The 72,089-nt window shown below is 38.3% G+C and overlaps 1 protein-coding gene across 4 annotated transcripts; it reads right to left on the bottom strand.

Annotated features, from left to right (window-relative positions):
- Positions 1-19,269: 19,269 nt before the first annotated feature.
- LOC140769154 (uncharacterized) lies at positions 19,270-70,978 on the bottom strand. Of its 4 annotated transcripts, none has more exons than XM_073109750.1 (12): positions 70,851-70,978; positions 70,434-70,739; positions 70,130-70,347; positions 68,204-68,352; positions 67,996-68,107; positions 67,682-67,892; positions 44,937-45,029; positions 44,759-44,850; positions 42,313-42,430; positions 42,078-42,178; positions 19,977-20,028; positions 19,270-19,885 (listed from the first exon to the last, which is right to left on the bottom strand). In XM_073109750.1, exons 1-12 carry the CDS (start codon positions 70,857-70,859, stop codon positions 19,376-19,378), a joined length of 1,971 nt encoding a protein of 656 aa, XP_072965851.1. In that variant the 5' UTR covers positions 70,860-70,978; the 3' UTR covers positions 19,270-19,375. The 4 variants fall into 4 exon arrangements, with proteins under 4 accessions (XP_072965851.1, XP_072965852.1, XP_072965849.1 ...); XM_073109751.1 differs by having other exon boundaries at positions 68,252-68,352; XM_073109748.1 differs by having other exon boundaries at positions 67,996-68,352.
- Between the last annotated feature and the right edge of the window lie 1,111 nt (positions 70,979-72,089).

Here is a 72,089-nt window from a genome sequence, read left to right as displayed (position 1 = left end):
CTTTGGTCTTACCAATTCTCCAGCTACTTTTCAAGGCCTCATGAGTGATATTTCGGCCTCTACTGTGAAGGTATATCTTGGTATTCTTTGACGATATTTTGGTGTATAGTAGGACTAAAATGGAGCATTGGCGGTATTTGAAGGATGTGCTAAATTTGTTGAAGCAAAACTAGCTGAAAATTAAGAAGTCCAAGTGCCTATGGGGAGTACCACAAGTGGAGTATTTAGGCCACATCATCTCAGTAGAAGGTGTAGTGGTGGATCGTCAAAAGGTAGCATGCATGATTTGGCCGATCCTTACTATCACCACAGGATTGTGAGGATTTTTGGCGCTAATTAGCTATTATTGCCGCTTCATCACCGGGTATGGCAAGATCGCTGCTTCTCTTACTTCTTTGCTGAGGAAGGACTATTTTAGATGGACAGATGAAGTCACTACAGTCTTTGAAAAACTAAAACTGTAATGACAACGGCACCCATTCTAGCTCTACCGAATTTCACCAAAGAGTTCATTGTGGAATGTGATGCGTCGGGAGTTGGCATAGGAGCTGTACTAATGCAAGGAGGATGTCTCATAGCCTTTCTTAGTAAGGCTTTATCACAAATATCCTAGCAATTATCGACCTATGAGAGAGAAAAAGATGTTGGCAATTCTGCATAGGTAATTCATTATCCGAACCGATCAAAAGAGCCTTCCATACTTTATGAGACAGCGTATTCACAGTTCGGCACAGCAGAGATGGGGTCACAAAATTGCTGAGGTATGATTATGAAATTTAATATAAGAAATGGATAAAAAATAAAGCGCCGGATGCACTATCACGCCAACCCGATACCGTCGAGCTTGCAGCCTATTCTTCTCCTACTTTTCCTTTTCTTGATGAGCTGAGGTATGCATGTACATCTGACCCACATATTTTGAGATTGTTATAGGACGTATTGGATGATCTGGAGTGTCATCTAGAATTGAAGAATCGAGGCGGTTTGCTGCTGGACCGCAGATGCATTCGGGTGCCCGCAAATGATAAATTGCGGTAGAAATTATTGGAGCACTTCCACCAAACTCTAGAGGCTGGTCATGAGGGTGTCTTAAGGACTTATAGGAGGATATCTCAAAGAGCCAGGATTGAGGCGAGATGTGAGGAGTTTTGTCCATGCTTGTGAAGTCTGTCAAAGAGCTAAGGACCCCACATTAAAACTGGTTGGATTAATACAGCCTCTACTAGTACCAAACTATGTTTGGAAAGACATTTCTATGGATTTCGTAAAGGGTCTTTCGCTGATACATTGTTATTCTATTACTTTTATGGTGGTTGACAGATTGAGTAAGTATGCACACTTTTCTGCATTATTACATCCATTGTTAGCCAAATCAATGACTGAAATTTTTGTTAGAGATATTGCTCGGTCATATGGTATGCCACGCACGATTATCTTGGATCATGATCGTGTATTTATGAACGACTTTTGGATGAAGTTTTTCAAATTACAGGGGACTTGATTGAACTTCAGTTCGGCCTACCATCCATAAACGGACTGCCAAACCGAGGTGATCAATCGAGGCATTGAGCAGTACTTAAGGTGCTTTGTTGGAGAGATACCAAGATAATGGTTGGAGTTTTTACTGTGGGTGAAGTGGTCTTATAACACCTCCTACCACAAACAGCATTTGCATGACTCCATTCGAGGTGGTGTATGGGTGCACGGCTTCGACATTACGTGCTTATGATCTAGTGGCATTTGTAGATCGGACAAAGGTGAACTTAGCTTTGATGGATACATACGCCACATTGAAGAGGTTGCATGCCCATCTTAAACTTGCTCAAAATCGCATAAAGCAAGTTTATGATCGCGGCCATAGGGAGCAGGAGTTTGACATCGGCAGTTGGGTATTCGTGAAGATGCAACTGTATCGACAGGTGACATTACGTCCGATGCGAAACCAGAAGTTAGCACATTGTTACTTCGATTTATTTTGGGTGTTAGAACGTATTGGTTTGGTTGCATATCATTTGAAGTTGCTAGAGGGATCGAGAGTGCATCCTATCTTTCATGTTTCATTGCTGAGGGAGCGGATTGGAGATCATGAGGTTGTTGGATCAGTTCTGCTGGAGCCATTGGAGGAGACAGAGATCATAGAGCTAGTTCATGTACTTGCTAGGCGCCGACGACATCATGGTACTAGATTAGAGATGGAGGTTCTAGTTGAGTGACTTGGCAAGCCATCCGATGAAGCAACATATGAGTTAGAGACAAATATTTTGAAGCGTTTTCATGACTTTACACCTTGAGGACAAGGTGGGGAAGCGTGGTGAGCTGATACATTTAGTTAGAGTCTTTTCTTATTACATTAGTTTTTTTTATTAAAATAAACTTTTTGTAGGTCGCATTCGAATGCATTGGGGGCACGTTCGAATGCCTTTGTGAACGCCTGCATCTTGTTAGTAAAAATAGATAATGTGAAAAGCGCGTTTCAATGTCTACATCACATTCGCATCGATAGAGAACGTCTTTTGTGTGTTTGAATACGATCGGCAAGAGTCTACTAAAATTAGAGTTAATAATTATTATTTTGGCTTATTAGCTAGCCTCTATAAAGGTGGGGATAGCAGCTAAAATCATTATACTATTGAAATATTAGTTTCTTGCCTCTCCATCTTCTCTCTACCCTAATCTCCCTCCTCCCTCTTCACTAACTTACCACCTTTACCGTTAGCAAGGTTTCTCCTAACTTCTAATCTCTCTCCTTTGTCGAGTCCTCCCTCTTTCTTGGGATCTCAATCACTTCTTCCCCTTCGTCCTTATCCTTTAAACTACATCAACCATCCACCCTCATCTCTATTATTATCCATACCCTATCATCCACTCCACCCGTCACTACCACCATCATCTACACTAAATTGTGATTTCATCCCAATTTCAGTTCAAAGCTATAAAGAACATAAATATGAAAAACGTAGATTAGGGAGTTACGGATCGATTCCACTTAGTTTCTTAATTTTCTGACTAAGGGAGAACATTTCATAAATATTTTCCCTCGGTTGCACAGACTGCTTCCTGCAATAAATTCAGAACTTGAAGGAATTGTTTTGTTACCTATCAACTACCAATTCCAAAACTACAATAAAGACCTTGAACTCTTGTTATTTTTTTTTTCAGCTTCCTATTTGCTTTAAGCTGTAATTCAGCTTAGACCCTAGAGTCTAATCCTTTAATCTTAGCACCTTTTTGCTTATCAGGTTGGTTAGGCCTGAGCCCATTAAGCTAGGCTGATTGGAGTCTAATTATGTAGCCACTATAAATACTTGTTTTGCGCACCTAATTTAACTATCTTGAATTATTGAATTAATTTGCAAGATCGTTTTCTTCCTCCTTGTTCGATTACCTCCAAGTCATGGAAACCCTAGTCACCATCTTGGCCGACCACCGCTGCGTACCTCCTCATCTAGTTGACGTCTCTCGACCTTGAGAGACAACCCTCCTCTATCCTTTTCCCAATTATTCGAAATTTATACCTATTTCACCCACCACTCCACCATACCACTCTACCTAGTTTGAGCACCACCACACCCTAGCCAACCTCCACCCCACCATCCATTTCAGTAGATTCGTCCGCTATCCCGAATCTACCAAACCTCTAAAATCATTTGTGGATCCATCCGTTGAATCTCAAGGGTGACATTAACCTTGAAGGTTTGTGGTAAACCTAGTTTTACTTGGGAGATTGGATCTCATATTCAAGGTTATCGTTGGGTTTGGTGGAAGGTGGGAACTGATAGTCGCCTTCGAATCACTAATTGGAGGGTCTACAAATCATGGTCAAGTTAGTCTTCTTGGTCCTGCTAGCATATTTTCTCCTTTTTTTTTTTCTTTAATTACAGCACTACCAACAATTGTAATCTAATCATCGTAGGCAGCGAATAAGGACCCTTGCTACTATCTAGAGGCACTGTGCGCTGAAACGTGATGGATGCGCACTTGAGATTATTTGGCATGAAATGAAATAAATTATTTGGCATGACACGCCGGCCATAGCCAACTAGCTGTGGCTAAGTAGACTCAAGGGGCGTACGACTCCGCCATCACCGTAGATACCCTCCACTGCCCCTATCCCTCTTAATACTCTCTCTCTCTCTCTCTCGTTCACTACATCACCGTTTCTCTCTCTCCCTCCTTTGTCGACGCCGGCCACCTCAGCCTGCCACTGAGACGCTACCGACCACGATACCCCGTTGGTGAGCCCACTTCTCCTCTTCCACTCCTTTCTTCTCTCTTCTTCACTTTCTCTTTCTTCCTCTCGCGGATTCGCCGGAACCGAACCGCCACTGCGAGGCCATCCACTGGCTAGCCAGCAGCCGTCGGACCCCTCCTCACCCGACCCAGCTTCCCCTCCCCTGCCCCTTCTTTTCTTCTTCTTCTTCTTCTTCTTCTTCTTCTCATCTCTTCCACTTTGATCTTCTTCTCCACCTCGCTGCAATAGTGTTGCCTGGCCATGCACTGTAGCAGGGATTTTTTCTATTTCCTTTTCTTTTCTTTGTTTTCCTATTAAATATTTCATTTTATTTCCTTAGTTAAGTTAAATACCGACTACGATACCCCGTTGGTGAGTCCACTTCCCCAACTTCCACTCCTTTCTTCTCTCTTCTTCACTCTCTCTTTCTTCCTCTCTCGGACTCGGATTCGTCGCACTCGAGCCACCAGTGGGATGCCAGCAGCCATCGGACCCCTTCTCACCCGACCCAGCTTCCCCTCCCCTGCCCCTCCTTTCTTCTCCTTCTTTCTCTTCTTCTTCTTCTTCTTCTTCTTCTTTCTTCTCATCTCTTCCACTTTGATCTTCTTCTCCACCTTGCTGCAATAGTGGTGCTTGACCATGCACTGTAGCAGGGTTTTTTCTATTTCTTTTTCTTTTCTTTGTTTTCTTATTACATATTTCATTTTATTTTCCTTAGTTAAGTTAAAATTAGATAATTTGGGAAGTTAATTATTTTAGAATATATTCTCCCTAAAAATATTATTAACTAAACTTAATTAATACTATAATTAGTCAATTTTAATGATTAATATTTTTATTAAAATATATCTATAGCTTATAGACTTTTATTAGATTAATACATAGCTTTATTAATTACAGTCAGATTTGTATATATATATATATATATATAGTTCTAGCGATTTATTATATACTTTAGAAGGAAATAGTAGGCTTATTTATTTATGTATTTTACATGACTAAGTAAATACTATTTTATATGTAATTCCTAATTAGTCAAGCAATAGTAAGAATTACAAAATAATATATATATATATATGTTTTATATAAAAAGAGATTAATTATTATATACTTACTCTATAATTAGCAAACTAAAGAGGAATTTTATAAATTACACCCTATATTTTACCTATTTTATGATGCACACTATATTTTTGAGGAATTTGTAATACGATCTCTTATTTTTTTCTTATAATTTTAACTTAATGCCCTAACATTATTTTGAATAATTAATATTAACTAAATTACTAAAATATCCCCACTGCCCCTCCGTCCCTCTCTACCCCTCCACCACCTTCCCTTAACAACTACCTCCTCCTGTTGTCACCGTCGTGGCCACAACCTTCTCTCATTTTTGCCCTACCTTCTCTTATTTTGCCCTACTCCTCTCCTACTCTCCTCTCCTCCTCTTTTTCTTTGCCCTACTCCTCTCCTACTCTCCTCTCCTCCTCTTTTTCTTTCCCCTACATTTTTTACCTATCCTTGCTCCGACTAGGGGTTTGCTAGAAAAGATGGAGCGAGTTGAGTATCTCAACCTGTAATAACATAGCCCTAAAAAAAATCTACATGGCACGACGTGGTCAGCCACAGTGTGACCATCTATTCCGGTGGGCCCATCGCAGCGCCGACGCCCTACCGTCTCTCCCTCTCTCTCTCTAAATTCCTCTCTTTTAGTCTCTTTCTCTCTTTCTCTCTCTCTCTCTCTCTTAGTCTCCCTCTCACCCTCCTCTCTCTCACACTCTCTTTCTCTCCCTATTGCCGACGTCGACCACTTTAGACCATCACCGTTGCTTCCATTGTCATGCTTCCGATGCTGGTGAGCCTCCTGCCCCCTCCCCGCTGGCCTGGCTCCTCCTTTCCCTTCGTTTCTTCTTCTCTTCTTTTTTTCTTCTCCTTCCTTTTCTTGTTTCTCTTCTTCCTTTTTTATTTTTTTTTCTCTCCTTGCTACAATAGTGTTGGGCTCGACCCAGCACTATAGCAGGCAGTGCTAAGCCGAGCCTAGGACTATGGTAGTAGACCTTTTTATTTTATTTATTTATTTCCTTTTAATCTATGTATTTATTTTTAGTTAATACAACTAGATTATTTAGACATTAATTATCTAAATTAATATATACATATATTTGTTAACATGAATATTGTTAATTAAAATAAACTAGTAAAATTAATGATTAATTATGTTATGAATTGCTGCATATAAATATTGGTGTTACTCTCTCTCTCTCTCTCTCTCTCTCTCTCTCTCTATATATATATATATATATTATATATGTATGTATATATATAATATGTTTTGTTAGATTAATAAATATTTTCCTTAATTATACTCATGAGATTTTATAGATATACACTAATATTCATAATATATACATTTTAAGTAATTTTAGTAATTTATTATATACTATTGTGTGTAGAATAAGATACTAGCCTTAGTTTATTAATTGGGATAGAGTAAGAATTACAAATTAGTTATAATTAAATTCTTGTCTTATATATATATAAAAGACAAGAATTTAATTATAAAGAAGAAGATAACTCTCTTTATTCTTATTTTGTAACTAGCATTTTAAGATAATATTATATTATAGTATTAGAATTATAACTATAATATAGATTTGAGTCATTTAATAAAAATAAAAGAAGTAATTCTAAACTTAAATTAGATAAATGACTAACTCTATATCACTTAAATATTTTTAAAGATGATTTCAGTTGAGCATATTTTATCAGGCATTTGATCAAACTAATTTAGAATATAAGTATACTAGTGATATATAGAGATGATTATACTGATATGACTTTATGTCGAAATGATCTCTAACATGAGTATGTATGTGATAAATATATGGTTCAAGATTGCATCATATTACATCTCTTTTAACTCCTCTTCCACCTAAATTCTAGATATGCCTAACTTGTTATAGTACCGGATAAAATGCATATAATCTGTCATTTAGAAGAAAAGCATGAAATCTTATTAGTATGACAGTCGATAGAAAGCGTAAGAATACCTAAATGGGCGTAAGGGTTAGGATACGCTTGGTGGATGATTGATCGCTCGACATAGTTACGATCCTATGGCCTTACGTCCGAAGTTGTTAGTTTATGTGCACAGTAAACATTCAGACACATGCCGTTTGCTAGGGCATATGTGATAAGTTATCCTCACATAATTTCTTTCAATTAGAAGGGTGCCTAGTTTAGATGGATGTTAATACCCTTAGCATATGGCAAGGTTTAATTATGTTTGAGATACCCTTTGTAGATAATAAGGTATGCTTTGAGCCATCGAGCATGATAATGAGACTAGGTATCGGGTGTTGACCATGCATAGTGGTCTAGTATGATGATACTATTTAGAGTCGATATTCATAATTGAGATGTTGAGAAATGCATATGATTTCATTATCATCTAATATACCTGATTATTGAGTTATTATTATGCATCATATGTGGTTGTGTTTGATATCATAGTATGATTATGGTTGGCATGCATCATATGTGTCATAGTTGAGAGAGTTATGATGATGATATGATATGAAGATTTATTTATACATTGTCGAGAATTATATACTTGATCAGTTATGACATGATATCCATTATATATCTATATATTATTGAGGATACATTTACATACTCATGCATGACACAATGCTCCTTTCTTATTCATATTATCTAGTATTTAATTTATTCTTTGTTTGACATCACTGATTCGTCGAGGTAAGATCTATTTACTAAGCCTTTAGCTCATGACTCTCCTTGTTTCTTTTCTAATCCCCCAAATATTTGGAACCTGATAGCGACTTAAGACATTGTGAAGAGATATTTTATAACAAAGACGATGTGAGCTAAGATGTGAGATGGTATAGAAGATAGTTTATCTAAATATTGAGTTGTATTATTATTAGATATTCATACTCCATTTTATTAGACGATGAATTATATAATAAATATCGAATTATATTGTACTCGTGTATTTGTAGTTTTAGTTGTATCTTAATGGTTTGTAGTGGCTTGTGTTGGTCTTGTCAGATTATATAGTGGTCTAGTGTATTTTATTATGAACTTGGATTTTATATGTTAACAAGTTTATTTAGTTGATAGTATGATCTATCTCTAAGATGGATTATATTAAGTACAAGTGTATCTATGCGTGGCAGCTCACCTATCCTGTCGCTTGCGTTGCGCGTGCTATGTGGGCACATGAGCATGTATTTGCTCGTGCTGGGCGGAGGCGTTACGCAACCAACTTTGATTTGGGAATCAAAATCTCCAGCTTGAGCAAGATAAGAAGATGGGAGAGAATAAGAGGATGGATGGGACAAGGTAATTTAGGTAATTTATAAATTATATAGTATTAAATGCTATAATTAAGATTGTGGCCTAAGACATTTTCCTAATGAAAATGTTTCAGGTGGCTGCTAGAGGAAGGGGATGAGAGAGAGAGAGAGAGAGAGAGAGAGAGAGAGAGAGATTAGAACAATGCTTCACTAACCCCCACTTTTGGTGCACAAAATATTAGGCTGACCTAGACCAACTAGTTTAGTCGGGCCCATGACTGAGGAGCCAATATCATAAGCAAGTGTAGAAAATAGTAATGCAAGAAATAAGTGATAAGTGACTCGATCTAACCAACTAGACTCATCCAAATAGGGTCATAACACACCTACTTTCAATAGGAAAAAGTTGGTAACTCAATTTGAGAAAAATGTTCAGTCCATACAGTAGTCCTCGATAACCTCCGTCTATCACCAGAAGAAGAAGGCTTCTTTATATAGCCAAAATGTGCCATTGGCTTATTTGCACTTCCCGTCATGCCTCAGGTGGTTGCACTCATGTCTAATCCGTGTTACGGTTGCTTTTGGTGAAGATGATTTTCTATCTGATTTGATAATCTGAATAGAACATAGCATGAAACTTGCGATGGAAATTGAGATCGATCTAATCGTTAAAACAATTTGAGATCGAGATATGTTGTTCTCTTATGAGTTAGGAATCCAACGCAATTGAGATTCCATCAATCGGGTTAGTAGATCAAAAGTTATGTAGGAAATAATGATCAAAGGTCATGAGGTAGCTAGGTTAGTGCTCTCGACATGGATTATGTGGTTAGGGTTATGGGAAATGATTACGGGTATGGTGGATGGTTAGTACTCTGAATAAGATGAGGTGGGCGAAGAAAGCTTCTAGGTATGGCTGATCGCTAAAGGGAGGAGAGAGAAGCGAGGTCGTGACAAAAGCTCGGGTTAGATTCCGATGGGAGGAAAGAGGGAGAAGTTGGCCCAAGCCTAGATGAATGAAACAAGCTCTAATGATCAATAACCCACAGAGGTTATTTTTTCATATATTTGGAGGCTAGTCAATCATCCAAAAAATTCTAAATAAATCCTATTACAACTTAACTTATCTGTCACATGTTCGAACACACCCCGATCGCATTCAAACGCCCTAAAATAGGTCTCTGGATGCGCGAACGCAAAATCAGGTGTTCAAATGCACTTGCTAGAAACTATCTTATTTTTCTAAAACATAAATGGAAATTGATACAATTTGAAGCGATTTAATCATATCCACTATGCACCTTAACCAAGAACTGCAACAATCCACCATACTTCCATCACCTTGTCCTCAAGGTGCAAAATGAGGAAAATGGTAAATAAAGTTATCCTTCATCTCCCACGTCGCCTCATCAATGATTCGCCCAAGCCACTCCACTAGAACTTCCTCCTTCATGCTCTGGTGGTAATCCCTTCTGCTCCTCCTCGATCTCTCCATTAATCAACATCACCGTATTGGTTGGCCATCCACAACGATGTTCTGGGGTAAACTTTTCATTGCACTTGAAGTACAACCCCTTAGCCCTTCGCTCCTCCACTGGGGCAAGTGTGAGAGTTTGTAAAGGGGTCCTAGGAGCTGTTCTCACATCATTAGAAATGCAAAAAAGTGGTCACTGTCCAACTGCATGTAGGTAATCCGAGCCATCAAGTGCATGCATCAACTTTGGTTGTAGCTTGCTACTCCATGGTTGCCCCAAGTGCCCACTAAGTGCTCGATGTTTATCCTCCATGAGCAAGGCATCCTCTATTACTTTTCCTAGGTTTAGGGGTCGCAAGGCACATACATCAGCATTTCTTCTCTCAATCCAGCAATAAAGGTGGCTTTGAGTTGTTGGTCCATCTAAGATGGTACACAACGACAAGACACCCACTCGAACTCTTATTGGTATGCCCTCATCGTTATCTTCTGGACCGTCTTTGTCAACAAAGCATCAAAATTCTCGTACCCCGACGATCCAAACCATTTGTAGACTAGATGGTGAAACTCTACCCACGTTTCGATCGGCCTATGAGTGGTAGCCGACTAAAACCACCGTAGCGACACATCCTCGAGGTGGAAAGATGCAAGGACCTTTTGGTTCTCCTTCTTGCCTTGGAAGATGAAGAATTATTCAACACGGTAGAGCCAATCCATTGGATCTCCACCTTGAAAAATAAAAAACTCCAACCAAACAATGTGCTTGCAAATGCCAGTATTGTGGTTGGGATGGTATCTTGCTCTAGCCCTAATCAGAGATGGGTACTCTTCTAGCCATAAATGATTCCTCCGACGTCTTATATCAACTTCTCGATCTTCCTCTTCATCCCTCTCAATCTAGGGATCATCATCTTCTTCGTCGGTAAACCGTGCTTATCGGCGAGGCTCATCTTTCCTCAATTTGGGCGTGGTCTCCCTCCATGGTCCTTAACTGATCGGTGGAACCATCATGGGGGGTTTGGAGGTGGAAGACCTAGGTACCTCTGGTCCTCAACTTGGACCTTCTCAAATTACCCGCAACAACCCGGCATTTTGTTGTGTGATGATTGACTCAAGGTTCCAATGGTTTGGGCAAGGATGGTGACCAAGGTCTGTCCGAAAGCTTCAATGGACCTTGATAGCATCTCTAAGTTTGGATCCGTGAAGGAGGATGGAGGAGGTAGCGTTGCATGTGCTTGGTCCTCTTGCCTTTAGGTGCTTGTGCATCGAGGTGTAGAATTCCTCTATTCCGCGCACGTGGATGTCTCCCCTTCTTGTGAGAACAGAAAAAATATTGAAAGAGAAGAGGGTGCACGTGCGTTGCACGTGCAACCCCCTCCTCTCTCCCTTTCCGGCACACGACAAGGTGGTCACAGAAATCTCGCCGAATCCAAATCAAATTTAGATTTGGATTGTTAATCTATAAATTAAATCGTAATTTTTTTTGTCTCCCTCTCCTTAACCTCCCAGCCTCCTTTCCCTTTTTTTTTCTTCTCCTCCTTCATTTTCTTCTTTCTCACCGTCGAAGTCATGCCGTGGAATCAACCTACCGGTGTGCTGCCAGAGCCATCGGAGACCACCACGTGACTCCTTAGTAAGCCCTCTCCCACCCCTTCATTTTAATTTCAGTTTAATAGGTTAAAATAGAAATACCTAATTTGTGAGATTTTGACTTTATTGACGAGTCACGCCGGCCAGCGGCTTCATGTCGCTGCCACTCTACCACTAGAAGCCTCTTGTCGTTGGCCCCTCGTGGCGTGGGTGTTCTCCTTTGGAGCCCTCGTGGCTCTGGTCGCCGTCGGCCATTGAGTCGATTGTTTTCTATGGTTTCTCCTCCACCTCATAAGAACGGCGACGTTGCAAGAGAGTCTAGGGGCTTGAGGTGTGACCATTGAACCGTCGTCGGTGGACACTCTCTCCCTCTATCTTCTCTTCCTCGCGTCGGTCGCGGGGGAAGGATTTGGTTGGGCTCGGGTTTAACCCAAGCCAACCCTTTTCTTATGATTGTGGGTTTGGGTTCGAGTTTGGATTTCGGATCCAAAGACTCGAACCGAACCACTTAAATGGAGGTTCCGGGCCAGTAGCAGCCTAGCCCAATCCAATGGGTAATTTAACCCATTTTAGTTTTTTTTATTTTAGTTTTATATTTTAGAAATATTGATATTATTAAAATTAAATTTTTTATTATTATTTATTATTAAAGGTGGTGATTTTTAGCACGTGAGCTAGAGATTTGAGATTTTAGTTGCCTTGCCTAGACTTAAGTGAGTGGATTCACTCATATATTTATTTTTATTATACTTCGTACCTTTGTCAGACCATGTAATTTGCGCTGTACAAATTTATTTATTTTATTCTTACGTGAAAATTTAGTTGTTATATTTTCTGTGTGCATTTAATCATTACACTCAGTGCATCGCCATACCTTGTGCAAATTATAAATTTTAGTGAAAAGAAAAATAAAACTAGTATTGGTATGACTTAGAAAACAGTTCCGGTATAGATCGCTTATGGTTTTCCGTGGTAACTCAAGTCTATCTAAAAGTCCACGGGAAAGTCCTATATCAGATTACTGCGGTAACTTTCTTAGGTGACTTTAGCGGGGTTAGAAAATAGTCTCAATAGTTAGTGAAAAAGATAAGGTATGTTGATCATATAGTGATACCATCTGATGATCCTAACCAAATCAGCTATGAGGAAAACTCTCGAGCGTCATCTCGAGGTAACTTCTAGTTGATGTAGTGATCTTTTGGTACTGTAACCCATCATGTGGATCCACAAGGTATAGACCTATTGAGACAAATCATATTATAAACATCGGAAAGATGTTAATATGTTGAAACCGTGCAAGGCTACAAGTTATGACTCTCTATTGTTATTATTATCATTATTTAAAAGCATGCCTATTGGAAATTATTATGTATATTGTTGAACTTTGGTTTTATTTAACACTATAAAATTTTATAATTTATTTGGTTTTTGAATGGATTCCACTCACTAAGCTATAGTTATTGGCTCAAGGATTTTCTTTTCTCTTTGTTTTTATTATTTCAAGTAATAGTCAGCATGGCGACTGAGCGAGATGCACTAGGATCTTACCTCACTTAGGATCTACCTATTTACTTTTCTGCTCTTTTGGATTTTATGTTTTAGATTAATTATTAATTTTATTTCATTTAGTTGTACACTTAATTAAAACTATATGATCATCAGATGGTATCACTATATATTTCATTTAAAACTTAGGATCTACCTATTTAATTGTTTTATGTTCGTTGCAATTAATTTAAATTTAATTAAGCAAATCTTCTTCATTCTTATCGTTGTACACTTAGGAAGTTTTAGTAAGGCTTCATGTATCTCAAGTATATTGAGGTGCATGGCTGATCATGATTTCGATTTCGGGTCATGACACTTCTTCTTCTCTTCTTTGAGCTGCCATGGATCTAGTGGTTGACGTCATAGAGGATGCATGCCAAGAAAAGCTGGCTCTGATACCAACTTGTTTTAATCGCTTTTGGTGAAGATTTTTTTTTATCCGATTTGATAATTTGGACAAAACTCAGCACGAAACTTGCAAAAGCAATTGGGAATGATCCAACCGTTCAAATAATCTAAGATTCTGATAGTTCCTCTATGAGTTAGGAATCTAACACAACTGAAATCTCATCAATCGGGTTAGCAGATCGAAAGTTATGTAGGAAACAATGACCAAAGGTCAGGAGGTAGTGAGATGGACGTGAATTATATGGTTTAGGATTATAGGAGATGATTATGGGTATAGTGGATGAGTTAGTGCTTTTTGAACAAGATGAGGTGGGAGAAGGGAGCTTCCAGGTATGGCTGGAATCTAGAGGAAGAATGGAGAAGCAATGGAGGATTAACCTCAGCCGTAGACGAGAACTCGAGTTAGATTTCGAAGGGGAGGAAGGACGAGGAAGAAGTTGGCTCAAGCCTAAATGAAAAGAATAAGTTCCAATGATCAATAATCCAAAGAGGCTACTTTTTTAAATATTTGGAGGCTAGCTAATTATTTAAAAAATCCTAAACAAATTCTATTACGACTCAACTTATCCGTCGCATGTTCGAATGCACCACTATCGCGTTCGAACGCCCCAAAACAAGTCTCTTGATGTGCGTATGCAAAATGAGGCGTTCGAACGCCATCCATTTGCATCCGTCCAGAAATTATCTTATTTTTCTAAAACATAAACATAAATTGATACAATTTGAAGCGGTTTAATTATGTCCACTATGCACCTAAATCAAGAACTGCAACAACCTGAGTCCGTCCTCTAGCTTCACCATCTTAGTCCTACCTGACCTTCTCACTTTTGTGTTTGGCTCGAGACCAACCCACCACATCTTAGCTTTCAATTTTGCAACATTAGCTTGGTGTGGTGAGGTCGATTTAATCCAATCTTGATCGGGTCCGGGGTGATTAGGCCAAACTGCCTCTATCGGTCTTACGGAGTCTGGGCCTCCTCGAACTCAAGCTCAATCACCTCTAGTAGGTGGACTCTCTTCTATTCAATAAAAAATAAAGAAAAATTGGATACAAATAATAGACCAAGTCAGCTGGTTCAGCTTGATATAAGTCCTACTCAAGCCACCACGTGACTATGCCCACATTGACCTCAGGTGAAGCCTCTAAAAATGAAAAGTGTAAATTGAAAGTGTTGGAAAACAAAACGTGTAGATCAAAATATCATTGATCTAATTCGTCTAGTTTTACAATTTTCAGACATTGCATGAATATCTTATGATTATTTTATTAAACTACACACTTTAAATTCATGCAATTCAGCCACGGACAACTTCTGACTTTGACCAAATTCTAATTTGGATGGTGTTGGCCCAACTAGACAACCCAAGAGAGGGGTGAATTGAATTTACAAACTAAATATGAAAATAAAAAACTAAATATGAAAATAAAAAACCAAATATGCAAGTATATATGCAAATTGCAATGATAATAAAAAATTCAAAGCTTCATGCAAATTAAACAAATACAAATAAGTAACTTTATACTTTTGTGTATGATTATGCTATGAAAAATTAAATGAGATAAATACAAAAAAAGAGGAGTATGACACTAAGATTTAGTGTGGTTCGGCTAATAAAAGTTATACACTACTAACTTACAAAGGTGCTAGCATCCTTTACACAAAAGATTTATGATTATACTATAAAAACTTAAAAATTCATTATACAATAAAAGACATACACCATAAACTTACCAAGATGCTATTATTCTTTACACAAGAGATTTATCCCCTAAAAGTTTGATTTACAAATAAATATCACTAATAAAAGAAAAAAAAACTTATCAAGTAGAAACTTTTCTTCTCCAATATAGGCTAACTAGATTGAAACCAAAAGACTAACATATGGTATCACGGATCTATCTATGCAAAGAATATACAGTAATCATCTTATTCAAATTCATATCATTAAACCAATTATATTCTTTGCAATGAAACTGACATTTTGTTTACATTTTACATTCCTCAACTAATATCATATAATACTCAAGGATCCCCTTGCTCTTTTGCATGTGCAATGACGCAAGCCAATTGGCGCGATACACAGCAAGCATGTTTGTGAGGTTCTACTTTGGTCAAAAAAACTCCAAAATGTCACGATAAGTTATTTATTCTCAGTTCGGTTCAATTTTTTAGGCGGAAGTAGAAATTTAAAAATGTCCCAGTTAAACTTGGACCATCAAAATAATCAAGCCGAGCTCGAGCTCAGCTCTATAAGACTAGATCAAGCTCAAGTAATATTTAAAACGAGTATAGCTAGTTACATCAAAATTAATTAAACCGGGCTTGACAGGCTAGTTCGATCGAGCTCCCTGCTCAATAAAGCTCAATTTATATTTATTAATATTCATTAATATATATATACATATATATAATGATACGAACCGAGTTAGATCAAATCACATCAAGAGGAGATTGGGCTCAATGGATTAAATCTAGTTATCTTATTTACTTATTTAGTTTAGTTAAAGCTTTAGTATGATAGGATTTTATTTAATTAGTTAAATCCAATTCTGCGTAGTTTTGAGAAAATATTTACATAATATTCTACAGACGTAAAAATAATATCAAACTAGTTGAATAAGATTGTTAACCTTCAGATCTACAACTTTGGTATTCATGACTTTTTCAAATTCGAAAACTATTTGTGGCAAAAAGAAGTAATAATTTGACAAAGGTAAGAAAATCTGATTTAGTTAGTTAGTTAACTTCTTATTGTTTGAATTTCAAATAAATCGGATAATCCGCATTTGGATCCAATCCACTAAGTATTTTTACTCTTATAAATAACAGTTTGAATGGAATGAATCTAAGTTTAGCCAGTTATTATTTTCGTCTTTATCTTTTTACTTTAGCTGTTAACTGTTAGATTGTTTTTATCTTCATAAGAGTAGATCATCGTATATCCTTTTCAAGCATCTAAGTCCTAGCCACATTCTACCTCCAACGATCATCCACCACCACCATTGGCCGTCCACCACCCTTCAACGACCGCCAAAACATCAAAAATTACCGTTCTGACCTATCTCTACTATTTTATTTTTATCTTTTCATCCCGACCTCCTATTTAGGTGATATAGAACCATTAGAACCCTAACTCACGAGGATACCTCCACCTAAATTTTCATAATTTTCTTAGGTCCAGATGAGTCCATATCTAATCTGTAACATATAATATTATAGTATAAATATAAATAAATTTCAATTTGACTATATGTTTGAATTAATTATGCTAAGAGTAGACAATCCAAAGATTCAATCCAAACTCGGTTTAAGCTAGATTTAAGTCAAACTTGATTTTAGACTTGAATAAAAATAGGCTGAAATATGCTTATCAAGTGGCTCAAAATATGCTCGATCTTGAATTAGGCTCAAAATGAATCTAATCAGTTCAACTTGACAATTTAGATAGAACTCGAAACTAGCTTCAATCCAAGCTGGAACAAAACTTGCCTCGATCAAGCTCATATTAGTTACACCCCTAAGTTAAATAGTTGCCGTTGGAATATGATCTCGAGAACACCTATATAATATAAACTACTTTAACCATCTGAGCAATATCCCACTAGCGGTTTACAGCAGCTCGGAAGGGTTAGATTTCAAATGTCTTAAATATATGCAGAGCAATAGATCCAATACTGAGATCTTCCAAAACGAAAAACAATATGCCATCAAGATTGTGGGGCTAATCATAATTTCACATACAGTATATACACAGCGTAGGATTAGACCAACTTATATCACAAACATTGCTAAGGACTTCATAAATTAGGTGCCCTATCTTTTCATCTACAGTCCGAGTAGAGTTTGTTTTAACCAGACTTTCCTGAGTTAATAAACTGAATGAGGTAATCACATTCTTAGTTTGATCACTTGCATATTTACCAATCCTCTGGAAATCCAACTTAAAAACACTTGCGAGTTCACTTCGGAATAAGAATAAGCTTATACTAAAATAAACCTCATTATGCTACATAACATTTTAGCTTATTCTGATATAGTAATTCATTATTCTCTTTCATTTTATTCTATACAATATTTAAATAATAATTTAATAATAGCTTATAATTATTATATTATCCTTAAATTAAACATCATTTAATTACACATCACTTCAGTTACAGTTGAGATTCTTCTCTCCTCTCTTCTTTTTAAAAAATAGTCATGTCACATAAATATCAGTACTACCAGATGCCAAATCACGCACTACAACAAATTATCTCGCATTGCATAGTCATTATATTGTCACACATTACAACTCATTGCCATACACTACATTGTCACGCCATGCACTACACTACACTATCATGCATTGCCACGTACTACAACACATTATCACACGTCACACATTGCATAGCCATTGCATTGTCACGCACTACAACGTATTGTTATACACTATTGTCACTATATAGCCAATACATTATCATACACTGCTACGCACACTGCCACGCACTACTCACACTATCATGCACTGCTCAAACTGCCATGCACTACTACACACCTACACACACTGCCACTCATTATTGACGCATTACAGCATATTACCACACTACATTATCACGTACTATAATGCATTTAACATGCATTGTCATGCACTGCCATTATAAGTCTGCATTTATTCTTAATACAGAAATATAAAACATTTTAAGTCCATATTTATAATAAAAATATTATTTACTCTACTACTTTAACATATACTCAAAGGTATTTTCAACATTTGGTTTAAAACATCACCAATTCCGAGGCGATTTGTAGTAAAAAGCCCATTTTTCAATTAGCAAAAATAAGCCCTCAATTATCGAATTGCAAATTCAAGCATTTTTTATTAAACTAATTTATTATTTCTTTAACCAACATAACCGTTTAATCTCGATACACACATTATTAAAAATTAGAGCGTACATTTTTCATAAGCTTTACACATAAATTATATAGGTGATGCGTAGCATTTTTTTAAATCTCGATACACACATCATTAAAAATTATAACATACATTATGAATAACGATACAAGTAAATTAATAAATAATGCGTGATATTTTTTTTTAAATTAGGACGTACATTTTACATAAATAATACATATAAATTACATATATGATACGTAACATCTTTTTAAATCTCGATACATATATTATTAAAAATCAGAGTATACATTTTTATTGGCAATACGTATAGATTACATAAATAATACACAACAGTCAAAAATTAACAATACGTATAGATTACATAAATGATATACAACAGTCTTTTTAAACACGACAGTCTTTTTAAGATTTATTAGGGCTAAATCAATAAAAAAAAACCAAAATTGTAATTTGATAATGAGAGCATATTTCTACCAATTAGAAAACTAAAAAACTTTTTATTGCAAATCAACCCCAATTTCTAATACAATTTTATTATAATACTTTAATATCAACTTTATATCACATCAATAATTATATTACTCCTTAATATTGAACTAAAATTTAGAATAACTTATACTAGTATTAGCTCTTTTCTTCTAGTATTAAAAATTAGAATAACTATACCTATTCCACCCTTGTTCCACAAGTGAACAGTGCTATATACAATATAAACCTTTTGAAACCATCTGAGCAATATTCTGATGTTTGCAGTAGAAGTGGTAGATTTTAGATGTTTGTAAATATATGCAGAGCAGTAGATCCAATACTGAGATCTTTCAAATGAAAAGACTTACATCAGGATAGTTGGGTAGGCCATAATTCTCCATACAGTATACACAGCTCTTGCATAATTAAACCTAGTTATATTCTATCACAAACATTGCTAAGGACTTCATAAATTAGGCGCCCCATCTTTTCATCTTCACAAGATATTACAGTCCGAGTAGAGTTTGTTTTAACCAGAGCCTGTCCTGGCCTAATAACCCGAATGAGGTAATCACCATCTGCAGCATTGTTGTCCCCATGAATCGATCCAATGATTTCTCTCTCACGCAAAGCCACCAATAGACATGCAGGATCCAGAGGACCCAAGTACAGCAACTGCTTATTTAAGAGGTTCAGAGGCTTTCTCAGGCCAACCAAATGATATTTCCCATTACTCAACAGAAGTTTCCCTTCCAGTCTCGCGATTGCAATTTTCTTCTCCAACAATCTTCTAGGCTGCAGCTGAACTGCCAGTTGTGTTGCTAATTGGGCATCAAAGTCTTTCCTTAAACTCGGTACATGGATCGTCTTATTTTCCGAGTAATATAAGAATGAGCATGAATCAACATCCTTTGCAGGACATCGAGACTTCAAAATTTCTGGGAACTACAAAATTACACAGCAGAAAACATACTAATGGACAAATTCAACAAAGAGAAAACCAATTTCATCTGGGCAAGAGACTAGTATCTATTACCAGAACAAGCTTTGGCTGCAGCAATTCCAGCAGTGGCGGAATTTTCTGTATCCTACAAGAAGTTTTATCCATTAGAAAGCAGTTGAAGCATAAGAACGAACAGAATAAGTTACAAGCTAATATAATATATGAAAACCAACAATAGCAACTCAACTACGAGACATAACAACTTATTAATTTTGCCTATTGACATAATAACGAAGACAACAAGTTACAAGCTAATATAATATATGAAAACCAACAATAGCAACTCAACTACAATACATAACAACTTATAATTTTTCTTTTAATAGGCATTCATATCCCTCAAGTAACAACTGATGTTCTTCAATTGTTGTTGCACTTTATGTTCTCTTGCAACTGGGTCCAACAACGTCAAAAGGGAGTTGACTAGAATAAGTTGATCGGAATCATCAAATAATGAAAGCAAGCAAATGAAAAAGCATAACGTTTTACAGGGGATTATGAGAAGGAAACAAAGTAAAGCGAAACAACTCCAGATAAGAATCCACATAATAAGCAGATATTAGCAGTGAACAAGTTTGGTTTTCATCATATGTAAACATCACGGAACTGGGAGAAAATGGAAGACGAAATAGACAGGTCAAGCAGCAAGAGTTTGTTTGCTTATGACAAAGGTGGCACTGACAGAGTTTCTGAGTGTCAACTTTCAAGTACAACTTCTATTAATGGAGTATCACCCGTGTCTGATCCGTCAAATAGGAGAGGAAGAGGTTTCAGAAGGCTGTGAGAGATTGGAAACTGACACCGTTGCAAGATGTAAAGAGGCAGGTTCTCTCCGTGCCCCCTTCCACTTGTTTAATCTGCTTATTTCACATTTCGTGAAATGGGCCGAAAAAGAGCCTTCCTATGGATTTATACAACATAAGTTTTTTTTTAATCATTTATGATTCTAAAAGCTAGATATAAGCTGAACAAAAGACCAACCCTCCTTAGATACAGAAGCACTTAGGTCCCACCGAGCTTTTGGCTGCCTAGTCTAGACTTCAAGTCATATGCGTTGCCGAACAATTGCTTCAAACCAAATGCCGCCGAAACCTACTTCAAGCCGTTGCGCTACCGAGTTGTACCTCCAAGCTAACCACACTGTCGAGCATCAACTGAATCGAACAAAGCTACTAAACTACCAAATAATTTCTCCACAATATTGTTTGAGGTTGAAGTTGAACCCATGACCTCCTTGGTCATAAAAAAGGTACCTACTAACTCTATTAGTATTGGTTGGTATTTATACAACCCAAGTTATCAAGGTTGTATCGGCTTAGTACGATTTGCACTCTTGTTGCCCTTATTGGCTGAATTAGTGCAGAAATTAAAGTTCTCTTATATGGTAATTCGAGAATAGAGATTGAATGAGAGATTAAGAGAGAAGGGTGATTAGAGGTTGGACAAAACCTTGCCAACGAAAAAGGTAGCGTCGATTGGTGAATGAAGGAGGAGGTGAGGCCGGTAGCCAAGAGAAGAGAGGGATAGGGGGCAACAAAGGCTAAGCCAAATAATTATTACTTAATGAACACTAGGGTTGCGCTCTACATATATATAAAGGCTAATCCTAGACTGACTGAGATTCAAACTCGGTCAACTAAAGTGATTTGGCTTGTCCAAGCGATTCTTGGACTCATAATACATGTCCTAACTCGACTAAAATAATTAATAAACTTAACTAGACTTAATTAATGAATTAACAAGTTGAGTCTATAATTAGCAGGTACTTAAGTTTATGAGTCAACTAAAATTGCAAGTACTAAAAAAAATGTAAATGATTAAACTTGATAACTACGCTCGATCCAGCAAGTTCAATATGCTACGAATGGATTCAATTCGACCGAGTTTGTATCACTCCACGCTTCCATTCATCTGGGCCTCTAGGTGCCAAGTCTGGATAGCCGTCCATGAAGTCGGATTGCATCCAAGTCGCCTCGTCAATCATGCACCCACACCAATCCACCAATACTTTCGTCACTAATCTGCATTAGACTCAAGTACGCCTCGTTGCTAGAATTTGGGCTGGAATAGGTTCATCTGGCTCAACTACTGGCTCAGGTGTCAGCCTCTGTTGGCTCAGTAGGAGGGGTCCGAGCCTTAAGACTCAAAAGACATGAAAGACCAAGTGAATTCGAGCCTCCTTGGGTAGGTCCAATAGATAAGCCATGGGTCCAACTCGCTTGAACACCTAGTATGGTCCAAAAAATTTAGGGGCTAATTTCAAATTGAAAATGGGTCTAATTGAGCGGATAAGATTAAAGCTTCACATATACCTAATTCCGGCAAAGGACCTCTCTTGGTGCTTTTAATCAGACTTGTTACATTCAATTTGAGCAACAACTAGATGACCTTGAGTCTTCATAGCACTTCGTCTCGATCTCAAGCCAAGGTAAGGCAGGTGCGCAATGTGGGTGGCGATCGGCCATAGACAACCTCAAGCACGGTCATGCCAATAGCCGAGTGGTATACTATATTGTGACCATTCAGCGTATGGTAAGTAGGAAGACAGAGCTAGCAACATCTTCATGTGAGCTTTTGTGCACATCGGACAATTCCACTCTTATTCAATAGTACCCTGCCCTTAAGTCCATCTACAAGAAGTAGCGTGCACCCGCTAATTCGTCCAGCAACTTTTCAATAACCAGTATTGGGTATCAGTCTTTGATGATGTTAGCGTTTAGCACTCGATAGTCCACACAAAATCAACACACTATCCTTCTTTCTCACGAGCAAGACCGATGCAGGATAGGCGCCCTAATTTGGTCTTATCACTCCAGCGAACAATATCTCTTGGATCATCTTGGTTATGACCTCTTTTTGGATAAAAGAATTACAGTAAGGCTGAACAGTCACCAAACCCGCCCCCGGCATGATTTCAATTCAATAATCTTACGTCCTAGGAGGCATAGGGCAGATCAAACGCATCCTCTAACTCTTGCAAAATAGCCTTCAAGTCAGCCAGTAAAGGAGGTAAAATCTCATCATTAGTGAGAACCAGAAAAAAAAGGAAAAAATAAAAAAGGGCTCATGTGCGATCCCTTCTCCTTCTCTCACCCGTGTTGTGACGAGGAAGAGGAGGCCGCGAAATCTACGGTCTAATCCTAATTGAAATTGGGATTTATCTTGTAAAAACAAACCTTAACCCTAAATTAGGGAGAACTCACGCTAAAACCCCCTCCTCTTCCCCTTTCTCTCATCATCTTCTTCTTTTTCTATTTATTGTCGGAATCGCATCCTCAGATCAACGCGCCAAAGCATCGCCGGAGCAATCGAAGATGGCAAACCAACTCGTCTGTGAGTTCTCCCCCACCTCTTAAAGTTAATTAAAAATTAAATAGGCTAAGAGAGAATTACCTAATTATTGGGCGTTTGTGGATCAACGAAGCTCACCGGCCGACAGCTTTGGGCTTTTACCGCTCCTGTCCCAAAAGCTTTGCATCGTCGACCTTGTGCCGTGGGTACTTCCTTTGGAGCCCTCGTGGCTCAGATCATCGTCGACCATGAAGTTGACTCCGACTGTCGACAATTGATACGACCTCTCTTTTTGAGCATGAGGTTGTGGTGATGAGGAGCCGTCCGGTACCATCAATGGACCTCCGGCAACAGTGATCGCTAGTGTCTCTCTCCCCTCTTTTTTTTCTTTGGTTGTCGATCCCCTCGAGGAAGGAAGCAAGGGGCAGTTATGTTAATTGGATTCAGGTTTGGTCTTGGAACCAAAAACCCGACCCGATTCATTTAAATTAGTGGGATTGGGCCTTTAGCCCAATCCATTTAAATGAATTATTTTTTGTGAACTGCAGCCCAGCCCATGAAAAATAATGGGTTTGGGCCTTACGCTCAAACTATTCAGTGGTTTTGGTGGGTTGCGGGCCAGCCACAACCCAGCCCAACCATTTGGGCTTAAGCAAGCCCATTTAAATAATTTAATAAATTTTTAAATTTTAGAAATCATAATATTAGTTTAATTGAAATATGTTATTTATTATTATTAAATGTGATGATTTTTCTTGACCCATGGACTAGAGATTTCAGTCGTTTCGCCTAGATACAGATAAGTGGGTTCTCTTACGTATTTATTTTATTTATTCGTCTTGTATTTTGTGCTTTTCATCAGATCACGTATAATTCTGTGCAAATTCATTATTATATTTTGTGCATTATTATATGATGTGTACAAAATATAAAACCTACTACATTGTTATACTTAGTGCATATAGTCATTTATATGATCGATAATATTAGTGAAGAAACATAATTGATACGTGGTAGGACTTTGAGAACAGACACAGGCTAGATATTCTTCGTGCATCTCCCCGTGGTGACTCAAGACTATCTTGAAGTCCAAAAAAGGCCTATTTCTGATCAGCATATGATCTGTTTAAGTGACCCTAGTACGATTAGAGATCAATCCAGGGAACAGACCTATACCTTATCAGCATATGATCCATTTAGGTAACTCTGGCATGCTTAGAGAACAGTCCCGGGCTAGATTAAAAATCTCCCTATGATGACTCTAATATTTCTCTATAGTTAGTGAAAAAGATAGGGTGAGTTTATTACATAGTACCACCTCCGGGTGACCCTAACTGGATTAACTATAAGGAAAAGACTCGAGTGCATATCGAGGTGACTTGTAATTGATATGGATCCTCAGGCACAGTTCCAAGTTGAGACATATTGATGTAGGACAATGTCACGATTGAAGAGTTGAGAAATAGAGAAAAATAATTAAACTCGTGGAATCCACTAATCGAAATGTCGAAATCCACCGACGTTGGAATCCACCAACAAATACTCAATATGCAAAAGCTCTCCAAATATTCATTAACCCATAAAAGATAATTACAAGCCTTTATATAGGCAAAATAAAGTAAAAGACAAAAACGAAAATAGCCCTAAAAGGTGGCTGGCTAGTCACAACCCTCGTTAAGCCAAAGGGCCACGGGTGCAGCCCTTTTGTGCCTACGAGAATAAACGTGACGAAAAGTGGTGTCCCCATTAACTCTCTCAAGGTGGAAGAAACTTGACTCAGTTGAGTGGCTCTAATAGTATTCTAAAATGTCAGGGTCAAACTGCTGTAACTCCTGACGAGTGATCCATGTACAATTAGACTCTAATTGCTCGTGCCATTGAACAAAAAAACGGTGAACTCCTCCTTCTGCAGTAGATGTTATTTAAACATCTAAAATAGCGTCTATCTTTTCTTGTGATGCAAATGGGAAAGGAGAGGTGATATGTGACACAACAAGGATGTCTGGAAGGGTAGTAGATGTAGCATAAGGTTTAGTAGGGATGTGCATCAGCTCTGATACCAAAGCTGATGCAGGACGTCTCGATTGCAGAGTTGAGAAGTAGAGAAAAATAATTAAACCCATGAAATCCACCAATCGGGGTGTCGGAATCCATCAACGTTAGAATCCACCAACAAACACTCAATATGCAAAAGCTTTCCAAATATTCATTAACCCATAAAAGATGATTACAAGCCTTTATATAGACAAAATAAAGTAAAAGACAAAAATAGCCCTAGAAGGTGGCTGGCTAGTTACAACCCTCGTTAAGCCAAAGGGCCATAGGTACAGCCTTTTTGTGCCTACAAGAATAAACATGACGAAAAGTGGTGTCCCCACCACATATGACACTATTATTAATATTAAAAGAAATTGATTATATTAACACAAACCATATTATGAGATATGAATCACTTTGTTATTACTCATACTGTTATTATTATTGTTATGTTATCATAAGCAAGCTTAGTAAGATTCTCATTTTTTTTTATTATTGAACTTGTAATTATTTAAAGTTATGTTATAGAGTCAGATTTATTTGGCTTTTGCGTAAATTTCACTCACTGAGCTATAGTTGTTGACTTATAGATTCTATCTTCTAATATTTTAGATGCTGATCTACGTAGCAACTAAGCGAGATGCATTGAAACCCCACCTCTACTTAGGATTTTACTATTTTGCACATCGATTGTATTAGACATTTTATTCTAAACTATATGTTATTTTAGTTTGATTGGTAACACATTAGTAATAACATTAGTGTTTCTTTATTATGAGATTTTATTTATTGGAGTTAGCTGTTCAAAATTAAATTCTTGTTATTTTGGGATTGAGAAAAATATTAGTTAAGGCTTCGTGTATCTCAAGCGCACTGAGGTACATGACCGCTCATGATTCTAAATTTTTGGTCGTGACAATGTTGGTATCAAAGTTTAAAAATTAGTCATCCTAATCATCCTTAGAGTCATGTGGAGGTCCGATCCGATTGCACAAGCGGTTCGTTGCGAAATTATTTTGTTATATTCAATGAAATTATTCTTATCTCTACCAAGGATGGTCGTGCCGGTCGGCACGCCCTGTGTCGACCGGCACTTGCCGTGCCAGTAGGGGCACGGCACTTGGCACGCCGACTAGCACGCCTGCCTTACCGAGCCATGTTGATCGGCACGGCCACGTGCCGTCCAGCACAGCCTCGTGTCGGTCATGTGTCAATGTATAGACATTTTTTTTAAAATTTTTCTATTTCCATCAATCTTTATCAAATCAATTTTACTTATTTTCTTAACAAATATGATATGACATGTAGAACCCATTTTTTAATTTTTTTTATTTCTATCAATTAACTTTTGTCATCATTTTTGAAATGATAACTTATTTGTCATTTTTTAAAATTGGAATGACAATTCATTTGTTAAATTTAGACAACCACAAAGCCGAATTTATTAGAGACAAAAGAAAGAAAAGTGACCATCTCAAACTCAATATGATTATAGTTAAATAAGGGAAGGACTTAAGTCTATAGGTAGCAAGACATTAGGAGAGGTGCGCCCATAAGATGATATGAGTTTATCATCATTACCATCATATCAATCACCCACCAGAGCCACAACACCCTTATTATACTCCATATCTACAATCTCCATATCATATCATCGAAGAATTACAAAATTCTTATTTCTATGAAGACTATATGAGACGTTATAACGAGCAATATTATCAGTGGATAAATTTTGAAAAATATCGACAGTATTTAACGCAACATTCCGGTGTTATTCTTGTGCTAGCAAATAAAGTCTTTGATCCTCCTCGTCATTTTACGTTCAATTAGATATTAGTTTTAATTATTAAACTATTATCAATTATGTATTGAATGTTATTATGTGTTCAATTATATTATGGAGTATTCAATCATATTATGAAATGTTTAATCATTAATATTAATTTTAATAAATGTATTCAATCATATTATGTGTTGAATAATATTTATATTCAACTGTTGTTTTATCTTTAATAAAATAGGTTATTTACAAAAATAATCTAAAGATAAAACATTGTAATGTAGATTTTAAATTTTAATACATATATTTAAACCTAAAAAAACAAAAGATTGACATACCAAAAACCCAAAAATAGCTCTAAATATCCTAAAAAATTTATGAAAAATATTATAAATGTATGCCACTGGCACAAAAGGTATACCACTAGCACGAGGGGGGTGCGTGCCACTGGTCTCTACTATAAATCTTGAAGGGGCAATATGTATGCATGTCATCGTCAACGAGGAGTTGCGGCCTAGAGTTCATCTCTTGATAGAAGCAAAGAGCAAGAGCCGGCTCCTGCTCAAGTGCCAGCTCTTGCACCGACTACTATTCCAAGGTCGGGACTACAAACTGCTCCTGCCCAGATTCCTACTCTTGCCTACATTCCTACTTCTACCACGGTTACTGCTCCTGATACAGTGGTTCTAATGCTCCACTCTTCTTTAGGGCATTAGAGGACAGTCATCACAGACTTCAGCTACATCAAAGTCAAGACCCCTTAGTCTAAATAGGTGTACGGTGTTCGAGAAATTTCTAAAGGCGTCTCCACCTGCCTTTAGGGGGACTACTAATCCGATCGAAGCAGAAGCATGGCTGCTTCGGATCGAGAAAATACAAGTATTGGTTTGAACAAAGGACCGAAGGGTTGCTTTGACAACCTACATGTTTGAGGATCGGGTAGAGCATTAGTGGCAGATGATCGAGCGCCAGTATATTAGTCAAGAGAAGAAGCTGACTTGGGATAATTTTAAGATCTTCGAGAAATACTATCCCCGGGCCCTAAAGAAGAAAAAGTTCTTCGAGATGAGACAGGGAGGCATGTCTGTGGTGGACTTTGAGGCAAAGTTCACTAAATTGCTGCAGTTTGTTCCACACCTAGCAACAAGTGAAGAGGAGAAAGTCAACTTATTTGAAGGGAAGCTACGACCAGCCATCAAAGATATGATCTCATTTTTTCAATGCAAGAGGCTACCTGACATAGTTTCAGAAGCGCTCCTTGCTAAGAGAAACATAGAACTTCGCCTAGAGAGCAAGCAGCATTATCAAGATAAGAAAAGAAAATACTACTAGGGCCAGGATAACCAAAAACTCTTCTAAAGACAGCTATATTTTGAACCAGCATAAGATCTGCTCAAGGTGTAGACAACCTCATTAACTAAAGGTTGGGTACATTGACCGCCCTCGAAATTGTTATAACTGTGGAAAACCTAGATATATTTCAAAAGATTGTCGTGCACCATGTAGAGGGTGGCACTCAACATTACATCAACAAGGTACAGAGCATCAACCAACTCAAATTAGAGCATTGGTTCAAAAGCCACCAAAGCAGGTTGGGTTTAAGGGTCAAGACCAGAGAGCAAGGGGAGAGTCTACGCTTTGACTCAAGAAAGGGCCAAAAAGTCGCCTTCTTTGGTGCAAGGTATGCTTTTATATTGTCCTAACCTGCCAAAACTTTATAGACTTAGTAGTATATATAAGGTAGAGACATTTAAGCATTTTAAAGGCAAAATGTTTGCACTACAAATTTTACTCGTAAATTTTAATTTCAAGGATGAAATTTCTTTTTGTTGGGAATAGTTGTGAGAACCAGAAAAAGAAAAGAAAAAAAAAAAAGAGGAAGGGCTCACGTGCACTGCATGTGTGATCCCTTCTCCTTCTCTCACCTGTGTTGCGACGAGTAAGAGGCAACGAAATCTTCGGCCTAATCCTAATTGAAATTGGGATTTATCTTATAAAAACAAACCTTAACCCTAAATTGGGGAGAACTCACACTGAAACCCCCTCATCTTCCCCTTTCTCTCATCATCTTCTTCTTTTTCTATTTCTCATCAGAGGCACGTCCTCAGATCGACACGCCGAAGCATCGCCGGAGCAATCAGAGATCGCAACCTTCAAAGTTAATTAAAAATTAAATAGGCTATAAGAGAATTACCTAATTATTAGGCGTTTGCAAGTCGACAAATCTCACCAGCCGGAGGCTTCGAGCTGCTGCCGCTCCTATCCCAGAAGCTTCGTGTCGTCAACCTTATGCCGTGGGTACTTCCTTTGGAACCTTCGTGGCTTGAATCTTCGTCGGCCATGAAGTTGACTCCGACTCTCGACGATTAATCCGACCTCTTCCCTTTTTGAGCATGTGGCTGTGGTGGTGAGGAGCCATCGGGTACCATCAATGGACCTCCGACAACGGTGATCGCCGGTCTCTCTCTCTCCTCTTTTTTTTTTCTCTAGTTGTCGACCCCTCAAGAAAGGAAGCAGGGGGCGAGCTCGGGCTCGACCCGAGCCAACCCATTTATGTTAATTGGGTTCGGGTTTAAATTAGTGGGATTGGGCCTTTAGCCCAACCCATTTAAATGGATTATTTTTTTGGTGGGCTACAAGCCAACTACAGCCCAACCCATGAATAATAATAAGTTTCGGCCTTAAGCCTAAACTATTTAGTGGTTTTGGTGAGCTGCAGGCCAACCACAGCCCAGCCTAACCATTTGGGCTTAAGCAAGCCCATTTAAATAATTTAATTAGTTTTAAATTTTAAAAATCATAATATTAGTTAAATTGAAATAGGTTATTTATTTATTATTAAATGTGATGATTTTTTTTACCCCTGGACTAGAGATTTCAGTCGTTTCGCTTAGATACATGTGAATGGGTTCTCTTACGTATTTATTTTATTTATTCGTCTTATATTTTGTGCTTTTTATCATATCACGTATAATTCTGCATGCAAATACATTATTATATTTTGTGCATTATTATATTATGTGTGCAAAATATAAAACCTACTACATTGTTATACTTAGTGCATATAGTCATTTATATGATCGATAATATTAGTGCAGAAACATAATTGATACGTGATAGGACTTTGAGAACAGACACAAGCTAGATATTCTTCGTGCATCTGCTCGTGGTGACTCAAGACTACCTGGAAGTCCAGAGGACCTATTCCTGATCAACATATGATCCATTTAGGTGACCCTGATATAATTAAAGATCAGTCCAAAGAATAAACCTATACCTGATCAGTATATAATCTGTTTAAGTGATTCTGGCGTGCTTAGAGAACAATCCTAGACTAGATTAGAAATCTCCCTGTGGTGACTAATCTCTCTATGGTTAGTGAAAAAAATAAGGTAAGTTTATCACACCTCCAGGTGACCCTAACTGGATTAACTATAAGGAAAAAATTCGAGCGTTTATCGAAGTAACTTGTAGTTGATATGGATCCTCAGGCACAGTCCCACATTGAGACATGACACTATTATTAATATTAAAAGAAATTTCGCATATTAACACAAACCATATTATGAGATATGAATTACTTTGTTATTACTCATACTGTTATTATTATTGTTATCATAAGCAAGCTTAGTAAGATTCTCATTTTTTTTATTATTAGACTTATAATTATTTAAAGTTATGTTATGGAATCGGATTTATTTGGCTTTTGAATATATTTCACTCACTGAGCTATAGTTGTTGGCTCACGGATTTCGTCTTTTAATATTTTAGGTGCTGATCCACATGGCGATTGAGCGAGATGCACCAGATTCCCACCTTCACTTAGGATTTTACTATTTTGACCATTAGTTGTATTAGACATTTTATTGTAAAACCATCTATAATTTTAGTTTGATTGGTAACACATTATTGATGACATTGGTGTTTCTTTATTATTAGATTTTATTTATTGGAGTTAGTTGTTCAAAATTAAATTCTTGTTAGTTTGGGATTGAGAAAAATATTAGTTAAAGCTCCATGTATCTCATGTAAATTAAGTTATATGGTCGGTCATGATTCCAAATTTTAGGTCGTGATATCATCATCTTGGCTCCCACAATTAAGTGCATAAGGTACTCTCGGCATCCTGCCCTTGGCAGCCTTTCTAGGGACTGCAAGGAGCTCTCACCCTCCTTTTAGGGTGCTCCAAGTAGCTTGACTTGGCGGCCGCCATGGATGAACTTCAGTGCCATGGTAGCGAAATCGAAGGTGATCGATCCAAGTCCACGAAGCCATTGCACGCCCAACACCAAGTCGGCTCCTCAAAGAGCCAACGGGTATAGCTAGATCTTGCAACACATGCCCTCCGTCCTTATCATCGTGCTATCTCATATAGCAACATTGAAGCCCACAAAGGGTTCCACTCCAATCCCAAGTGTTCCACCATCCGTGAATCCAAAAAATTGTGGGTGCTCATGAATCAATAAGAATAAGATCATTATGCTTCACCTGCTGCTGTTGTAGGTGCTACTGCTACTGCAGCTGTGGTGAAGCAGCAGGTGCGCAACGAAAAAAAAAACGAAAGAAAGAAAAGAATTAGAAAACTGAAAAAAAAAAACTCATCCGAGGTCACCGAAGGTTGAGATCGTCGAATCTTCATCGAAGAACATCGCCGGAAATCGAGGTCATTAAAGATCTACTCAGTCATCGATGAGAAAGAGACCCGTAAGAGAGAGAAAGAAAGAAAAGAGAAAAAGAAATAAAGGAGAGAGAGAGAGAGAGAGAAAAGGGAGAAAGAGAGGAAGGTGGGTTTGGGGGGGCATCAATTATTGATGTCCCTCAAGTCGGATCCGACCCGTTCCCACCCGTTTCGATCACGATCGGCCGAAACAGCCTATCCCGACCAAAACGGATCTAGTTTTAGCCGAAACCCAGGATCGGGATTAGGATACCACTCAGGATCGACGGAAACTGGGAACGTTGAATCAAAGCACGCAGGTAGAACTTCTCGAAGATCTTTTAAAAATTGTTCCATGTCAACTCCTTCCTACCTGAGTACTGATGCTCAATCATCTGCCACCAATGTTCTGTCCGATCTTCAAACATGTGCGTCGTCAATGCAACCTTTTCATCTGAGCAGTTCAAAACCTTCAAGATCTTTTCGATCCAAAGTAACCATGCTTCCACCTCAATTGGATCGGTTGTTCACTTGAAGAAAGGTAGAGCCTTCAAGAATTTTTTAAACATCGTGCCTCTATCTAAGCTAAGAGGCCTAGCCTCTGCTATAGAAGAGGGTTGTGATGTCTGTCCTCTGATGGCCTAGATCAAAGTTTGAAATGCATTGAGAACTGTATCTACAACAGAGGAAAGAGTAGTCACAGGCTCAGACGCAAAAGCTAGAGTAGGTTCAGGGTTTGACTCTTGATCCCTATTCTCGCTAGGAGACAACCTCTGGGCACTAGCTCCACGATGACGGTGCATACACATAGCGTCCTTGCAAAATCGAAATAATGTTAAGAATAAAATTGATTTAATAAATTAACTCACGGCGATTTGAACTCATGCAACCGGACCTCCAATTTTCTCTAAAGGGTGACTCAAACTTAGGCTCTGATACCAACATTATTACGGCCTAATATCGGAATCATGACTAAATATATATCTCAATACACATGAGATACACAAACCTTAACTAATATTTTTTCTAAATCCACAATGACAAGAATTTAATTATGAACAACTAACTCCAATTAATATAACCCAACAATAAAAAAGACCAATGTCATCAATAATGTGTCTCCAATCAATTAAAATAACATCTAGTATAGAATTAAATATCTAATACAACCGATGGATAAAATAATAAAATCCTAAGTGGAGCTGGGGTCCCGGTGCATCTCTCGCTCAATCGCCACGTAGAGCAGTACCTAAATATTAGAAGAGGGATTCCACGGGGGCAACAACTATGCTCAGTGAGTGGAATCCACTCAAAAGCCAAATAAATCTAAAATTTTGAACTTTAAATAAAATCCAACTCCAACAATATAACACGATTCCATAAGCATGTTCATAATAGTAATAATAACAGCACATGTAATAAGAACGTAAATCATAACTCATAACATGCTTCGTGTCAATATGTTGAATTTCTCTCAATATTAATGTCATATGTCTCAACATGGGACTTTGCCCAAGGATCCATACAAATAGAAGTCACCTCAAGATGTGCTTGAGTATTTTTCTTATAGTTAATTCGATTAGGGTCACCTTAAGGTGTCACTATGTGATAAAAGCACATTCTCTTATACTAATGGTCACTAGGAGGTGTCATTATGTAATAAACACAATCTATCTTTTCCACTAATCATAGAGAGATTAGAGTCATCTTAAGGAGACTCCTAGTCTAACTGTTATCTAACCGCACTAGAATCATCTAAACAGATCACATACTGATCAGATATAGGTATGTTCCCTGGATTTCAAGATATACTTGAATAACTATAGGGAGTTGCACGAAGAATATATAGTATATTGATACAATCTCCCCTTAGGTTAAGGTTCGATCTCTTCCAATTCTCTGATCTGGACTGGATCTAACACGGAACTTTGAAATAAGATCCCAAAATATTCCGTCGTCAGATCGACGTGAAATTTTGATATGTTATAGCTCCAAAAAAGAGCTTTCCAACAAATCTAGTTTCAGACGAATCGGATGTGGGGATCTCGAGATATCGTCCGATTAGTGGACGAAGGTCAGGGTGGTTTGTTTAGGATCTGTAGATGGAGGCACATGATCCTAGGTGATGGTGATTGGTGGAGGACCGGCGTTAATGGGGTGGCACCGGTGAAAAGTGGTAGAGGAAAGGTTATGGTCGATGGAAGAGTTAGGGCAAGTGTTGGATATATTGGAAGGAGGAGGAGAGGGCCACCCCTAAGAGTCTAGGGTGATTGGCCGGTCGAGGGGGCTTAGAAGCGATGTCGCCGGGGATTGAGAGAACGGGAGCGAAGAAGACGAAGGAGGCAAGGTAAAACTCAATTCTCAATAATGAATAATGACCTCTGGTTGCCATCCACATCCTTTTAGAGGCTAACCAACAACTCAAAATTAACCCTAAACAATACAATTTCGCCAACCGCGTTCGAACGCGCCCGACCACGTTTGAACGCACCGAGTTTGCTCTAATCTAGAAATGTGAACGCGATGCAGGCGTTCGAACGTGCGATCGAACGCGCCTGTTTCCCACTTCTCTCAATTTACGAACGCCATGCAGGCGTTCACAGTGCGTTCGAACAGGGCGTTCGAACGCACAATGCACACTCTTCACCGACATTCACAACCCCGTTCACAACCGTGTCACGGGCCCAAAATAGGAATCATGACCAGCCATGCATCTCAATATGCTTGAGATACACGAAGCCTTATTAATACTCTCTACGTGTACGATGGCAAAATAAATAAATAAAATGAAAATGTTTTTTATTTAATTTTTAAAATTAATTACAATAAAGATAAAACAATAGTAATGTTTTTGAGTCTCTAAACTAAATAAATAAAACTTCTAATCTAAAGCATAAAATCTAAAAGAGCGAAAAAATAAATAGATGAATCCTAAGTGGAGGTAGAGTTTAGGTACATCTCACTCAGTTGCCCCACTGACTATTACCTGAAATGGATATATAAATACAAAAAAATAGAATTCATGAGCCAACAACTATAGCTCAGTGAGTAGAATCCACTCGAAAACCAAATAAATTCTACATTATATTAATGCTGAAAAAGATTAAACTAAAAGCAACAATATTCATAACAATATGTAATAGGCATGCTCTCCAAATAATAACAATGATAATAATAAAGAGAGTCACAACTTGTAACCTTGCACGTTTTTAAGATATTAACATCTTTGCAATATTTCTACTGTCATATGCCTCAATGGGTCTAAACCCTGTGGATCCACATCAACTAGAAGTCATCTCGAGATAACGTTCGAAACTTTTCTTCATAGCTGATCCGGTTAGGATCATTAGATAGTATCACCCTGTGATCAACACACTCTGTCTTTTCCTCTAACCGTTGAGAGAAGTTTGAATCACCTAGGAAATTTTCTCATTCATCCTAAGACTGTTCCTTAACCCCACCAGAGTCACCTAAGAAAGTTACCGTAGTGATCTAATTTAAGACTTTCCCCTAGACTTTCCCCTCGACTTCCAGATAGACTTGAGTCAATACGAAAAATCGCAAATGATTTATACCGAGACTGTTCTCTAAGTCGTACCAAACTAATCTCATTTTTCTTTCCACAAATTTCAATATTTGCACAAAGTATGGTGATGCACTGAGTATAATAATTAAATGCACACAGAAAATATAACAATTAAATTTTCGCACATACGGATGAAATAACTAAATTTGCACACAAAAATTGTAACAATTAAATTTTTACACGTAAGGGTGAAATAAATAATTTGCAGATAAAAAATTTACATGGACTGACAAAAATACGAAATATAATAAAATAAATATATGAGTGAACCCACTCACTTGAGTCTAGGCAAGATAAGTGAAATCTCAATCTCTAGCTTATGTACTAAAAATCACCACCTTAAATAATAAATAATAATAAAAAAATTTAATTTGAACAACATCAATATTTTTAAATTTTAAAAAAACTAAAAAGAACTAAAATGGGTTTAATTTACCCATTGGATTGGGCTGGGCTACTGCTGGCCCGGCCCATTCCAAAAATGAAGCTAATTGGGCTGGACCAAAGCTCAGCCAAAAGAAACTAATCGGGCTGGGCCAAGGCCCAGCCGAGAAAATGGATTGGGCTGCAGTTTAGCCCGCAGCCCATCCAATTAATTGGTTCAGGTCGGGTCTGTAGATCTGAAATCCAAACCCGAACCCAAACCCAAATTTAAAAGAAAAAGGGTTGGCTCGAGTTAAACCCGAGCCCAACCCACCCTTTTTTCTCCCTTCTCGCGTCCGACGCGAGGAAGGGAAGAAAATCAGAGAGAGTGGCCGCCGGTGACTCTGCCGACGGCGGGTCACGACCGGCTTCCTTTCTCTCTCTCTCTCTCTCTCTCTATACTTCGTCGTCCTCACGAGGTGGAGAACTCACCACCGACGGCCCACGCCGAGGCCAACGGCGATTGGGGCCACGAGGGCTCCTTAGAAGACATCACCGACACTGGCTTGGAGCACGAAGCTTTCGGTGACGATGCGGTTGCGACCCGAAGCCGCCGGCCGGCCTGATTTGCCGACGAAACCGAAATCGCCCAAAATAGGTATTTCTAATTCACTTTATTAAATTGAAATTAAACTTGAGGGATGGGAGAAGGCTTACCAAGGAGTCACGTGGTGGTCTCCGTTGGCTCCGGCAGGTCGATTCCACAGCGTGACTCCGACGATGAGTAAAAGATAAGAAAACGGAGGAGAAGAAGAGAGAGAAGGGGGGCTGAGATAGTTAAGCAGAGAGAGAGGGGATTAGGGTTTATAATTTATAGACTAGGGAAAAAAATCCTAATCTACTCCGATCCGGATTAGGCACGATTCTACCCTGCGCCTCGTCGCGTGCCGGAGAGGGAGAGGGGAGGGGCTGCACGTGCAGAGCACGTGTACCCTCCTCTCTCAACCCCTAATTTTTTTTTTTTTTTGTGATTCTGACAAACCGCGTTCACAATCGCGTTCGAACTCACTCCACCTGCGTATCAATCCACCACGCTTCCGCAACCTTGTCCTCAAGGTTTGAAATTTGGGAAGCGATCCATGATATCTGACTCTAGCCCCCAGGTAGACTCGTCAGTGGGCTTGCCTAGCCACTCGATCAGCACTTCGGTCTCCAATATGGATTGCCGGTAAGGTTGAGCTCGAACAAACACCCATTGATCCACCTCAAATTCTCGCTCATGCTAGTCTTTGTCATGAGTTTGTTTCATGCGATTTTGGGCTGTTGCTAGGTGCATCTTGAGCCGTCTCAATGTTTCATCTCGATCAGCAAGTTCCAAGTCAAGCTCGCTCCTATCCGCTGCCGCAAGTCTATCGTAGGCACGCAAGGCAAGAGAAGTGCGACCATAAACCGCCTCAAAGGGAGTCATCCTCAGTTGAGCTTGGATACTTATACTCCTACTGGCCCAAGGTGAAATTCGAGTCCGTCTACATTGAGTCCACTTGGTCTCGAGTGGTCAAACCAATTAACTCAATGTCAGTTCAGCAATATAAATCTGGTGCATTTGATTGCACTCAAGAGGTCGAGTTAGATGTAGTTGGTGGATCCAGATTAGGTCCTCCCAGTGACTTGAGTTAGGTTCAACTAGCCGAACTGATTGTTGGTTGTGCTCATAATCGTTCTGCCCACTCCATGGATTAGGATCTAAGTCAAATGTATCTTGGTATAAGCAAACTCGACTTAAGTCAAGTAGAGGGTTTTTGATCATATCCCTTATTTGACTTAACTGAGTCCCCAAGTCCAGAGATGACTCACACTTGACTTGACCCCTTTGGCTCTTAGGTCCAACCCAGCTCATGTCTAGCAATTCAACCTAGTCAAGCCCAACAATGTAGCCTTCTTGAAATTCTAACCACTTAGGGACTTCAAAAAAAAATTAAAATCTCTAATATTTCTCCCATAATTCCATCTCCATCAACCATTGCCATAGGAGTTGCTTAGCAGGTGGCAGCCATGGTTGAGTAGTGACCACCTCCGACAATTGCTCTGGCAGGGTTCCTGGCGGTGTGGTGGCGGTCGACGGCGAAGGAAGGCCAAAGTTGGCCTAAAAAATAAAATCTTCAGGTCCTTCTCTGTCCCGTTGCACACACGGCAAGGAGCCTTCGGCCATCTGGAATACTAAAATAGCTGCTGGTGAGGTCCCTCTTGGGGTGGTGGCGGTTGACTACCGTGGAAGACTAAGGTTGACAAAAACAAAATCTTCATCTACTTCTTCACTTAGTCGCAGCCATGGTAGGAAGCTTTCGGCCATCTGGGTGAGAAAAGCAGTAGCCCACGAGGTCTTTATGGGGCTGTCGGCGGTCAGTGCTGCCATAGGTGGAAGATCGCAGCCTTCTCCTTTGAGTTGTAGCTTGGCGGGGAGCTGCAACGTCATCACCGATGATGACGCTGTCGTGGTCGACTGTCGATTGACCGAGGAGAATGGTGGAAGGTCACTAGAGGCCATACACAATTTCTTCCTGGTTGCTGACTCACTGTGGTTGCAAAAGAAGGTGGTGTAAGATGGCCCAAGTGCTAGAACTTGCGGTTCTGTATCATCTCCTCACCACTGATGAGAATTTCGGATAAGGGATATCCAGCGGCCATGCATGGTCTTCCTCCATTCAATAGTGGTTCGCACGGTTGTCGACTCGTCGAAGAACTCTGTTTTGACGTCGAAAGAATCTTTCCAACCATCGGGCTCACCGAAGGAAACTGCTTCCTTGAAGCTGGACTCTTCACCGTTTCTGCAGGGATCGGGAAAGGAATGGTGCATAGGAAGATTTGGAGGTTCCAAGGGCTGCTACAATGGTTGAGGATCCCATTGTAGCCAACCGCAGTTGCGACTGACCATGGGTCGAGGTGTAGAAGCTCGATCTTGCTGGATAGCCGAACTCTCCCCTACTTTTGTGAAGAACGAGGAGGCTGTGGAGGATGTTGGGTATATTGCGGAGGGTTCCCCATGCTGCCTTGCGATTGCCCTACTTGTTGAAGAAGGTTTCGGCCACACCCGTATTTCCCGCATCATCTCCATCATCATTTGATTATTGATGGCCATCTGTTCGAAAAGAGACCCCAACAAGGCTTGAACACTAGGTTCTTCCGTATTCCGATTTGATCGGGCGGTTCCGCAGGTGAAAGTCCCCGCAACTATTTCCCCCTCCTTTATTGGAAGGATCTCTTCTTCCTTATCTCGCCATACAGCCATGGCTCTGGTTGTCATCATAGGAAGTGTGTGTCCAAGAAATGGTGGCTCTGATACCAAGCTTGATACGATCTCCCCTTAGGCTAAGGTTCGATCTCTTACAATTCTTTGATCTTGACTGGATCTAGCACGGAACTTTGAAATAAGATCCCAAAATATTCCGCCGTCGGATCGACGTGAAATTTTGATATGTTGTAGCCCCAGAAAAGAGCTTTCCAACAAATCTAGTTTTAGGCGAATCGGATGTGGGGATCTCAAGATATTGTCCGATTAGTGGACGAAGGTCAGGATGATCTGTTTAGAATCCATGGATGGAGGCACGTGATCCTAGGTAATGGTGGTTGGTGGAGGACCAGCGTTAATGGGGTGGCACCGGTGAAAAGTGGTGGAGGAAGGGTTATGGTCGATGGAAGGGTTAGGGCAAGTATTGGATACATTGGAAGAAGGTCTAGGGTGATTGGCCGACCGAAGGGGGTTAGAAGCGGCGTCGTCGGGGATTGAGAGAACGGGAGCGAAGAAGACGAAGGAGGCAAGGTAAAACTCAATTCTCAATAATCAATAATGACCTCTAGTTGCCATCCACATCCTTTTAGAGGCTAACCAACAACTCAAAATTAACCCTAAACAATACAATTTCGCCGACCGCGTTCGAACGCACCCGACCGCATTCGAATGCACCAAGTTCGCTCTTCTCTAGAATTGCGAACACGATGCAGGCGTTCGAACGCACGATCAAACGCGCCTGTTTCCCACTTCTTTGGATTTGCGAACGTGATGCAGATGTTCACAATGCGTTCGAACAGGGCGTTCGAACACACAATGTACACTCTTCACCCACGTTCACAACCCCATTCACAACCGCGTTCGAACTCACTCCACCCGCGTTCGAACGCGAATTACAAAAAACTTATTTTCATGGAAATTAAATACTAAAACAAGAAACAAAAACACTTCTAAAGTGACTCCCTGCTTGAGATGACATCGGTAAAGTCCGAATCGTATCACGTGTCTGTTGTCAAAGTCCTATCACGTATCAATTATGTTTTTCCCACTAATATTCATGATTATTTTAATGGCTATTTGCACGAAGTATAGTAATACACTAATCATATATTTTGCACACAGAAATATAATAATGTATTTACACATTGAATTATACGTGCTCTGATAAAAAGCACAAAGTACAAGACGAATAAATATATAGGTGAACCCACTCACCTGAATCTAGGTCAAATAACTGAAATCTCTACTCCACGTGTGAAGAAAAATCACTTTTAATAATTAAATAAATAACATAATTTTAATTTAATAAATATCATGATTTCTGAAACTTCAAACTAATTAGATGGCTAAAATATGGGCTAGTTTAAGCCCAAAGGGTTAGGCTAGCTGGCCCGCACAGCCCATACAATTCTTAATAATTAGGCTGGACCAAAGCCCAACCCACCACTAATCATGGATGAACCCGAGCCCAACCATGCCTTCTTCCTCAAGGAGGTCAACTAGAGGAAAGAAAAAGAGAGAATGAAAGGAAGAGGAAAGGAAATCACCAGTGATCACTGGCGCCGGTAGTTCGTTTGACCACACCAACGTTTCGTTGAGGCCTCAACGACCTAAACAAAGAGAGGGAAGATCGGCCATGGTAGTCGACCGTGAAGGACCTTGCATCCATGGCAAACACTTATTGCACGAGGCCAACGGCGTGAAACTTCTAGTGATAGAGCGGCAATGACTCGAAGCCGCCAGCCAGCGTGATTTCACTGAAAAAGGCACAACCCCACAAATTAGATACTTCACTTCTAGCCTATTTAATTTTAATTAACTTTGTGGGATAGGAGAGCACTCACAGGCAAGTCGAGTTGCGATCTCCAATTACTCCAACGGTGCTTTAGTGCGTTGATCCGAAGACGTGACTCCGATGAGAAATAGAAGATTGGGAGAGGAAGAAAGGGGAGTTTCAGCTTGTCCTTTCTAATTTAGGGTTAGGGTTTTGTTTTATAAGGCCAATCCCAATTTCAATTAGGATTCAGCCGAGGATTTCGTGGCCACCTCGTCACAAAATGTGCGAGAGAAAAAGAAGAGATCGCATGAGCAATGCATGTGATAGTTTTTTTTTCCGGTTCTTATAGTTGTAGCCATGGTGGTCCGAAGAAAGGTAGCTCTCATACCAAATTAATACAACTCGAGTTATCATGGTTGAATCGGCTTTGTCCAGTTTGTAGTCTTGTTGCCCTCATTGGCTAAATTAGTGCAGAAATTAAAGTTCTCGTGTGGTAATTAGATAATAGAGATTGAGAGAGAGAAAAAGGGTGATTAGTGGCTGGACGAAACTTTGCAACAAAAGATGTGGTATCGATTGGTGAAGGAGGGAGGAGGTGAAGCCAGACAACCAAGAGGAGAAGGGAGATAGAGGCAACAAGGGCTCAGGCAAATAATTCTTTCTTAGAGGAAATTAGGGTTGCGATCCATATATATAAAAAGGCTAACCTTCGACTGACTTAGATTCAAACTCGATCAACTAAGTGATTTGGCTTGTCCAAGTGCTACTCGAACTCATAATATATGTTCTAACTCGAATAAAATAATTAATTGACTTAACAAGTCCTAATTAATGAATTAATAAGTTCAATCCATAATTAGCAGGTACTTGAGTTTATGACTCGTGCTAAAAAAATATAAATGACTAAACTAGATAACTAGGCTTGACCCAGCGAGCCCAATGTGCCGTGAATAGATCCAATCCGACCAAGTTCATATCACGGATCTCGTTGTTGCAACAAGGTGCCTATCTCCCTAACCCCTCTCTGACCTTTCATGCTCTCCTTAACACCTTGATGAAGATGGTAAAATTACTAGGGACAACATGTTCTGATCTACCCTTGTGCCAAGTGGCACCTTATTCTCAGTAGAAAGGCGTACCGTGAACTTAAAACCTTGAATGATAGTCTTCTACATCCAAATATGGTAAAGAGTACTAATTGCAAAGTGCCAAAAGCTATATCGACATGTTTACGTACTAAAAGAGTAATCAGGTTTATGGTACTTGTGTGTCATCTGATCCTATCATATCTACAGATAAAATGTGTTTGTATATAGTAAGTAACAAGGAAAACAAGTATAGAAAGTCTTCCACTTACTTTATTCCAGAAAGAAAAGAACATTGGAGGACTTTCATGTCCACTGAATTGTAAGGCAGAAGGGCCACCTCAGGATTAATTCCTTGCTGCATGTTATCCGTCTATTAGAAAAGATAGATGGATAAAAATTCAAACAAAATAATTGTTTAAGTGCAAAAAGAAAGATATTCTAATAGATCACCACCAAAAATTCATGAACTGGCTATTTAATCTAGTGAAAAGGTGAAAGATGTACCTCTAATACAATTAGGCATTTATTGTCCGCATGCCAACATTGAAGTAACTGAACAACAGAACCAAGCCTAAGACTCCAATGAGGAGAAAGAACTATGCTTGGCTCCTGCCATGCCATCCTGATAAGATTTTTAGCTTCATTACTATGGTAAGTAATAGTGAGGGAAAAATATACAAAATATAACTCCTCAATTTGATATAGCATGGATGGACATGTCGATAGATTGCTGGCAGTCTCTCATCTATTTCCTGACAGCAACATCTCAAATGATCCTCTACCTCTCTAAAACTTTCTCAACCTCATAGCCTATCTTCTCCTTCCACTGCATGCGAGGTGGTGACCTTTCCTTTCTACCAACAACTCGCAATGCTGACTTCCTCCCTATACTCCTCTCTCTACATGGACTTGGACTCCATGCTATGAAGTCCATGATTCTTGTGCCAATGGCATAGCCTGCCGTGCCAACACTCAGCATAGGCAGATTTGCTGCAGGACTATCCTTGTCATACAATATGTAAGAGCAATAACTTTTGTAATGGCAAATTCGTGAACAAAATTATTTTTATTTTATTTGTACAAATTAGATTCGTGTGTATGGTCAAATCCAATAACTTATGAAAAGATTATCAAAGCTTCAGTTTTAGGATCTCACCTAAACGGAGTTAATGGCATTTGAAAGATTGAAATGATCCAAAGGAAATTTAAGTGGCATCCAAACGGCATGCGCAGGATAACAAACAAAAGTTCAAAATAAGAAACGGTTTTGAGCATGAATCATAGATGTTTCTCACCTTTAAGAGATTGAAAGCCAAAGGCTGAGATATCCATCATGTGAATTCTAGGAGTTTTGGTCACAACTTAGAAAAATTATCTAGTACCTTCCCGAAATTAAATTCCTATCTATGTGATAAGAGCTTCTACATATTTCTAAATGCTAGTTCTACATCAGAGATTGATCAAGAGCATCGAAGGAGTTGAATCTAGTCTACATCGACCACCATCACCAACACAAAAAGTTTGAGACGTGATCTGTAGCGACAAACTATGAACCAAACGTAGAGGCAATCTTATAATAGAGTAGTTAATCGAGACAGTTCGAACAAGACTTAGATGATGGACTGTCTAAGGAATTATAAGTACTTATTTCTACGAAGATACGAAAATATGATATAGACTGACCTGGTTTGGATGGATCCATAGATTTTTTTTCTCTCAAAAGTATTAAGAAGTTTTTTATGTTAAAAAAAGTTGTGTCATTGTATTTTTCGTCCTTTTAACATTTTCTACTCTTACTCAAATTTCTTCACACCGACTTGAGATCGATTTTCATAGTTAAAGTAGAATTAGGATTTCTATCTCCTACTCGGATTTCCAAAGTTTAATTTTAATTGGTTTTTCTAAGCCTAGTAGGATTGGGTTTTCCTAAATGGACTTGGATTTCGTTCAACTTTATCTTTGACTTGGACTTTGACATTCCTTCTCCAAAACTAGTCAAATTAGAAATCCTATCAATTTTCACAATATGCTCCATGTAATAGAATAAGGTCACTCCAATAAGTCTGTTGTTAGATTTGAAATTAATGCATCCACAACAGATAATAATCTTACACGTTTTAAGGAAGAGGAATCTCGAGATATTTTTATCTCATACACAATACTAATAGCTTCTATAGTCTAGAAATTCAATCAAATGTCAAAGTAAATCAGCGAATCAATATCCTACATTTTCATCTTTTCAATGCATCAAAAAACTATAAAATGTTATACTCAAGGACAATGTTTAACCCACAAACTCTAGAACGAAAGCCTAAAACCACCATATTTTTTTTCTAAAAACAATATAGCATATGATTAGGATAGAAAATTTATGATTTCGAACGATTACGAGTCGAGCCATTTATCTTTTTAAATGATGATGGACACTCATAAGAGTCGTTTTCACTACTAGTGTAAATATACAATACGATTTCCTAGCTATACATAGGCTTCCCATAAACCCCAAAATGAACACTAAAATCTTTGTTAAAACATAATCATGCAATTACATATGAGAATTAACATAGAACAAACAATAACTATCATAAATATCAAATTAGAAGTCATCAATCCTTCAAGGTAGTACTTAATATTTGAACAAGAACAACATTGGAAAGCTAAAATGAAGTCAAAAAAGTTGGGCTAACAATCAAAATTACTCATCTTTCCAAAATGTAAGAACAAAAAATTTAACTGAAATTGTAATTTATCTAATTCAAATGGAAAGGGACTCCATGTAACTGTTCGTCTCATTGAAATTTGAATCGTATTGTTCTCTATTGCATCCCTTTTTAAAGATGTAAGGCAGCAAGCAAATAAGAACTTACAAGGAAAACTATCCAAGTATTGACTCAACAATTTTGTCATGATAGATCAACAAAATAATCATAAATGTTGGAAAAGTTCTTACAGCAAGTCTGTGGAGTATAATAAGGAAAATAGACAAAGCTTGTCCTCTTTCATGAGATCAGAATGGCTAAACAGTGCCTCACCAGAGAATAGCTGCAGGAAATCAACATGATCGGCCTCATTCACCATCTAAATGTTCCACGCAGTAGAATAATCATATAAATGTATTGAGATATAACCTTTTCTTGGCGCTTCTTGCAAAGCCATTCTGGCACAGCATTGGTAAAAGCCAATGTCTCTTGTGCTGTGGTAGAAATCATGAATATGGGTACCTAATATGAATGATCAACGATTAGTGTACCAAATTTGAAAACAGTTCAATTTCATGTGCTGAATTTTTTTATTGTTGAATTTGAAGTGTGAAAAATTGATTTGGGGTTTAATTTGAAAATCATTTATCAAACTAATTTCTTATTTATACACTTCTGTTTCACAGAGTTTCTAATATTTGTGATCTTTGCAGGAGCTTTCTTTTCAAAGATAAGTATGTTATCTCAACTCTAGGTTCTTTGAAAACTTTAGAGATTTGTTTAGGTTAGTGTTTTGTCATGAAATTGCCAAAGGGAAAAATATTAGTGCAATTATTTTGTGATGGCAAATTCGTGAATAAAAAAAAATCACTTGTATTAGAGTTGGTACAAACTAGATTTATGTATACAATCTCAAGGAACACTACTTAAAGAAAATCAGATTATGCAAAGAGATTAAAAATCAAAATGAAAAGAAAGCAAATTCAATAGCCTCTATCAGATAGTATTCGAATGCAACATAGGCACAGGAAAGGAAGCTTAGATTGCACTCTAATGACACTTATGGGGTTTTAATGGCATACACAGAACTGAGAAAGAAAAGTTCAATTTCAAATTCCGATAGAAGTTTTCCTTAGAAGTTTTGCCTAGTACAAATGTAAGAATTAGAGAAAAAAAAAATTTAGGGGTTGAGAGAGGGGAGGGTGCACGTGCTCTACATGTGCAGCCCCTCCCCTCTCCCACTCCGGCACGCGACGAGGCACAGAGAGAAATCACGCCTAATCCGGATCGGATTAGATCTAGATTTCTCTTTCTAGAAAGCCCTTCCCCTCTTCTCTCTCTTCTTCCTCCCCTCTTTCGCTTTCTTCTTCCTCACCGTTGAAGTCACGCCGTGGAATCGGCCTGCCGGAACGTCGCCGAAGCCATCAGAGGGCACCACGTGACTCCTTGGTAAACCTTCTCCCACCCCTCAAATTTAATTTCAATTTAATAAAGTAAATTAAAAATACCTAATTTGGGGGTTCTTCGGCTTCATCGGCAAATCTGGCCGGTCGGCGGCTTCGAGTCGCAGCCGCTCAGTCTGAAAGCATCTTGCTGTTGGCCTCGTGCCGTGGGCGTTCACCGTTAGAGCCCTCGTGACTCCGGTCGCCATCGGTCATGGGATCGACCGCCCTTCGCGGGTTCTCCTCCACCTCGCGAGGACGGCGGCACCGTATGGGTGTTGGGGAGCTGAGGGTGCGGCTGGCGAACCGTCGCCGCGGTAGCCGTCGGCGTCTTTCTCTTTTCCTCTCTCTTTTCCTTTCTCTCTTTTCCTCTCTCTCTCTCTCTCTCTCTCTCTCTTCGACTTGGAGAAGACAGACTCGGGCAACCTGAATCTAGCCTTCTCCTATTAGGTTGTTGGATTCGGGTCGGGCTGGATCCGAATCCAAGGAACCCGACCCGAACCAATTTAAATTGGATAGGCTACGGGCTAACCCGCAGCCCAATCCATTTTCTCAGCTAGGCCTTGGCCCAGCCTGATTAGTTCCATTTTTGGAATGGGCCGGGCCAAAAATAGCCCAACCCAATCCAATGGGTAAATTAAACTCATTTTAGTTTTTTTTAGTTTTTAACTTTTAGAAATATTGATATTACTTAAATTAAAAAATTTATTATTATTTATTATTAAAGGTGGTGATTTTTAGTACGTGAGCTATAGATTTGAGATTTCGGTTGTCTTGCCTAAACTCAAGTGAGTGGGTTCACTCACATATTTATTTTATTATATTTCGTACATTTGTCAGACTATATAAATTTTCTGTGTGCAAATTATTTATTTCACTCTTACGTGCAAAAATTTAATTATTACAATTTCTGTGTGCAAATCTATTTATTTCATCCGTACATGCGAAAATTTAATGGTTATATTTTCTGTGTGCATTTAATCATTATACTCAGTGCATCACTATACTTTATGCAAATATTAAATTTAGTGAAAAAAAAATGAGACTAGTATTGGTACAACTTAGATAATAGTCCCGGTATAAATCACTTGCGATTTTCCGTGGTGACTCAAGTCGATTTGGAAGTTCGGGAAAAAGTCCTAAATCAGATCACTGTGGTGACTTTCTTAGGTAACTCTAGCGGGGTTAGGGAACAGTCCTAGGATGAATGAGAAATTTCCTAACTGACTCTAACTTCTCTCAACGGTTAGTGGAAAAGATAGAGTATGTTGATCACATAGTGATACCATCTGATGACCCTAACCAGATCAGTTATAAAGAAAAGTCCCGAGCATCATCTCGAGGTGACTTCTAGTTGATGTGGATCCACATGGTTTAGACCCATTGAGACATATGACATTATAAATATCAAGGTTCCCAATATCGGGATTGGGATCGGTATCGGCCATCCAAAAAAACGATACGTATCGGTCGTTCGTATCGGATCAGACTATTTTTTAATTATATAAAATTTTAAATATTATTTAAAAATGCAGAAAAATTTAGAAAAAATGACAAAAAATAAGAAAACAAAAATTACTCACATATGAAGTCTAAAAAGTTAAAAAAAAATGTATTAACTTACTCAAAATTTAAAACTTTGTTGAATACCGAACTGATTCTCGTAAATTTCTATAGTCTTCATCATCATAATCACCATAAGTTTATAAATATTGATGTCTGGGACCTGATGCTACAAAAAGTGATTCCATCATACTAGTCATATTGTATGGATCTTGTTGTGTGACTTGCGTTTGAAGAGGATAATAACCAGCATTTGGATCTTGTGCCTGAGTATACTAAGGATACTGAGGATAATAACTAGCATATGAATCTTATGATAGCTCCAAACAATAAATACTCGATGTACCATAATCATAGGAACCAAAATGCATCTCATGACGACGTCGCTGATATGTATATATATCCTCAGTTTCTCTGTATTCACTCCTTATGCCTCCTTGACTTTCCTCAACAAATATAGATGGAATGATCTCACCACCATATGTATCATCAGGACTATAACTAGTACTAGTAGGTATACTATCTCTCGCTGCTGAATGACTCGTACCAACCTCTGCCCTCGTCGTGGTCTCTCCCAATATTTCATCTAACCATGGATTATCTCTGTCATCTAATAACCTATCCTCTATTTTTCTGATCCATTGAGTCAAGGGGTGTTCTTCATCAAAAATATGATTTAAATCAATCAATTGTTCATTTTCTGCCTTTCTTTTTAAATTTCTTTCCCTCAATCTCATATTATAATGACAAAAAACTAACTTCTCCAATCTTTCCATTGTCAATCGGTTGCGTGTTTTTGTGTGGATTAAGGAAAAAGTAATCCAATTTCTTTCACACTTGATGAAGACACAATTTGACTTAAAATCTTCTTTTCTATTGGCGTCAAATTTGGTGCCTCCTCCCATCCATAAATAGACCACCATTTAGCTGAAGTATTATGAGATATAGCTGCAGCAACTTTAGCAGTACTGAATTGCCCATCTCTCAATCTGAAATCAGAAATATATTATTAGCTTATTGATTATGTTGATTATTGAAAGTTAAAACTTAAAACAAATAATAATAAAATTATTTAATTGAATCATAACTTATTTCTTTATCGCACATGATTTGTTTATGAATATCGGGTTTCTAACCCCCAACAAGACTTCACTATCATTATTGACATTTTTAGAAAATTGAAATCTTGGATTAAGAAAATACCCTTTAGAAATTTAAAATTTGTAAACATTCAAATTTTTAAATATTCATAAATAAAAGTAAATTAAAACTTAAAACTTAAAAGCATGCTTACCAGCAACGTATATATCTCTATGTAGTTGTTTGTTCCATCTAAAATCAATCATCTTCCACCACTTCCTATAACTTTGGCCCACATTTTTTTTTTATTGATTCTTTAGCTATGTCCATTGCCTCATATAAGAAAACCCATCTCAGACTTGTCATCACTATCTGCAATTCTTAATACTTTGACAAGAGGCTCAAATACTGTAGTGGCAATTGTAATATTATCCCAAGATGTATTTCCAAGAGCCATATTTTTCAAAGTTTCACCTAAAGATTTATCTTTAGGTTTCATATTCTTAATTTTCATAGACCATTCCTGTGATGTAAACATCAACATAAAATTATCCTTGTAGCGCATGATGCTCTCCAAGGCTAAAAAGTGAGTGGCAAATCTAGTGACGTCAGGTCTGATGATCTCCCTACCACCAGTCATCTGCCTAAATAAATTAAGAACCCAACCATGGTTATATATAAAATTTGTAAACCTCTGACCTTCATATATGACCACGTCAATTTCAGGCTCTTTTGCAATATCCTCTAACATCAGATCAATACAATGTACAGCACATGACGTCCAATATAAATGAGATCTTTTAATCATCAATAAATTTCCAGCAGCTTTATAATTTGCCCTATTATCAGTAACCACTTGGACTACTCTTTTTTCACCGATTTCTTATACCACCTCATCCATCAACTGACAAATATAATCTGCATTTTTGAAATGAGCAGTAGCATCCACAGACTTCAAAAATATTGTCCCCATTAATTATATTTCTTCTGTTTTGTGTACACCCATCACACATCAGTGTACAACCAAATTCATCCCAATACCGTTTAAATGTCTCAATATAAGTATGAAATTTATCTACCTCTGAGTCAAGATATTTAGTAGTAATATCATTTGAACTAGAAGGGGAAACACCGGGCTCTACTGATTGTATAGCATCCACCATAGTGTGATAATAAGGGCTATCAGCTACATTGAAAGGAATATGGTTGTAAAAGAAAAATTTAAAGATAGCTCTACCAATGTGTTTCTTTGTATTTTTAATTCTTTTGAGAGCTGTCTTAATTAAAATCTGTGTACGACCCCTTTTTTTCTGAAGATACGTATCCATTGATCCAATATTTTCAGACTCTGCTGTAACACCAAAAGTCCTATGGGTAGAACTGCTGCCCCCATATTCTCTCCTCGTATATTAACTGATCTAGATCTCTGAAAGTTACCACCAGTGTTTTTTCTCATCTCTTCCTCTTCTCTATGTATATTTCTGCTCTCTTTTATTGCCCTCCTCATCTGTCTCTCCTCATCCTCCTCACTTTGCTCACTGCTATCATCATCAACGTGTACAGGATTATGCATCAATTCTTCACAAATCATTGACTCTCTTTGTTGTGCAGATTATTTATCATTCTTTTTGTCAATTAAATGAGCCAACATCTGTTTTCTAACTTTTAAAGACACTTGAGTGCAAGTTGCTATATTTCCTTATCTTCCAGCTAAATGTTCTTTCAAACGGCTGACACCACCACTCATTTCCTTTCCACACCAGTTGCATTTAACGCGTCTTTTATCTTGCCCAATAGTGCTACAATGTTGCCACCCAATGTCGGTATCATATGCCTTCTCTTTTGGAGCCATTGATATTTTAGCTCTGCAAAACTGCAACTAAAAAACATAAAAAAAAAATCAAAATAAAATATAAAATAATTTAAAATTTATGAGGCATAACTGCATAAGCAGCACCAGGCGCTGCTGCAGCAGAGAAGCTACTGCTGCTTCTGCTGTAGCAAGCAGTAGAGAAGTCTCTGCTGCAGTAGCATTGCTGCAGCTCACAGCAGCATGCTACTGCTGCTATGCTGCTACTGTGAGCTGCAGCAGCATGTTGCGCAGCAGCAGCTGCTACACAATGGAAAAAAAAACTGAAAAAAAAAAACTTACCCAAGGTCGCCGAAGATCGAGGTCGTCGAAGAACATCGCCGGAGGTCGAGGTCACCAAAGAGACGGAGATCTACTCACTACTCAGTCGCCAGTGAGAAAGAGAGTAAGAGATCCGTGAGAAAAAAAGAAAGAAAGAAAGAAAAGAGAGAGAGGAAAAAATAGAGAGAGAGAAAAGGGAGAGAGGTAGGTGGGGGGTGGGGACATCAATTATTGATGTCCCCGGGGTCGGATCCGCCACGTTCCCACACGTTTCGGTCGGGATCGGCGTCGGCCGATCCCGACCGAAATGGATCGGGTTTCGGCCGAAACAGCCGAAACCAATCAACCGGCTGGGATCGGGACCGTTTCGGTTAATATGTTAAAACCGTGCAAGGTTACAAGTTGTGACTCTCTCTATTGTTATCATTGTTATTATTTAAAGAGCATGCCTATTGCATATTGTTATAAATATTGTTATTTTTAGTTTAATTTTATTCAGCATTAATATGATTTAAAATTTATTTATTTCGTTTAGAGACTATAAAACATTAACATTGTTTTATATTAATTGCAATTAATTTTAAATTTAATAAAGCAAATCTTCATTTTATTTATTTATTTTGCCATCGTACACGTAGAAAGTACTAATAAGGTTTCGTGTATCTCAAGCATATTGAGATGCATGGCCGATCATGATTCCTATTTCGGATCATGACAACAAACCTGATATGAACCAACTTGGGGTTGATTTGAATCGCGGATAGTTCTGCACAATTGAAGGAGAATATTTGCTAAATATTTTCTAAATGCCAAAAAATTACGAAACTTATTGGAATAGTTCCATAACTTCTAGATCTAGGTTTTTGATATTCAGAGCCTTCTCAACTTAGGATGATATTGGGGCCTAATCTGGATGACAAACCAACAGTGGTGTAGGTGGCAGGTGTGGATTGGCTTGTAAATGATTATGGAGATGGCGTCGATGGTGGACGATGATGGTGGTGGTTAAATAGATTGATAGTTTAGAAGAGAAGAAGGGGGAGAAGTATGCCTACTCTACGAGACTATGGGGATCGACGAATGAGGGAGATTGGAAGCTAGACGACACCATTCCGACAAAAGAGGCGGTGTTGGTTGGTAAAGGCTAGACGACACCATTTCGGCTTCGTCGGTGAGTCACGCCAGCCAACGGCTTCGAGTCACTCCATCACTGGAAGCCTCTTGCCATTGGCCTCGTGCCATGGGCGTTCACCTTTGGAGCTCTCGTGGCTCTGATCACCGTCGGCCATGAAGTCGATCACCATACGCAGTTTCTCCTCCACCTCGCGAGGACGACGACATCGCATGGGCGTCGAGGAGCTTAGGGCACATCGGACGAACCGTCGCCCGTAGTGGCCGCCGGCGTCTCTCTCTCTCTCTCTCTCTCTCTCTCTCTCTCTCTCTCTCTCTCTCTCTCGCCCTTTGGTTCCCTTTCGATTTGGAGAAGGCAGACTCGGGCAACCCGAGTCTAGCCTTCTCCCTTTAAGTTTTGGATTCGGGTTGGGTTGGATCTGAACCCAAGGGACCCAACCCGATTGCATTAGCTTAATTGGATTGGGCCTTGGGCCCAATCCATTTAAGTATTGGTTAGGTGGGCCACGTGCCAACTGCAGCCCAGCCCTACTGATTGGGCTTGTTTTGGCCCAAATTATTAAGTTTTGAATTAAATTGTAAAAAGATTTAATATTTTTTCATTTAAAAATGTTATTGTTATTTATTATTAAATGTGGTGATTTTTAGCACGTAAGTTAGGGATTTGAGATTCAGTTGTCTTGCTTAGACTCAGGTGAGTGGGTTTACTCACATATTTATTTTTATTATACTTTGTACCTTTGTCAGACCATGTAATTTACTGTGCGAATTATTTATTTCACCCTTATATGCAAATTTAATTGTTACATTTTCTATGTACATTTAATCATTACACTCAGTGCATCGTCATACCTTATGCAAATATTAAATTTTAGTGAAAAGAAAAATGAAACTAGTATTGGTACGATTTAGATAACTGTCCCAGTAAAAATCGCTTGCGGTTTTCCGTGGTGACTCAAGTCTATCTAGAAGTCCAGAAGAAAGTCTTAAATTAGATCACTGCGGTAACTTTCTTAGGTAATTCTAGCGGGGTTAGGAAGCAATCCTAGGATGAATAAAAAATTTTCTAGGTGACTCTAACTTCTCTCAACGGTTAATGGAAAAGACACGGTATGTTGATCACATAGTGATACCATCTGATGACTCTAACCGGATCAGCTATGAGAAAAAATCCCGAGCGTCATCTCGAGGTGATTTCTAGTTGATGTTGATCCATAGGGTATAGACCCATTGAGACAAATGATAGTATAAATATTGGGAAGATGTTAATATGTTGAAACTGTGCAAGGCTACCAGTTATGACTCTTTATTGTTATCATTGTTATTATTTAAGACCATACCTATTGTAAATTGTTATGTATATCGTTGATCTTAGGTTTTATTTAACACTATAAAATTTTAGAATTTATTTAGTTTTCGAGTGGATTCCACTCACTGAGCTATAATTGTTGGCTCATGGATTTCTTTTTTTTATTTAGCTATCTATCTTAGGTAAGAGTCAGCATGGTGACTAAGCGAGACGTATCCAGACCCTACCTCCACTTAGGACCCACCTATTTACCTTTCCGCTCTTTTAGATTTTATACTTTAAATTAAATATTAAATATTAAATTTATTTCGTTTAGAGACTCAAAAACAATGACATTGTTTTATAATTATTACAATTAGTTTCAATTTAATAAAGCAGATCTTCTTCGTTTATTTATTTTTGCCATTGTACACTTAGGTAGTATTAATAAGGCTTCATGTATCTCAAGCACATTGAGGTGTATGGCCACTCATGATTCATATCTCGGGTCGTGACAATGTTGGTATCAGAGCCAAGTTTTAGTCATCCTAAATCACCCTTAGAGTTGTATAGAGGTCCGATGGCATAAGCTCAGGTTTGTTACGAAATTTTTGTTATATTCAGTAAAATTATTTTTCTCATTTATAAATCGTGAAGGGGCAATATATACATCGTCGTCGACGAGGAGCTGTGGCCCACATTTTATCTCCTAACAGGAGTAGGAAGCAAGAGTCGGTTCCTGCTCAAGCGTCAGCTCTTGTACCAACTGCTATTCCTGGTTTTGGATCGAAAACTGCTCCTACTCCTATCCAGACTCCTACCCCTGCCCAGATCCCTACTCCTGCCCTAGTTCCTGCTACTCATATAGTAATATCAATGCTACAAACCCTTCTTCAGGCCATTGGAGGACAGTCATCGCAGACTCCGACTACATCAAAGTCAAAGCCCCTTAGTCTAGATAGGGATACAGTGTTTACGAAATTTTTAAAGGCATCTCCACCTGCCTTTAGAGGGACTACTGATCTGATCGAAGCAGAGGCATGGCTGCTGCAGATCGAGAAGATATAGCGAGTATCGAATTGTTCAGAGGATCAAAGGGTTGCTTTGACAACCTATATGTTTGAGGATCGAGCAGAGCATTGGTGGCAGATGATTGAGCGCCAGTTCATTTTACGGGAAAAAGAGCTGACTTTGGGAAACTTTAAGAGGATTTTCTTTGAGAAGTACTATCCTCGGGCCTTAAAGAAAAAGAAACATGACGAGTTCTTTGAGCTGAGACAGGAAGGCATGTCTGTGGTAGACTTTGAGACGAGGTTCACTGAGTTGTTGCGATTTGTTCCACATATAGCAGCGAGCGAGGATGAGAAAGTTAGCTTCTTTGAGGGTAAGTTGCGACCAGCCATCAGAGATAGGATATCACTATTCAAGTGCCAGACACTTCCAGAAATGGTGTCTAAGGCACTCCTCGCCGAGAAAAACATTGGGGAGCTTTGCTAAGAACGAGAACAGCAGCATCCACAGAAGAAGCAGAGAAGATACCAAGAGCAAAACAAAGGAGGTGGTCAGTCGTCTGGGTAGCCTTTGAGGGCTGGGAGTGAACCAAACTCTTCTAGGGGAGGTCCCAAACAGAGTCAGCTCAAAAATTGTACGAGGTGTGGATGCTCCTATTCGTCTAGTGTTGGGTGCAATGGAGTACCCCGAATCTGCTACAACTATGGGGGACCCGACCACTTGGCGAGAGATTGCAGAGCACCACGTAGGGGATGGCGTCCAACTTCTCAGCAGGATCAACAGCATCGACCGTCCCAGTCTGGCACAGCAAACAATAGGCCTCCAGCAAGTAGCAGAAATCCAAGAGCGAAGCCAGAGAAAAAAGGAAGAATCTATACTTTAACGCAGGAAGAGGTTGAGCACTCACCATCCGTGGTGCAAGGTACATTATCTATTTCTTCCATACCAGCTAAAGTCCTTATAGACTCTGGAGCCTCACACTCTTTTGGTTCACCTGATTTTCTTTCCTTATTACCTATTAAACCTGAGATTATGGAATCATATTTAGCAGTGACTACACCCATAAGGAGGACCATGCTTTTAAATCTTATTTGCAGATCTTGTTTAGTAGAAGATAGACGATCAAAAACTTTCAGTAGATCTTATTTGTCTAGACATGCATGATTTTGACGTTATACTGGGTATGGATTGGCTATCTGCACATCATGCTATAGTAGATTGTAGAATGAAAAGGGTTACATTTTCTATCCCGGAGAAGCCAGAATTTTTCTTCCAGGGTAAGTGAAAGATTTCTATGACCAGTATTATTTCAGCACATCAAGCAAATCGATTAATGAAGAAAGGGTGCCCAGGCTTTTTGGCATCGGTAATGGGCGTAGAGCATGCAGGGCAGGAGATTCATGAACTTCAAGTGGTGAATGAATTTTCAGATGTTTTTCCTGAAGATCTACCTAGTCTTCCACCTGATAGAGAGATAGACTTCACCATAAACCTGCTCCCTGGCACTGAACCAATATCAAAGGCACCCTACAAGATGGCACCAGCAGAACTTAGAGAGTTGCAGACCCAACTTCAAGAGTTGTTGGATTTGGATTTTATTCGTTCGAGTGTATCACCTTGTATTTATATAGAAGATAGATGAATCGATGCGTCTTTGCATTGATTATCAGGAGTTAAATAAAGTCACCGCGAAGAACACGTATCCACTACCCCGGATCGATGATCTTTTTGATCAACTGCAAGGCTCTCAAGTCTTCTCAAAAATCGATTTGAGGTCTGGCTATCACCAATTGAAGATCAAGAATGAAGATATTGCAAAGACAGCATTTAGGACTCGCTATGGCCATTATGAGTTCTTAGTGATGCCTTTCGGCCTTACAAATGCGCCTACAGCTTTTATGGACTTAATGAACTGGGTTTTCAAAACCTTCTTGGACCAGTTTGTTGTGATATTCATTGACGATATATTGATCTATTCCAAGAGCAGAAAAAAGCATGAGGAACACCTGAGGACAATACTTCAAACTCTTCATGAGGAAAAGCTTTATACAAAGTTTAAGAAGTGCGAGTTTTGGTTGGATGGGGTGGCTTTCTTATGACATATAATCAACAAGGATAGAGTCAAGGTGGATCAAGAGAAGATCGAGGCTGTTAGCAAATGGCCGAGGCCTACTTCAGTATCTGAAGTACGCAGTTTCCTTAGATTGGCAGGCTACTATAGAAGGTTTGTGGAGGGATTTTCACGGATTGCCTTGCCACTTAGCTCACCAAAAAGGGAGTGAGATTTGAGTGGTCAGATGATTGTAAAAATAGCTTCCAAGAGCTCAAGCAGAGATTAATTTCAGCTCCTATCCTTTCACTTCCGATAGAGCGCGACAACTTTATAATTTACAGTGATGCATCCCGACAGGGTCTCGATTGTGTTTTGATGCAGCATGGAAAGGTGATAGCTTATGCATCTAGACAACTTAAGATTCATGAGAAGAACTATCATACTCATGATCTTAAGTTGGCTGCGGTGGTTTTTGCACTAAAGATTTGGCGTCACTACCTTTATGAAGAATCTTGTGAAATTTCTACTGATCACAAGAGCCTCAAGTATAACTTCACTCAGAAAGGATTATGATGTTAGTATCAATTACCATCTTGGGAAGGCAAATGTGGTAGCCGATGCTTTGAGCAGGAAATCATCAGAGGGGCACTTATCAGCACTTACTTGTCAGCAGTGTATTATTAAAGAATTCAGACGCCTGAAGATTGAAGTAACATCAAATCCAAAGAGAGTAGTTATTTGCAGCCGGCTAGTGGTCAAACCTACATTTTTAGATCGCATCCAGGTTGCTCAATTAGAGGATGCCAACCTCAAGAAGATCTTGGAAGGATTAGAAAAAGGAGAAGCTTATGGCTATTCGAGATCAGATGAAGGACTAGTAAAATACCAGAATCGAATCTGTGTCCCAGCCAGTAAGGAGTTAAAAGAATGAAATTATGTCAGAGGCTCACAGTTCAGGATTCAGTATCCACCCAGGCAGCACAAAAATGTATAGAAATTTGCGAGAAAACTTCTAGTGGAATGGCATGAAAAAGGACATAGCTAACTTTGTGGCCAGATGTCTCACTTGTCAACAAATCAAAATTGAGCACCAAAAGCCTACAGGGATGTTACAGCCTTTGCCTTTATCGAAATGGAAATAGGAGGACGTGACTATGGACTTTGTCTGGGGACTTCCCCGCACTAGATCAAATCATGATGCAATTTAGGTGATCGTGGACAGATTAACTAAGTCTGCTCACTTTTTGGCCATTCGTATCACTTACTCCCTAGATCGTCTTGCACAACTTTATATTAAGGAGATTATTCGACTCCATGGCGCACCTTTGTCTATCGTGTCTGATCGAGATCCTCGTTTTGTTTCTAAATTCTGGCGAAGTCTTCATTCAGCTATGGGGACATGATTGAGATTCAGTTCAGCTTATCACCCGAAAACTGATGAACAATCCGAGAGGATAATCCAAACCCTTGAGGATATGTTGCGAGCATGTTCTTTGGAGTGGAAAGGAAATTGGGATGATCATCTTCCACTCATGGAGTTCCCATACAATAACAGCTACCATTCGAGTTTAGGGCTAGCACCTTACTAGGCATTGTATAGTAGAAAATATAGATCTCCACTTTGTTGGTTTAAGGTTGGTGAAAGACAATTATTAGGACCAGATATAGTACAAGATGCCACACAGAAAATCGTCAAAATCAAGGAAAAGCTTCTTGCAGCTCAAAGCCGTCAAAAGAGCTATGCTGATAACTGGAGAAGAAACCTTGACTTTCAAGTGGGCGACATGGTTTTCCTAAAGGTGTCACCTTGGAAAAGATTGATCAGGTTTGGTAAGAAAGGCAAGTTGAGTCCTCGCTTTATTGGGTCTTTTGAGGTATTAGAGCACATTGGAGAGGTGGCATACCAAATTTCTTTACCACCTAGGTTATCTAAAGTACATAATGTCTTCCATGTATCTATGTTGAGAAAGTATGTGCCTAGTGCAGACCATGTGATCGACTTCGAGCCTTTGAAAATCTAAGAAAATCTATCTTATGCAGAGCAACCTGTGGAAATTCTAAAGACTCAGCAAAGAACTCTTCGCAATAGAGTAATCTCTTTCGTGAAGATTTTATGGCAAATCGATAAGTCGGAAGAAGCAACTTGGGAGCGTGAAGATGAAATGAGGGAAAAGCATCCGAAGCTATTTCCTCAATCTTCATAGCGACTATTACGATATTACTTTATCTTTTCGTTACACCAGTTTTAATTTCGAGGACGAAATTTCTTTTTGTTGGAAATAGTTGTAAGAACGAGAAAAAATAAATAAATAAAATTTAGGGGTTGAGAAAGGAGGGTGCACGTGCTCTGCACGTGCAGCCCCTCCCCTCTCTCTCTCCGGCACGCGACAGGCAGTCGCAATTATCTCACTAAATCTGAATCTAGTTTAGATTTGATCTTTTAACCTATAAATTAAATCCCTAATCCTCTCTCTCTGCTTAACCACCTCAGCCCCCTTCTCTTTCTCTTCTTCCTCCCCTCTTTGGCTTTCTTCTTCCTCACCATCAGAGTCATGCCGTGGAATCGGCTTGCCGAAGCACCGCCGAAGCCAACGGAGACCACCACGTGACTCCTTGGTAAGCCCTCTCCCACCTCTCGAATTTAATTTCAGTTTAATAAGGTAAAACGAAAATACCTAAATTTGTGAGATTTCAACTTCGCCGACAACTCACGCCGGCCAGCGGCTTCGGGCTGTTGCTGCTCGTGCTCAAGGGCTTCAAGCCGTTGGCCTTGCGCCATGGTTGGCTTCTAGGAGAGCCCTCGTGACTCTAATCACCGTCAACCGTGAGTTGGGTGTGGTCGTCGTCGTCGGCAACTTCTTCTCCTTCACCTCGTGTGGTTACTATGGCCACGATTGTGATAGGGGGGAGCTTAGGGTTGGCTAGCTACCATCGACGGCGGCGGTCGCCGATGGACTCTCCCTTTCTATCTCTTTTCCTCTCCCTCTCTCTCTCTCTTTGGCTTGGAGAAGACCAGACTCGGTTGCTCGAGTCTGGTCTTCTCCCTTTCAATTTTTGGATTCGGGTCGGGTTGGATCTGAATCCAAGGAACCCGACCTAGTTCCATTGGTTAATTGGATTAGGCCTTGGGCCCAATCCATTTAGGTGTTAGTTGGGTGGGCTGCGGGCCAACTACAGCCCAGCCCAACTGATTTGGGCTTATTTTGGCCCAAAATTAATAATTTTTGAGTTAAATTGTAGAAAAAAAATTTAATATTTTTTAAAATTAAAAATGTTATTGTTATTTATTATTAAAGTTGGTGATTTTTAGCACGTGATCTAGGGATTTGAGATTCAGTTATCTTGCCTAGACACAGGTGAGTGGGTTCACTCACATATTTATTTTATTATATTTCGTACCTTCATCAGACTATGTAAATTTTATGTGTGTAAATTATTTATTTCACCCTTACGTGTAAAATTTTAATTGTTACATTTTCTGTGTGCAAATTTATTTATTTTATCCGTACGTGCAAAATTTAATTGTTATATTTTTTGTGTGTATTTAATCATTATACTCAGTGCATCACCATACTTTGTGCAAATATTGAAATTAGTGAAAAGAAAAAAAAACGAGACTAGTATTGATACGACTGAGAGAACAGTCCCGGTATAAATTGCTTGCGATGTTCCGTGGTGACTCAAGTCTATCTGGAAGTCCAGGGGAAAGTCCTAAATCAGATCACTGCGGTGACTTTCTTAGGTGACTCTGGCGGGGTTAGGGAACAATCTCAGGATGAATGAGAAAATTTCCTAGATGACTCTAACTTCTCTCAACGGTTAGAAGAAAAGACAATGTGTTGATCACAGGGTGATACTATCTGATGACCCCTAACCGGATCAGCTATGAAGAAAAGTCCCAAGCGTCATCTCGAGATGACTTTTAGTTGATGTGGATCCACAGAGTTTAGACCTATTAAGACATATGACATTATAAATATTGAAAAGATATTAATATATTGAAACGTGCAAGGTTACAAATTGTGACTCTCTCTATTGTTATCATTGTTATTATTTAAAGAGCATACTTATTGCAAATTATTATGGATATTGTTGCTTTTAGTTTAATCTTTTTCAGCATTAATATAATGTAGAATTTATTTGGTTTTCAAGTAGATTGCACTCACTGAGCTATAGTTGTTCGCTTATGGATTTTTTTTTTTTGTATTTTGTATTTATTTATCTATCTCAGGTAATAGTCAGCAAGGCGACTGAGCGAGATATACCCGGACTCCACCTCCACTTAGGATTCACCTATTTACTTTTCCGCTCCTTTAGATTTTATGCTTTAGATTAGAAGTTTTATTTATTTGGTTTAGAGACTCAAAAACATTAACATTGTTTTATATTTATTGCAATTAGTTTTAAATTTAATATAGCAGATTTTCATTCTATTTATTTATTTTACCATCGTACACGTAGAAAGTATTAATAAGACTTCGTGTATCTCAAGCATATTGAGATGCATGACCGGTCATGATTCCTATTTCGGATCGTGACAGGAAAGCTACTGTAGAAGGTTTATGGAGGGATTTTCACGAATTGCCTTGCCACTTACTCACCTTACCAACAAAGGGGTGGGATTTGAGTGGTCAGATGATTATGAAAATAGCTTCCAAAAACTCAAGCAGAGATTGATTGCAGCTCCTATCCTTTCACTTTCGACAGACGGCGATAACTTTATAATTTATAGTGATGCATCCCGACAGGGTCTTGGTTGTATTTTGATGCAACATGGAAAAGAGATAGCTTATACATCTAGATAACTTAAGATTCATGAGAAGAACTATCCTACTCATGACCTTGAGTTGGCTGCGGTGGTTTTTGCACTAAAGATTTGGCATCACTACTTGCGGCAGCGCAGGTGGCTAGAATTAATCAAGGATTATAATGTTAGTATCCATTACCATCCTGGGAAGGCAAATGTGGTAACCGATGTTTTGAGCAGGAAATCATCAAAGGGGCACTTATCAGCACTTACTTGTTAGCAGTGTATTATTGAAGAATTCAGACGCTTGAAGATTGAAGTAACATCAAATCCAGAAAGAGCAGCTATTTACAGCCGGCTAGTGGTCAAACCTACACTTTTAGATCGCATCCAGACTGCTCAATTAGAGGATGCCAACCTCAAGAAGATCTTGGAAGGATTAGAGAAAGGAGAAGCTCCCGGCTATATGAGATCGGATGAAAGACTAGTCAAGTACCAGAACCAAGTCTGTGTCCTAACCAGTGAAGAGTTAATGAATGAAATTATGTCAGAGGCTCATAATTCAGGATTTAGTATCCACCCAGGCAGCACAAAAATGTATAGAGATTTGTGAGAAAATTTTTGGTGGAATGGCATGAAGGACATAGCTAACTTTGTGGCCAGATGTCTCATTTGTCAGCAAATCAAAATTGAGCACCAAAAACCTGCAGAGATATTACAACCTTTGCCTTTATTGGAATGGAAGTGGGAGGACGTGACTATAGACTTTGTCTGGGGACTTCCCCGCACTAGATCAAATCATGATGCAATTTGAGTGATCATGAACAGATTAACTAAGTCTGCTCACTTTTTGGCCGTTCGTATGACTTACTCTCTAAATCGTCTTGCACAACTTTATATTAAGGAGATTATTCGACTCCATGGCGCACCTTTGTCTATCGTGTCTGATCGAGATCCTCATTTTGTTTCTAAATTCTAGCGGAGTCTTCATTCAGCTATGGAGACATAATTGAGATTCAGTTCAGCTTATCACCCGTAAACTGATGGACAATCCGAGAGGACAATCCAAACCCTTGAGGATATGTTACGAGCATGTTCTTTGGAGTGGAAAGGAAATTGGGATGATCACCTTCCACTCATGGAGTTCCCATACAATAATAGCTACCATTCAAATTTAGGGCTAGCACCTTATGAGGCGTTGTATGATAAAAAATGCAGATCTCCACTTTGCTGATTTGAGGTTGGTGAAAGACAGTTATTAGGGCCAGATATAATACAAGATGCCACACAGAAAATCGTCAAAATTAAGAAAAAGTTTCTAACAGCTAAAAGCCGTCAAAAAAGTTATGCTGATAACTGGAGAAGAAATCTTGAGTTTCAAGTGGGTGATATGATTTTCCTAAAGGTGTCACCTTGGAAAAGATTGATCAGGTTTGGTAAGAAAGGCCAGTTGAGTCCTCGTTTTATTAGACATTTTGAGGTGTTAGAGCACATTGAAGAGGTGGCATACCAAATAACACTGCCACCTAGGTTAGCCAAGGTACATAATGTCTTCCATGTATCCATATTAAGAAAGTATGTGCCTAGTGCAAACCATGTGATCGACTTCAAGTCTTTGGAGATCCGGGAAAATCTTTCTTATGAGAAGCAACCTATGGAAATTCTAGAGACTCAGCAAAGAACTCTTCGCAATAGGATAATCTCTTTCGTGAAAATTTTGTGGCAAAACCATAGGCCAAAAGAAGCAACTTGGGAGCGTGAAGATAAAATGAGGGAGAAGCATCCGAAGCTATTTCCTCGGTCTTCATAACGACTATTATGGTATTACTTTATACTTTTATTATACTAATTTTAATTTCGATGACGAAATTTCTTTTTGTTAAGAACCAAAAAAAAACAAGGGGTTGAGAGAGGGTGCACACGTACAACCCCCTCCCCTTTCTTTCTCCGGCATGCGACGAGGCACAGTGGAGATCTCGCCTAATCCAAATCAAATTATATTTGGATTTTCTTTTAATATTTAAATTAAACCCTAATTCTCTCTCCTGAACCCCCTTTAGCTTCCTCCATTTTCTCTCCTTCGTTTTCTTCTTTCTCACCATTAGAGTCACACAGTGGAATCAACCTGCCGGAGTGCCGCCGGAGCCATCGGAGACCACCACGTGACTCCTTGGTAATCCCTCTCCCACCCCTCAATTTTAATTTCAGTTCATTAGGTTAAAATAGAAATACCTAATTTGTGAGGTTTCGACTTCGTCGATGAGTCACGCCGGCCGGGTCACTGCCGCTCCATCACTGGAAGCCTCTCGCCGTTGGCCTCGTGCCGTAGGCGTTCACCTTTGGAGCCCTCATGGCTCCGGTCACCGTCGGCCATGAAGTCGATAACCGTACGCGGTTTATCCTCCACCTCTCGATGACAGCGGCATCACGTGGGTGTCGTAGAGCTTAGGGCACGACCGATGAACCGTCGCCCGCAGTGGCCATCGGCGTCTCTCTCTCTCTCTCTCTCTCTCTCTCTCTCTCTCTCTCTCTCTCTCTCTCTCTCTCTCGCCCTTTGGGTCCCCTTCGATTTGGAGAAGGCACCCGAGTCTGGCCTTCTTCCTTTAAGTTTTGGATTCGAATCGGGTTGGATCCAAATCCAAGGGACCCGACCCGATTCCATTAGCTTAATTGGATTGGGCCTTGGGCCCAATCCATTTAAGTATTGGTTCGGTGGGGCTGCGAGCCAACTGTAGCCCAGCCCAACTGATTGAGCTTGTTTTGGCCCAAATTATTAATTTTTGAATTAAATTATAGAAAATTTTAATATTTTTTAATTTAAAAATATTATTGTTATTTATTATTAAATGTGGTGATTTTTAGCACGTAAGTTAGGGATTTGAGATTCAGTTGTCTTGCCTAGACATAGGTGAGTGGGTTCACTCATATATTTATTTTTATTATACTTCGTACCTTTGTCAGATCATGTAATTTACTGTGTGTAAATTATTTATTTTACCCTTATATGCAAATTTAATTATTACATTTTCTGTGTGCAGTTAATCATTATACTCAGTGCATCGTCATACTTTGTGCAAATATTAAATTTTAGTGAAAAGAAAAATGAAACTAGTATTGGTACGACTTAGATAACAGTCCCGGTATAAATCGCTTGCAATTTTCCGTGGTGACTCAAGTCTATCTGGAAGTTCAGAGGAAAGTCCTAAATCAGATCACTGCGGTGACTTTCTTAGGTAACTCTGGCGGGGTTAGGAAACAATCCTAGGATGAATGAAAAATTTTCTAGATGACTCTAACTTCTCTCAACGGTTAATGGAAAAGACACGGTGTGTTGATCACATAGTGATACCATCTGATGACCCTAATCGGATCAGCTATGAGAAAAAATCCCGAACGTCATCTCGAGGTGATTTCTAGTTGATATGGATCCATAGGGTATAGACCCATTGAGACAAATGATAGTACAAATATTAGGAAGATGTTAATATGTTAAAACTGTGCAAGGCTGCCAGTTATAACTCTCTATTGTTATCATTGTTATTATTTAAGAGCATGCCTATTGCAAATTGTTATGTATATCGTTGATTTTAGGTTTTATTTAACACTATAAAATTTTAGAATTTATTTGGTTTTCGAGTAGATTCCACTCACTGAGCTATAGTTGTTGGCTCATAGATTTCTTTTTTTTATTTAGCTATCTATCTTAGGTAAGAGTCAGCATGGTGACTGAGCAAGACGTACCCGGACCCCACCTCCACTTAGGACCCACCTATTTACCTTTCCGCTCTTTTGGATTTTATATTTTAAATTAAATATTAAATTTATTTCGTTTAAAGACTCAAAAACAATGATATTGTTTTATAATTATTGCAATTAGTTTAAATTTAATAAATCAAATCTTCTTCGTTTATTTATTCTTGCCATTGTACACTTAGGTAGTATTAGTAAGGCTTCATGTATCTCAAGCACATTGAGGTGTATGGCCGGTCATAATTCCTATCTTGGGTCGTGACAGATATACTAAGATGCAAGACAATAGCTAATTAACATTTCATTCATGCATATCTAAGATACAAGCCATAAGACATTATTTATAGAGATTAAATCTAAACAATCCTAACAACTTAACTAAATCAGTTTTTCTCATCTTCTCGGATTAGTCCTTCGTTTCGCCGCAGATAGATTCCGAATGTAGAAAAATCGTGAATACCAAAGTTGTAGATCTAAAGGTTGGCGATTTTATTCAAGTGGTTTGATATTATTCAGACGTCTGTGGAATATCCTACAAATATTTTTCTAAAATTGCGCAGAGTTAGATTTAGCTACTAATTAAATAAAATACCAACCTACTAAGACTCTAACTAAATTAAATAAGTAGATAAGATAACTAGACTCAATCCATTGAGCCCAATATTCCCTTGATGTCTAACTCGGATCGCATCAAAACCAGAGGTATTGACATGGCATCTGATTTTACCCAATCCATCCAAGGATCCCTTATATAAAGGAGCTTACTTTCTACCAAGGTGTGAAGAGCAAAAAAATAGCCAGAGTGCTTTTAAAATTATGCATGTCTTGAAGCACATCGAAAAAGCTAAACCATCCTCTACCATGCATCTTCTTCAACATCCCAAGGCACCGAGATACAAGTGATCCACATCGAGCAACAATCAACCAAAGGCAATCTTTCACAAAGTAGTTCATTACAACGGGACAGCAAATAAGCGATGGACTTCAATACTTAGGTATTAGTGTGCCTAGAGGAGGCAATGAGAAATAAATTTATGATTTTTTTTCTTTTCGATGATGGAGATTTTCATAGATTTAATCACACATGGACCATTTTATTTTAATTCTCTTAAATGGTTAAGATTTTTTACTTCATGTTACAAGACGGCCTTAATAAGCTACAATAAAAGGAGATCCTTTTGTGCAAGGCAGCATAATTCCAGCCACCTGATGCATCTTGTTCTAACTGCCAACCAGCATGAAAGTTCTATTTTTCCATGATATGTACCAAATCACTACAAAAGGCACCACCAGCCTTAGTTCGTTGTCACTCCCAGCTAGTCACCCTTTTAAGGTTGTGCGCCATCATACACCAGCTGGTCATGCCCAGTCATCAGCTTGGTACTCGTGTTTCAACTTCAATGATGTACACAAGTTGAAGAAGAAGATGACGAGATAATGTTTTGTCAAGTTAAAAAGATATTGAGCAGGATTTGCACATATAAAATTTCACCTAACCGAAACAAATCTAGTGAAGAAGAGAGAAGAAGAAAACTTCTGTATTAAACAATTGAATCATTACTAGAGGATATAAATAGCTTATCTGAAACAGTTAGTTAACAAACTAACAAACTAGGACCAATAGCTAACTCATTTTATCTTCACTAATTATGTTAAAACCGAATATCATAACTTAGATTATCAAAATAATCAGGTTTAGTCGGACCTTATAGTGGATATTTATGCGGCCCAAAACTTTGATCAGTATTCGTATAACTAAACAAACCATAACCTTTCATCTTCCTCGCACATCTTTGCCCAACACTCGCTGTCCATTTCCTCTGTTTTTGACTTTTTCTTTTCTCCCTTTCTTTTACTTCTTAATCCAGAAGCTTTCTTGCTGTTAGTGTTGGCATGGTAATGTGCTGAGAAACTATCCATTGGTAACTATCGTGTGGTGGCAACAATGAAATCCTTTGGAAACAAGAGTAACATTTCAGTTATTTTAATGCTCTATTCCCACACAAGTTATGATTGTATATCTCATAGAATGAACAGAAACACAAAAGTCTGTATATGTGGTTATAGGTGTTTGGCACACTTGGCTAAGATGCCTACAACACTACAACACAAACACTACATTTACACATATAACTTGTTTTTTATAATCATCCAACAGGATAGTGGAAAGTGACAGATTAGTCTATAAGCCAACCTAAAGAGTCAATATTAATAACCAAGTGCGAAAAGGAGGTTCACAAAAATCATAATTCCATCTTGAATACATCATATGCTGAAGTTCACAAACTTTTTGCATTAATAGGTACTGAAGGATGCCTTTATTAAAGCCCCCACAGGTGCTGCAAGAAGAATACTTAATATTTCATAAGGAAAAGGATAGCAAATATGATGATGTCAAGCATACCAGAATTTGGATGAATGAAACATAGAGTAGAAAATTGGCAAGAAAAAAAGAAGATCAAGCTTAAAGAAAGTCAAGCAAGAGCACTAACCCGAGAAAGGCAAATAGTACAAAGTAGTGAGTACTAAACAAAATGTACAGCAAAAAGATAATAAAAAAAGACTATGATGATATAATTAATCAAGATCTAGATGTCTTGAAGCAAAAGGGCCTCTTCATGTTGAACATTTAAGCTTAACAGTCAGTAATTTTCAATAGGATCACTTATTAACCATTTTATCTAGACTGTTAGGCATCTTAGATAAATTATGCATGTTCATATATCGAATTATTTTTGAAACCTTTTCTGCAACTGAGAACAGCTTTAACATAGTTTTCACTTTTCAGTTCTATGATCACACATAAAACCCATCCAGCTAGCTTGACAAATCTTATCTGTGTCTATGTGATCATCAACAATAATTTTGTGATTTTTCATATATCTTTCAATTGTGAAATAATGCATCACAATATTGTGAACTCAAAGGGGGTTAACTTAGTGAGAGAGAGAGAGAGAGAGTTCAATTTTAAGGATCACCTTCATATTTGAATACTCCAATGTCTCTGATATTTGCTCCAATAGTAGAAGTACCACTCCAAGGCGACCTATAGGAATCAGAACAGAACCTCCAGCTTTCAAAGAATTTATAATGCAGGAGGCGATGAAACCGATCTTGTCAGTCTCCTCCACACTTTCATCAGTGTTACACAAGTCTTTGACTATCTGACTTTTATTATCACTAGTAGCCCTATGGCATGATTCAAAATAACTCACAGATATTAGTTTAAAAATTTTAATATCAGAATGTCTCCTAGTAAGGAACAAAAGAAAAAAATGAAAGGCAATCATACCTTTTATCTGATACACTACAACGAGAAGCATCTTTCTCATCTGTTTTGTTGTGATATGCACGTCCACTGGTATTATCACAATCATTATCCATGCTATTCAGGGATGAGAAATCTGAAAATATAACCAAATCATTCCCCCTCAGAGAATGGTAATCAAAATCCATTGCATGGGCTGACTCGAATATAGAACTCGACAAGTATGAAATACTTCTTCTTGGGCTGCTTACTGTCCAATTACAACTTCCAATATCCAAACCTGAACTAAAGGCTTTTAGGATCAATGTGCCATTAAAGCAAGTTTCTTCAGCATACTTCACAGGCTGGATTTTCTGCATACTTCTCTTTACATCTGCAGCACTGATGTACAGATATTACATACCCCAGATAGTGAAAAACAACAAACTCCAGAATATCTTATTAAAGAAGGGAAAAACATAGATTGAAGTATCGGCCGATCCCGATCCATATTGCTGAAACAGATTGGCCGATATGGCCGATTTAGCCAATCCCCAATCCAAACCATTCAAAATTAAAGATTGATACAGCCAATACGATTAATATGTATCATTTTTTTAAGCACCTGATCCTAATCCCAAAACCAATACTTAGAATCTTGGGAAAAACACAGCTAAGATAATGAAACTCAGATTTTGCATTAAGATGGCCTTTTTTTCTCCAAGTTGATTCACTTTTTGTGGGTTAAGGGATTCCTTTGGATGCTTAAATTTACTTTTTTTTAATGTGTCCTTTTTTATTCAGTAGTGGATAGAGGTGGAAGGAGAAGAGGATGTGAATAGAGGAGACTCATTGCATACAATTTTGTGATTAATATAGCAATGTTTCTCAAAATAGATTACTTAAACATGATTTGTTAGTGTTAGCTAAACAAGCAAGTAAAAATTCATAAGAACCTTCTCCTGTTTTACTAAAAGACTCAAGCAAACAGGCCTTACATGTCACACAAGATATAATAAAAACCAAGACGTAAGTATCAGTTACTAATTGACAGTAAACTTTGAAGTTATTGTCCACAAAATTTGGTATTTCAACATTGAACTATTCAAACATTTCCTTGCTGTTCTTGAATTATACCTGATAGACTATATGAATCAGTATCTTTGGAATATCAAAGATTTCAAAGTGAACATCAGCTTGAAATGCAAAGGGACCCAATAATTCTCAATATTCTTGTGCACATTATTCCTCATCTCCAGGATGTCTAAGTAACAACAGCTCGCAATACATGAGTGAACATTATCAATAATGTGCAAAATACTCTGCATATAGAAAGCTCACAATATTTTCATTTAATTACTATTATCATGACGTTGCAGACTCCAAAGGTAATTATGACATAAATCCATTTAATCCAAGAATGTCATAAGACCAGTATCCTTATACATGCAGCATGCAGTGTGCTTCCATTAACAAGCTTCAAGTTTCAACAATCGAACTACATTTTAGCACGAATTATATAGTAGAGAGTGCGATAATGAGCCACATAATCTAATAAGTCAGTAACCGATGCTCTTTCAGATAATATTCCAAATTAAGGAAACAATCGAAATAATACAAAGTTATGTAACTCAATTTGTTTTTTAAATGTCAAAATTAGATGAAAAAGAAACTTTTGTCTAGGTCCTTCGATTTTTTTTCTGCACCCTACCAACTTGAAAAACAATTGAATATGTGTTTGACCCAACTCAATTTGCTCTGGTTGAAAAAGAGACGACAAGAACTACCCAAACAAATGGTTTTTGAAGAAGTTAAGTTTGGATGCTATGACCAATAAAACTTAGCTTATCTTTTTAGATGTCATGCACAAGTACAACCTTTTATGTTGTTATCTGCTTAATTAGTGAATATAGAAAAATGTAGGGGATGTTCGAACTTAATACAAAATTATATCAGCTGCAACTCCAAACACAAAGACATGATCAAATTCCTACGTTTGCTGGTATCAGATCAAAACAAGGCAGTTGCCATCAATCTAAAGAAGTATTTTATTACTATAACACAATTATTAGTTCATATACGAGGTATCAGTCAAAACTTAAGTTTAAATATGTCAAACAAGACTTAGAATTTAACAACAGATAAAGATAACACTAACAGTAGGTAAGGTAAAACAAACCTGTACAGAGGCATCCAACTGCCCAATTCCTCTCCCTCCTCCCCCATCACAATTCTCCTCAACTCCAATGGAAGAATTTTAAGCTCCTCCCACTTCATCCATTCCGGCAGGCCCACATTGTCGTCAGGCCCATGGTACCTCACAAACTCAGCGTGCATCGCAACAAGGTCCTCCATCATCAGCCGCCCAATTCTAGCAGTCACTTCGGTGGCATAAATCTAGAAGACAAAAAAAAAAAATCAGAACTACCACAACACAATGAACAAATCCCAAAATCCTGCAAAATCTTTCAATATTTGACCACCTTTCCAGTGAATTTGGGGTTGCGGGTGAGGAAGGGGATGCCAAGGAGAGCGGATGGGGAGGATACCAAGACGGCGTCGATGAGAGATGGGTCCCAGAGGTGGAGGGCGGCGACGGTCTTGTACCACGGTAGGGCGTTGATGAGGCCGGAGAGGGAGGAGGTGGAGGTGGAGGTGGTGGTGCGAATTGGGGAGAAGACAGTGAGAGCAGAGAGGTCGAGGGGGCATTCAAGGAGGAGACGGAAGCCGCTCAGCTCAAGCATGTGACATGGAGGGAAGTGGAAACCACTCCCTTCACTAAGGCATGTCTGTCATCATAGCAAAGTAGAGGAGAAAGAGCAATAGTTAGATATGAGAGAGAGAGAGAGAGAGAGAGAGAGAGTAGGTACGCCAACTTCATGGAAAGAGAGAGGAGTTACCAGCTTCATGTGAACGAGGAGCTTGAGAGGCAACGGGAGCGAATGGAGGGGAGGGACGGGTTCTGAAAAACCTACCCAAGTGAGAATTCTTCTATTCTTCTATTAGAGCAACTCCAATAGCGCCCTAAATTCTAAATTTGGAGCTGCTCCAAATCGAGCTCTAAATTTAGAGCTAGTTTTAGAGCTCCACCATAAAAATAAAATTCTCAGCTCTATTTGTTATTTCAACCTTTTGAAATATTAAAAATTACTTAATAATTATTATATTTAATAATTTTAATTTTATTTATATTATTTATTAAATAATTTAGTTAGTTAAATTGAGTATATAATTAATTTTATTAATCAATTTTTAATAAAAATAATATCATTGGAAAGGTCTCATCGAGACCTTTAAAATAAATCTAATATTAAATTATTTTTGAGTTAATTTAAATTTTAAATTTTTTATTATTATAAAAATGAGTCTAATAAATTATGTGTCCTAAAATATAATTACTCAAAATTATTTCTAATATAAATATTAAATATTAAAATATATTAAATATGAAATATATCAAACATGAAATACATTAAAAATGAAACCGGAATCGGTGGCTATGGAACCGGAACCGGTGGCTACGGAGATGACTTACTAGAATGTTAAACATCTATTGTTTTTATTATGTTTGGTTAATTTCTACTTATTTTCAGTAATGTAATTTTGATATTTTTAATTAATGACATGTAATGCTTATTTCGATGTTTATTTCATATAATATAATTTTGATGCATTTAATTAAAAAAATTAGTAATTTAAAATTACTTCTAACACTATTAAATATTAGTCTTATTTTAAAGATCTGGATGAAAGTTTTCTAACCATATATTTTTTATTAAAAAATAATAACGCTAAGATGATTTATTAAGTAATTTATTATTATTTTAATATATATGGAGCCGGATGCATTGGAGTGCACCGGGCTCTTGCTCTATTTTTGGCTCCATTTTTGACTCAACGATGGTAGGATATGAATTTCGAAGGGAAATTACATTCTTACCCCCATATTGTTAGGCCTAAATTCACCTCAACCAAATAATTATATTTTAATCACTCTATCCTATTAAAATTATACAAATTGAATGCTATTTTTTCATTATATTATAAATAATTAAATAAATAATTTATAAATAATTGGATAACCTTTCAAACATATGTAAAATAATATCGATGAATTCCAAATAACAAAAATATACAAG

The sequence above is a fragment of the Typha angustifolia genome, chromosome 10 (assembly GCF_048772165.1).
Source record: "Typha angustifolia cultivar Huaian chromosome 10, ASM4877216v1, whole genome shotgun sequence".
Lineage (NCBI taxonomy): Eukaryota > Viridiplantae > Streptophyta > Magnoliopsida > Poales > Typhaceae > Typha > Typha angustifolia.
This window is presented reverse-complemented; position numbering and strand designations above follow the sequence as displayed.

Coding starts and splice junctions, on each gene's coding strand:
- LOC140769154 (XM_073109748.1), bottom strand. Junction 67,893..67,995: donor TGTAGTGTATCAGATAAAAG/GTATGATTGCCT, acceptor ATCATGCCATAG/GGCTACTAGTGATAATAAAA. Junction 19,886..19,976: donor TGCAGCCAAAGCTTGTTCTG/GTAATAGATACT, acceptor GTAATTTTGTAG/TTCCCAGAAATTTTGAAGTC.